At 42.5% G+C, this 71651-nt stretch overlaps 1 protein-coding gene and 2 non-coding genes across 3 annotated transcripts; 1 reads left to right on the top strand and 2 right to left on the bottom strand.

Annotated features, from left to right (window-relative positions):
• Positions 1 to 16049: 16049 nt before the first annotated feature.
• Positions 16050 to 61915, top strand: LOC132690407 (uncharacterized). The gene is made up of 10 exons (XM_060650811.3): positions 16050 to 16112; positions 24414 to 24480; positions 44131 to 44211; positions 46743 to 46825; positions 46977 to 47103; positions 50941 to 51140; positions 54089 to 54364; positions 55524 to 55718; positions 58123 to 58269; positions 61583 to 61915. Exons 2-10 carry the CDS (start codon positions 24422 to 24424, stop codon positions 61636 to 61638), a joined length of 1224 nt encoding a protein of 407 aa, XP_060506794.2. The 5' UTR covers positions 16050 to 16112; positions 24414 to 24421; the 3' UTR covers positions 61639 to 61915.
• Positions 21009 to 21115, bottom strand: LOC132691397 (U6 spliceosomal RNA). Its single transcript, XR_009615745.1, has one exon. It is a non-coding gene; the product is annotated as a U6 spliceosomal RNA (small nuclear RNA).
• Positions 30533 to 30741, bottom strand: LOC132691392 (small nucleolar RNA U3). Its single transcript, XR_009615741.1, has one exon. It is a non-coding gene; the product is annotated as a small nucleolar RNA U3 (small nucleolar RNA).
• Positions 61916 to 71651: the final 9736 nt, after the last annotated feature.

Here is a 71651-nt window from a genome sequence, read left to right as displayed (position 1 = left end):
ACCATTCCTAAATTTTTATGCCTTGAATTTTGTCTACTTCCAATCAGTTTCTCCTTTGAAAGTCTTGCCTTGAGCCACTTGAGCCCATATCCCCAAGCCCCATATGTATTTTCTCTTGTCTGCCCCCTACTGGGACACAGCTAAGACTATCAGATGGTATCATCTCACATTTAGCATTAAATACTTCTAGCAGTGCTTGGTCAACAGATTTTCTGCCGATCTTTTCATGAGCTGACGTTCAATATTTCTGGAGAGTCTCCCCAAATCCAACTGAGATGCCCTCACTGGCCATTTTAGATTCTAAATGAGGAAACAACGTACTCCTGTAAGGCCTCTGGAACCTCCTGCTCAGAGGTGTTTGCAATGTGATGGTCAACTACATCTCACAATGGATCGGATTCCTTTTTGTTGAACTTCTAAATGTTAAGCTTATCTTGTCTTCTTGTTTTCTCATTGAACCATTCCATTTCCTCATGGTGACCATTTCAGGAATCTGGTAATGTGATCAGATTTGAAACTTTTTCTACTTGGTGGAAAACTTCCTTATTACTAACAACATTACTGGGTGATTGCTATCTCTTTATCACTTTTTAACAATGTTTATTTATTTATTTTGAGAGAGAGAGAGAGAGCACGAACACATGCATGTGAGTTAGCATGGGGGAGGGGCAGAAGAGGTGGGGAGAGAATCCCGAGCAGGCTCTTCGCTGATGGCACAGAGCCAAGCACAGAGCTCCATCCAACAGACCATGAGATCATGAGCTGAGCAGAAATCAAGAATCAGACACTCTACTGAGCCACCCAGGTGCCCCTCCTCTCATCACTTTTTATTGGGAATCTGTAAAAGAAAGTTTGTAGTAAAGAGGATGGATATAGGTCTGATTACTCTGCTCTCATGCTCCAGACAATTTCATTCATGGTGAGAACTTTCTTCCTGGTTTGTAGACAGTTTGCCTTATTGCTATGTTCTCATGTGGCCTTTCCTTGGTGTGTGTGTGTGTGTGCACACCCAGGCAGTGGAGGGAAGATGGGTGGGTGGGGGCTAGGAGAGAGACAGGGCGGGCTCTCTGATATCTCTTCCTGTAGGACCAGGGCCTCACCCTTATGATCTCATTTAACTCAATTACCTTCTTAAATGCCACATCTCCAAATACAGCTATAGTGGGGGTTAGGGCTTCACCTATGAAGTGGCCAGGGCAAAGGCAGCACAAATATTCAGTCTGTAACACAGTTGAATATTATTCAGCCTTAAGAAAGAAAATTCTGACACATGCTACAATATGGATGAATCTTGAAGATATTATGCTAAGTGAAATTAGCCAGTCACAAAAAGATTATACTATATGATTCCACTTATATGAAATACTCAGAGTATCAAATTCATACAGACAGAAAGTACAATGGTGGTTTCCAGAGCCTGCAGGGATGGGGGGGAAATCAGAACTTAGTGTTTAATGGGTATAAGCTTTCAGCTTTATAAGAAGAAAAGTGTTCTGGGCGGTGGTGAAAGTTGTACAACAGTGTGAATGTGAATGGACTTATTGGCCAGAACTCTACACTTAAAAAAATGTGGTACATTTTACATTATGTATATGTATAATAATACATATTTTACTATAATTAAAGATATTTTACTTATAATTACTATAATTTTACAGTAATTAAAGATAATAATTAAAAAACTCACATGAAAAGCATATAGATTCCCTTGTATTCAGAGTGCTTGAGGAATAAAAGGTTAAAATTATAAAAAGAAAAAAATCCTCACAGATGAATTTGAAATAGTTCTAAGAACATATAGTCCAGGGCTTCTAGATCTAGATCAGTATTTTTTAAAGATTTTATTTTATTGTCAAAAGAAATTTTTAATGTTTATTTATTTTTGAGAGAGAGAGAGAGAGGGAGAGAGAGACAGAGTGTGAGTGGGGGAGGGCAGAGAGTGAGGGAGACACAGAATCCGAGGCAGGCTTCAGGCTCCCAGCTGTCAGCACAGAGCCCGATGCGGGGCTCGAACCCATGAACCCAGGTGAGATCATGACCTGAGCTGAAGTCGGACATTTATCAGGCGCCCCTTTAAGATTTTATTTTTAAGTGATCTCTACATCCAATGTGGGGCTTGAACTTACAACCCCAAAGTGTAGAGTCACATGCTCCACCGACTGGATCTTTATCAGTTGGTTCATACGTTGGTTAGGTGCTTGGCTGCAAAACTTGGATAGAAAAGTTACATCAGGAAAGCCCCTTGTCTTAAAAAATAAAACGGTCAGTTATTTTACCAGCAAAAAATGGATTTATTTGGGAATAGCAGAGAATTGCAATTTAGGACAAACGAAACACAGCAAAAACCATAAAGTAGGCTAGTAAACAAAGGAAAGTTATTTCATGGAGAAGAAGGAGGAAGTTTGGAGGGGTTGTTTTGAGTGAAAACCAAAATTGGAGAAAACCAAGATTTCAGGGTAATGATGGTTTTTCATTGGCTGAGTTGCTGGGGTAGTGGATTTCCTGTAGGAGATGTAATGTACATCTTTTTTCTGTTGGGGGTTATAATTGACCATTCTTTCCTACAATTGACTCTGAGTGGTATAGGTCCCCCTTCTGGCCTCCTGACTTTATTTTAGTGATGGATCCCTTTATTAATTTTTACATTTCCTCCTTTTGATCAAGATCTTTCTGGGAAAACATGAACAATCAAGAGTCAGCTTTTCTTAATCTACAGGCTTTTTGTCCCCAGGAGGGACGTTTCTTGGGTGTCATGTCCCATGCTGGAGGGAAATAGTACAGATTAGAAACCTACTGAGGTCACATTAGTGCAATAAGGAGGGGTAGGAAGAGGAACTCTCAGGCACTTGCCATCTACTATCCATATTTATCAAGATCATTAGCATTGGAGATAGTCTTCTTGGGTGCAGTGTTTTTAAACAAAAAAAAATTTTTTTTTTAATGTTAATTAATTTTTGAGAGAGAGAGAGAGAGAGAGAGAGAGAGAGAGAGAGAGAGAGACAGACTGCAGGTAGGGAAGGGGCAGAGAGAGACAGAAACACAGAATTCGAAGCAGGCTCCAGGCCATGAGCTGTTAGTACAGAGACTGACACGGGGCTCAAACTCCCTAACCCTGAGATCATGACCTGAGCGAAGTCGGACACTGACTGAGCCACCAAGGCGCCCCTAAAAAAACGTTTATTTATTTTTGAGAGACAGAGACAGAGAGAGAGAGAGGGAATGAATGAGTGGTAGAGGGGCAGAGAGAGAGAGGGAGACAGAATCTGAAGCAGGATCCTCACTGTCAGCGCAAAGCCTAATGTGGCTCTTGAACCCACAAACTGTGAGATTGTGACCTGAGCCAAAACTGGACACTCAAGTGACTGAGTCACCCAGGCGACCTGGGTATATTGTTTTTACAAAGGTTTAACAGCAATAAGTACAGAATTAAAAGTGACAATTCCAAACTGTATGATGGTTCTAAGCCAGGACCCAGGGTTTGAAAGTAGCCAATTGAAAATATTTATTGGCACTTGTTCTGACTTAGAGGAGAAAATTTCTCCCTATGGAGGCAAACCCGGAATCATCTATGTCTCCTGGAAGTCCCTGTATAAAGCAGCCATGAAAGCAGAATAGTGGGTACTGTAAAAGCACAGGAAAGAATCAAGTGAGTGTCTTTGGGAAGATACAGTGCAGGTATAAACATGAGCAATAGCTGATGAACTTTGTGCAAAACATCAAAACTTCAAAGACCTTTTAACAGTATTGTTATCTCAAAATAACTGTTTGGAAACAGATGTGTTATCAATTATACAGTCTGTAAAGTTATAAATACAGAAATCAGGAATTTGCATAAGAACCCTGAATTAGGTAATAGCCCAGATGGAAAAGATAGGCTTCTTTGAATCCTGAACCTTCTTTTTTTTTTTTCTAAATTTTTTTTAATGTTTATTTATTTGTGAGACAATGAGAGAGACAGAGTGCAAGCAACAGAGGGGCACAGAGGGAGACACAGAATCTGAAGTGGGCTCCAGGCTCTGAGCTGTCAGCCCAGAGCCTGACGAGGGGCTTGAGCTCACAAACCGTGAGATCATGACCCGAGCAGAAGTTGGATGCTTAACCGACTGAGCCACTCAGGTGCCCCTGAATCCTGAACCTTCTAACTGGCCTGGTCTGGAATTTTGGGAAAACTGGCTTATTAGATGTCCTCTCATCAGATGTCTTTTTTTTTTTTTAAGATTGTATTGTTTCAAATAACTTGTATACCCAACGTGGGGCTTGAACCGAGAACCCCAAGATCAAGAGTCACACATTCCACTGACTGAGTCAGCTAGGTGCCCCATCATCAAATTTAAAAAAATTTTTTTTGATGTTTATTTATTTTTGAGAGAGAGAGAGAGAGAGGCAGAGTGTGAGTGGTGGAGGGGCAGAGAGAGAGAGGGAGACACAGAATCAGAAGCAGGCTCTAGGCTCTGAGCTGTCAGCACGGAGCCTGACGTGGGGCTTGAACCCACAAACTGAGATCACGACTTGAGCTGAAGTTGAATGCCTAACCAACTGAGCCACCCAGGTATCCCCAAATGTTTTTAATTCTGGGAAATCTTTTTTTTTTTTTAATGTTAACTTTATTTTTGAGAGAGAGAGAGAGAGAGGCAGAGTGTGAGCAGGGGAGGGGCAGAGGGAGAGGGAGACACAGAATCCAAAGCGGGATCCAGGCTCTGAGCTGTCAGCACAGAGCCCGACACGGGGCTTGAACTCACGAACCATGAGGTCATGACCCAAGCTGAAGTCGGAAGCTTAATGGACTGAGCCACCCAGGTGTCCCAATCTTTTTTTTTTTAAGTTTATTTATTTATCTTGAGAGAGAGAGGAAGAGAGACAGCATGCATGCATGCAAGTTGGGGAGAGAGGGAGGGGGAGAAAGAATCCTAAGCAGGTTCTGGTGAGGAACCTGATGCAGGGCTCAAACTCACAAACCATGAAATCATGACCTGAGCTGAAGTCAGACGCTTAATGGACAGAGCCACCCAGCTGCCCACAGTTCTGGGAAATCTTTACTTTCTGGTCACTAGTTGGTGTGCAGGTCCGGTCAGGATTTGGTGCTTTCTTTAAATGTGTCATGCAATTCCAAGAGTCTATTTGCTGGAATTTGGTGACACAAGATTGGTTAGCAGAACCTGATGGGGCCTTTCTAGTGAGGTTGAGGAGTCTTTTGGGGGTGTGTTTAAAAGAAAAATTTTTTTTAACGTTTTCATATTTTGAGAGACAGAGACAGAGAGTGAGTGGGGTAGGGGTAGAGAGAAAGAAACAGAATCTGAATCTGAGCTGTCAGCACAGAGCCTGATGTAGGGCTCTAATGCACGAACCCTGAGATCATTACCTGAGCTGAAGTCAGACGCTTTTACCTGGTTGAACCACTCAGGCCCCCCAGGAGGTGTTTTTTCTAACAGATAAAATCTTCAGGTTGCACCGTGTGATGCTTTAAGATCTACTGAGGGCACACTGTAAAAAGACTGCTCTACCAAAGCATGGTTTTGTGTTGCGTGTGTGCGTGTGTGTGTGCGTGTGTGTGTGTGTGTGTGTGTGTGTTTTAAGTAGGCTCCTCGCCCCAATATGGGGCTTGAACTCACGATCCTGAGATCAAAAGTCACATGCTATACTGACTGAGCCAGCCAGGCGCCCGAACATGGTTATTTTTAACAGAAGCGATTAGGCCTTTACACTATTGAAGTATATCTTTTATCAACTGTGGGTCAAAGGAGGCAGGGACCAAATGCATTGGACGTCCTGTGACTGTCTCAAAGGATGAGACTCCGTGAGTTCCCAAAAAAGTGGATCTGAGATTTAGAAGGACCAACAGCAATGCTTTTGGCCAAAGTATTTGGATGATTTCTACAAATGTTATGTTACCAATTGAATCTTAATGGTGCCATTAGTGCATTCAAGTAAACTTGAGGATTAAGGGTGGCATGCACTATGAAAGTGTTGTAAAACTGGCTGAACAGCACAGGTTCGTTGAAGCTCCTGACGGGTAAAGGTTCCCCGATCACTGGAGTGCAACAAGGGTTCTCCAGGTAAGAATAGTCTTTTTTTCTTAAGTTTATGTATTTTGAGAAAGAGAGAGTGCACATGCAGGGGAGGGGCAGAGAGAGGGAGAGGGAATCCCAAGCAGACTCCACACTGTCAGCATAGAGCCCGACTCAGGGCTTGAACTCACAGAACTGCGAGATCATCACCTGAGCTGAAATAAAGAGTTGGTCATGTAACCAATTGAACTACCCAGGGACCCCAAGGATAGTCTTTTTTAACAGAACTTTAGCCATAGAAGAACCAGTGGCCCATTTACAGATGAAAGCTTTAGACCAATGAGAAAACATACAAACCATGACTGAAACATGTTTATATCCACGAGATGGGAGGAAATTGATTCTCCAAACCTCGAATGAGGAGGGAGACAGAATCTGAAGCAGGCTCCAGGCTCTGAGCTGTCAGCACAGAGCCCGACGCGGGGCTCGAACACACGAACCGTGAGACCATGACCTGAGCTGAAGTCAGATGCTTAACCGACTGAGCCCCCCAGGCGCCCTTAGAGACTTTATGTCTTTTTTTTTTATTTTTTTATTTATTTTTTTTTTCAACGTTTTTTTTTTTTTTATTTATTTTTGGGACAGAGAGAGACAGACAGAGCATGAACGGGGGAGGGGCAGAGAGAGGGAGACACAGAATCGGAAACAGGCTCCAGGCTCTGAGCCATCAGCCCAGAGCCCGACGCGGGGCTCGAACTCACGGACCGCGAGATCGTGACCTGGCTGAAGTCGGACGCTTAACCGACTGCGCCACCCAGGCGCCCCTTTATGTCTTTTTTAAGGCCAAAAGCTTAACAGGTGGATGTGGTCTTTCTGTAAAGACGTTTGAAAGTGGAGCAGAGAAGCAGTCTGTACGTTGTACAAAATGGAGCCTGCAGAAAACTTCATATCATGCAAATCACCTTGAAGATTTGTGAAATGTAAGGACTCTGAAACCTTGAGACATTACTGTGCAGATGTATTGCTGTTCTTCCCAGGTGAAAGCGAAAGAGTATTGACTATACTTACCAACTGGAATACTAAAAAAATGCCCTGTGTTGATCAATTACAGCAAAAAGTTGCTTTCAGTGGGAATGGATGTCAGTAGCACATGGGGGTTAGGAACAATGAGGTGCCAAGGGATAACAATGTTATTTATTACTCAGAAATCCTGGACAAAATTTTCATCCTCAGTCACTGGGTTTTCTCACGGGTAAAATAGGGGTATTACAGGGATGACTGCAGGGGATAATGAGAGCCAGATTCTTGTAATCCTCTATTATGGACTGGATGCCTTGAAGGGCTTCTGTATTTATAGAGTATTGACTAATTCTGGGGAGAGGTTTTGAGTGATCTATGGGAGATCTGTGGATTCTGCCAATATTATTTGAAGATTTTGCCCATAAACAGGATGGTAGCTTATCCAATAAGGACAAATGATTAGCGTCCTCTGCTTGAGCATAGTTCTGTCAGAGATGAAGCAAATAAAAGATGTGGAAGCGTTCTTTAATTCACCTAGTTGGCAATTTTGATTACTATTGTCAAATTCTAGAATTATTTCCCCCTTTTGGGAGAAAGAAATTCCAGCATGATATTTTTCTAAGAAACCTCTGCCCAGTCGATGAATAGGGGCAGGGGAACTAAGAAGAAAAGGGTGGGTATCTTTTTTTTTTAAGTTTTTTTATTTTGAGAGAGAGAAAGAGAGCATTCAAGTGGGAGAGGGACAGAGAGAGAGAGAGAGGGAGAGGGAGAGTCCCAAGTGGGTTCTGCACGTCAGAGAACAACTGGATGCGGGGCTCGATCTCATGAAGCATGAGATCATGACCTGGGCCTAAACCAAGAGCCGGATGCATAACTGACTAAGCCACCCAGGTGCCCCATAATAGGGTGGGTATCTTAAGGCACCTAAAGGAAAAGGAACAGGCTCAGAAACAGGAACCTGTTGAGGTTTACTAGAGACACCCCCCCTCCATTTGAACTCAATTTCAGTACTCTGAGGCAGGGCCTGCTTTATAGCAGTGGGGTTAAGCCTGACTGTAGCTCTGGTGTCAGTAAGGACAGAGAGAGATTCATTCCTAATCTGAGAGTTTGTTCTCTGTGTTGAACAAGAGGGAGGATTGGGAAGATCCCCATCACTGGAAATTAGGAGGCCATTGGGAAGGCTGGCTAGAGGGCTACAGGTTCCTTAAATTGGTAACAATCTTCTTCCCAATGTTCTGGCTCTTTGCAGCAACAGCAGAGACCAGGAGGTTTTTGGTTTTGTTTAGGGGCCTCCATTTGCCAGAGTTGAAAACTAAGAATTTTAGTGGTCTCTCTTTTAGGTGACTCTTCTAGTATGCAGGTGAGGTGGTTTGACAAATTATTAACTCAATCTGGAATAGATACAGTTTCCCATTTCATGCTTGTCCTTTTACTATAAGGGAAATTTCTTGGTTCAGCCCATTCATAAATATGGAGAAAAAGTGTACCCAAGTGGATTCAACAACTAAATGAAGACCAGAATTTTCTTTGAAAACAATCTGAAGTCAAGTGTAATAGTCATAAACAGGTTCATCAGATGTTTGTGCATGCAAGCCTGAATTTTGTTCCTATCAACAGGCTTAGAAAAAGCTACTACAACTGCTCAGTGGAGGTTTTCAGCATGTGTTTTTAGTATTTTGCCAAAACTTAAGGGTTTGTTTTTCTAAATCCTGTTAGCATGTTCCCATGGGCAAGTTTCATCCAATGTTTGGCCTGGCTCTCACCAACAGGCATGTGGGCTAAGTGATATAAATCTGAGAAACCAGGTTGGTAAGTCTGAGTAAATATGTTAAATTCTTCAGCGAACCTATGGGGGTCCTCATTCACTTTAGGAAACTCTGTGGCTCACAATCCAGCTTTAGTCCAGGGAACATAAGAAATGTGGGGTTTGTTTTGTCCCTCAGAAGCCTTTTTGTCTTTTTCTAATGGTTTGTTTGCCTCAGTTAGTCTAGAAATTGTATTTTACAGAGGGACAATTTTAGATTCAAGATAACATTTGGAAGCTTCAACATCCAAATAGGCTTCCCATTCAGCTTTGACGACTTTAAAGCCATGGCTGTCCAATTCAGTTTTGACAAGCGTAAGTTTGGAGAGATTGAAATTTCCTTATAATGGCCATTGGTATTTGAAATTCCTTTTGGTTAAGTCAGTCGATTTAGTTAGAAATGTGTATGAGAAGGGACCAGTTTCTATTTATTTATTTATTTATTTATATTTATTTTAAGTTTATGTTTATTTTAAGTTTACTTATATGTTGATTTTTATTTACTTTTTAAAAGTTTATTATTTATTTATGCTTTTAAAGTTTTATTTTTATTATTTATTTATTTATTTATTTTTTTTAAATTTTTTTTTTCAACGTTTTTTATTTATTTTTGGGACAGAGAGAGAGACAGAGCATGAACGGGGGAGGGGCAGAGAGAGAGGGAGACACAGAATCGGAAACAGGCTCCAGGCTCCGAGCCATCAGCCCAGAGCCTGACGCGGGGCTCGAACTCACAGACCGCGAGATCGTGACCTGGCTGAAGTCGGACGCTTAACCGACTGCGCCACCCAGGCGCCCCTATTATTTATTTTTTTAAGTTTATTTATTTATCTTGAGAGAGAGAGAGAGAGAGAGAGAGAGAGAGAGAAAGCACTAGCAGGGGAGGGGCAGAGAGAGAAGAGACAGAATCCCAAGCAGGCTCTGCACCAACAGCACAGAACCACATGCAGGGCTTGAACTCACAAACCATGAGATCATGACCTGAGCCAAGATCAAGAGTCAGAAGCTTACCTGACTGCGCCACCCAGACACCCCTATTTATTATTTATTCTAAAGAGACAGAGACACCGTGAGCAAGTGAGGGGCAGAGAGAGTATCCCAAGCAGGCTCTGTGCTGGTAATGCAGAGTATTGATGCAAGGCTCAAACTAATGAAAGCTTGAGGTCATGACCTGAGCTGAAATCAAGAGTCAGACACAGCTGACTGAACCACCCAGGTGCCCCTAAAGTTTACTTATTTTAAGGTAACCTCCCATGCAGCTTGAACTCATGACCCTGAGATCAAGAATTGCATACTCTCCCAACGGAGCCAGCCAGGTACCCCAAGGGACCACAGTTTTTAAATATAAAACTGGCTGTAGTCCCAGGGGGTGGGGGTGCCTCAAAGCATTTTGATGACTGGAATCCCATTTCTTAGAGGTTTCTTCCTTTTTTTTTTTTTTAAAGGTTTTATTTTTTTTTACATTAAAAATTTTATTAATTTATTCTTGAGAGAGAGAAAGAGTGAGCATGGGAGGGGCAGAGAGAGAGGAAGAGGGAGAATCCCAAGCAGGCTCCACATTGTCAGCACAGAGCCCAAAACGGGGCTCAATCCCATGAACTGTGAGATCATGACCTGAGCCAAAATCAAGAGACAGATGCTTAACCCACTGAGCCACCTCAGGCACCTCTTAAAGATTTTTATTTTATTTTATTTTATTTTATTTTATTTTATTTTATTTTTAAGTTTATTTATTTATTTTGAGAGAGAAAGAGAGAGAGAATGCGCGAGAGCCAGCAAAGGAGGCTCAGAGAGAGAAAATCCCAAGCAAGCTCCACACTGTCAACACAGAGCCCAATGTGGGGCTCCAACCCATGAACGGCGAGATCACGACCTGAGGCTAAGCTGAGAGTCAGATGTCCAACCCAGATGTGACCCACCCAGGCACACCTAAAGATTTTATTTTTAAGTAATCTCTACATCCAACTTGGGGCTCAAACTCACAACCCTCAGATCAAGAGTCACATGCTCTACTGACTGAGCCAGTCAGGTTTCCCTTAGAGATTTACTCCTTAGAGTAAAAAAAAAAAAGTCCTAAACTGTTCCAATTGGAATAGTTCAATTCCAAAAGGAATCAGGGCAAAGGCTAGCATAGTTCTGATAGGAACAGTATAGTTCCAAAAAGGAGTCAGACTAATGGCCAAATGAGTACTCTCGGAAAAGGACAAAGACTTCAAACAGATCCCAAATAAAGGCCAGGAGCTCAAAATGCATAGGGAGCAGAGTTAGAAATTCAGGAGAGATTTACCCTCAAACTCTAGGGTCAGCAAGAAAGCAGTGAGCTCAGTGGGCTCTGTGAGTCTCACCAACCTTGAATTGTTGGGTGTGTGTGTGTGTGTGTGTGTGTAGGCAGGCACACGCACATTCTGTCTGGATCCCACTTAAGACATCAAGTAACATCCTTAAAACAATTTTACCAGGAAAGGTGGGTTTATTCGGGAATAGCAGAAAATTGCAATTCTGGACAGGCAAGCTATGGCAAAAACCATAAGCTAGTCCAACAAACAAAGGAGAGAAATGTTATTTTATTTTTAAAATTTTTTAATGTTTATTTTTGAGAGAGAGAGAGAGAGAGAGACAGACAGAGCATGAGCAGGGGAGGGGCAGAGAGAGGGAGACACAGAATCCGAAGCAGGCTCCAGGCTCCGAGCTGTCAGCACAGAACCCGACACGGGGATCGAACCCACAAACTGTAAGATCATGACCTGAGCTGAAGTCGGACACCCAACCGACTGAGCCACCCAGGCACCTTGAGAAATGATATTTTTATGGAGAATAAGGAGGAAGCTGGGAAGGGTTGTTCTGAAGAAAAGTCCATCGAGAAAAGCAAGATTTCAGGGTAATGATGCTTTCTCATTGGCTGAGTTGCTGAGATGGTGGATTTCTTGTAGAAATCCCATCTTTCCTTGCTGGGGCCTGTAATTGATGATTCTTCCTGTGAATTGACGGTTCTTCCTGTGATTGACCTCTTGCGATATGGCATGAGAGCTCCCCCTTCTGGCCTCCTGGCTTTATTTTAGTGAGATTTCCCTTTGTTAATTTTCACAACCCTGAAGATGACCTAAAAGATCCCAAACTGCACAGGATGCCCAAAGGGGTCTAGCTGCAGATGTTTGAAAAGGTTGTTCTGGAGACTATTTCCTATAAACATAGATTAGATTCTTACCCTGACACAAAAGCAAGGAAGGTGAATTCATTTTAAGGGTTTTATTGCCTTTTAAAAAATATTTATTTATTTTTGAGACAGAGGGAGGAAGAAAGGGAGAGAGAGTGCAAAAGGGGAAGGGGCAGAGAGAGAGGGAGAGAGAGAATCCCAAGCAGGTTCTGTGCTGTCAGTGCAGAGCCCAATGTGGGGATCAAACTCACAAACTGAGACATGACCTGAGCTGAGATCAAGAGTCAGACACTTGACTGACTGAGTCCCCCAGGTGCCCCTTTATTCCCTCTAAAAAATGTTTATTTATTTTTGAGGGAGAGAGAGAGAGAGAGAGAGTGCAGGGGAGGGGATTACATAGGATCTGAAGCAGGCTCTGTGCTGTCAACATAGAGCCAGATGCGGGACATGAATTCACTAACCATGAGATCATGACCTGAGCCGAAGTCAGACGCTTAACTAACAGAGCCACCTCGGTGCCCCCTTTATTGCCTTTTTAAATGTGTTTTTTATTATAGTAAAATAAACATAACAAAATATACTATTTTAACTTTTTATTTTAACTATTTTTAAGTGTACAATTCTGGTGCATTAAGTACATCCACACTGTTGTAACCATCAGCACCGTCTATCTTCAGAACACTTTTCATCTTGCAAAACTAAAACTGTACCCATTAAACACTAATTCCCCCTCTCCCCAGTCCCTGGTGACCACCATTCTATGTTCTGTCTCCATGATTTTGACGCTAAGTACCTCATGTCAGTGGAATCAAATAGTCAGTGGAATCAAATAGTATTTGCCCTTTGGTGAATGACTGATTTCACTTAGCATCTTGTCCTCAAGGTTTATCCATGTTGTAGCATGCGTCAGAATTTCCTTTCCTTTGAAGGCTGAATAATATTCCACTTTATCTACCACGTTTTGTTATGCTTTCATTACCCTTTGACAATTGGACTACCATCTAAGGATTCTCAGATTCCCCTAGAAGCAAACAGTATGAGATGAAAAATAGCTACTCTGAGGCTTTCAGACCAAGTAGATGAACTGAAGAATACTTCCCATGCAAAATTCCAAATCAAAATCTCACCTTTCTTTTCGGTTTTGCTCTTCAAATCTTCTTTGGCTTGTTCAAGTCAGGCTGCTCTTCATTCTCTGCTGATTTTGTAAAGACAGAAAGAATTGCTTTTATGTTAACTTTTTTTTTTAAGGCTTATTTGTTTTCTGGTTATGGTATTATAGGTGGTTACAAATGGCTCACTCAATACCCAATCTTTAGAAAAAACTGATCACTATGCATGTGTCCATTTTGCTTTGCATGCTGGTCACTTTCCAATATTCCCCATTCCCTAGCCAAAACAGGTAACCAAAACCTTTTCAGAGACAAAAACATGGGGGAAAATGACATTTTTGGAAGTCAATATAGTCATAGACCTAAGGAATCCCAGCCTAATTCATGTTATGATGTGGTTTGCAGAAAAGGAAAATGTGTTTGGTGATACTGGACCCAATCTTGAGACCCAAGGTTGGCACCAGAGAATGCAAGAGAAGTTATTTTTAGGTTTCCATGCCAGAAGGAAAGTTTACTTGGCAATAGTCAGCCAATCCATGTGGCCTGCCTCTCCTATATCCCTCGTCTTTCTTTCCGAAAAAGTAACTCCTTATTTTCCAAGTAATCCAAATGTGGAGGAGTTTTTAAAAATATATTTTATTTTTTTAAGTAATCTCTATACCCAACATGGGGCTCGAACTCACAGCCCCAAGATCAAGAGTCACATGCTCTACCCACTGAGCCAGCTAGACGCCCTTAAATGTGTAGGATTTAAGATGGTCACATTCTTTGACAATCCTTAAGAGGTGGGGTCTGTTCCCCTTTCCTTGAGTCTGGGTGCTCTTTCCTGTTGCTTTGACCTGTAGAACACAGCAAAATGATGCTGTGCTCAGTAAGCTAAGGCTATAAACAAATAAACGTTTGGTTTAGGGACTTCATTCAAACCTGTTTATCTGGACAGTTTGCAGGATGGGCTCTCGTATTGGGAAGGAATCCCATCAAGATTGTCCATTTGGGAAGTCAAGTTACTTATCAAACAGCAGTATACTTATTAAAACTTGCTTTAAGACCCTTGCTGTGCTATGCTCACTAATGCTAAAATTTACATCAAGACATATGCCCAATCCCAAACAATTCCTGTTTTTAAAAACAATTCAGGGGCACCTGGGTGGCTCAGTCGGTTAAGCATCTGACTTCAGCTCAGGTCATGATCTCAAGGTTCATGAGTTCAAGCCCTGTGTCGGGCTCTGTGCTAACAGTGCAGAGCCTGCCTGGGATTCTCTTTCCCTCTCTGTCTGCCCCTCTTCTGTTTTTGCATGCTCACATGCTCTCTCTCTCTCTCTCTCTCTCAAAATAAGTAAACTTTAAAAATAAAATAATTCAAATTTATAATTTATTTAGACCATAAATATCAAGGAAATGACATTTAACATTTCTTTAAAATTAAGAGGGTGTTTTTCATTAAAGCTATATTACTAAAGATGAAATTCTATAGCCTTTTAAACACAATCATTGATAGCCAATAAACTAAAGGAAATACAAATGTCCTTCTAAAATTTAATCTTTCCACCTGCTTTGTAACATCTTTCTTGCCTGTTAGGTCTCACAGACTCCCAATCAATTCTTGTCTTGAAAGACCTTCTTGAACTACTCAAGCCCAGACCCCAGCCCTATACATTTCCTTTCCATGTCTCTCCATTCTGACATACTATTAAGATTGTCATGGTAGCATTCTCCATTACTGCAGCAAATCTAACAAAGGTAGTTTTGCTTGGTCTTTCTGATTGTCTTTTTTTTTTTGTCAGTTTTCTGATTGTCTTTTTTTTTTTTTTTAGTTTATGTATTTATTTGGGGTGAGGGGCAGAGAGAGAGAGAGAGAGAGAGAGAGGGAGAGAGAGAGGAAGAGATTGAGGCTTGAATTCATGAACTGCAAGATCATGACCTGAGTGAGCCAAAGGACATTTAACCTACTGAGCCACTCTGGTGCTCTTTCTGGTTGTCTTTTTAGGAGCTGCCAGTCTACAAGGTAAGTATGGCTTTGTGAAACCTCAGTGTTAGTTTTATGGGTGGTGTGTGTGTGTGTGTGTGTGTGTGTGTGTGTGTGTAGGTATACTGGAAAGTGATGTAAAACATGTTGCACCTGTGGGTGGGGGTGACAAAGTTGGAAAGCCATTCATTTATTTTCATCTACTAGAATGTAAGCTAATGAGCACAGGAATTCTATCTTCTCTGCCTTATCCCCAGCGTTACTTTATTATTATTATTATTATTATTATTATTATTATTATTATTATTATTATTATTATTTTGAGGTGGAGGGGGAGGAAAAGGGAGAGAAACTCTTAAGCAGGCTCCTGGAGCCCATTACAAAGTCCTATCCCACCACCCTGGGATCGTGACGTAAACTGAGATCAAGAGTCAGGTGCTCAGACCGAGCCACCCAGGTGCCCCTATCCCCAATGTTTTGAGCAGTTTCTGGCACACACATAATTGTTAAGTGTAAGAATGAATAGGGGCTCCTGCGTGGCTCAGTTGGTCAAGCACCTGACTCTTGACTCTGGCTCATGTCATGATCTCATGATTCGTGGGTTGGAGCCCCGTGTCGGGCTCTGCACTGACTGTGAGGAGCATGCTGGAAAGTCTCTCTTTCTCTCTCTACCCCATCCCCCGTCCTCTTTCTCTCAAAATAAATAAATAGACTTAAAAAAAAACAAACAAACCAAGAATGAGTGAAAGAGCGACTTGTGATTGAAAACATGAAAGGCAAAGGGAAGGCGGGGGAGGGAGCGAACAGCAACAAGCGACAGGGAAGAGAAATAGTAAGGGGAAAAGAACAGTCTACAAGGCAGGGCGTGGGCCCGCGCCTCCCTGCCTAAAGGGGGCGCTGTGGGCCGCCTGTGCTGCCCAGGGCGGGCTGTGGTGGGCGGGGGGGGGGGGGCACTAGGGGCGGAGCTGCGGGCGCGCAGGGCAACGTGGGAGTGGAGAGGCTGGAGGCAAGGAACGCGGGAGGTTTCCTGAGGGAGCTGTGGAAGTACGCCTCGGTAAGTGTCCCGCCAAGGGCAGGGAGGCCTCGCGCCACCTCACTGCAGTCCCTATGCCCCTTACTATCTCCTGGATTCCGGGAGGCTGAGGCGGGCTGGTGCCTGGGAACCTGTGTTCCCCCTCCTTGGGGGCCTCAGTTTCCCCACTTGAGAAGTGGGCAGGTGGGCTGGACGCATTGCCTTACAATCAACCGGGAAGCTACAGCAACCTCTCCTGCCTCCTTTACAGCCTCCCTGTCCATCCTCCTGCCTTCCCGCCTTGGCGTGTCCTCATCACGAGCAGGTCGGAGCTCTCTGGATCAGCCTTCCCCTAGCCTCCCTTTACCTTCTTGGGAAAACTTGCTCATCTGCTGTGGCTGGCTCCAGTTCATGCTTTTCCTCCGCTGTTTACTCTTGCAGCCGATTTGGTGATTGCACCAGGCTTCTAGAGTTAGACCTGCGTGTGAATCTGGGTGGACCACTGATGAGCTGTGTGACCCTGGGCAAGTTACCTTACCTCTCTGTGCCCCCATTTTCTCATCCCCAAAATGGGATAATAACAGAACCTACCGTAAATGAGTTAATGTGAAGGTTTAGAGCAGATATATTTTCCTGTTGCGACATTTCCAAAGTGCCTCCGCTTCTCAGCCTGTTACCTCGCAATTGTAGTTTTGCTTCAGTGATAACCTACTCGACTGCTTAATGTTTGATTAATAAATTATTCCCAGGAGGACAGGACAGTGCTCTTGCCTGCTCACCCTGTGTGGAGGAGCCTGAAGCCAGGACTGGCTAGGCTGGGCGTACAGGGGTGATCCAGATGGCTGTGCCCTCAGTCTGAAAGAGGCATTTGAACAAGTATGGCTAGGTTGGGTCTTATTTGGGGAGTTCAGCGTCTGGGCAATATCAGTTAAGGTCAATATTACTCTTCAAAGAAGGGTGCTTGCCTGGCTCATTGGGAGGAACATGTGACTCTTGATCTTGGGGGTCCTGGTGTAGAGATTACTTAAATATATACACTTAAAAAAATACTACTCTTGAAGGAATTGAATCTTGAAAGCTGCAAACTGAAATTTGTGGGTTTTGTTTTGTTTTGTTTTGTTTTTGGTCATCTTTGTATTCCAGCTTTGTCCCAGTCCCGGGAGCAGTGAAGTGAGGGCCACGTGGCTACCTCCTGTTTCGCGATGTAAATGCCTCTGTCGTGGCTCTGCCATAGTGGAAGAGCGAGAGCAGACAGGAGGCTACCTGCAGTTCAGTGTTGGCTTTCTAATTCTGCGCTTATTTAAGTGTTGAGAATGCGCTGGAATCCCCAGCTCCTCCATTTGGGTGGGTGACCACTAGCTTCTAGGGTGAGGTTTTATTTTGCCAGTTCCCATGACACGTGGACTTGTGGGGTGACCCTGCTCCCAAGCTTGTGGTGGAAGAATTTATGCCTTCCTTACACATTTGTAAATTGACAACTAGAGTATTTTTTTTTTATTATACTTATAAAGAGTTGCAAAAGATATCATTACCATCCTATCCTGTGGTTTTCATATGCATGTTTTCATCCTATTTTGAGTAAAATCTAGGAGGTGTAGATTTCACTCGGGTTATGGAAATTATATGGCAGAGCACCTATCTGGCCAAATTGGGCCTCACTGTCCAACCCAGAAGAATGACTTCACTTTTTATTTTATTTTATTATTTTTAAAGAATTTACTTTTAAGTTAATAAAATCTCTACGACCTAACATGGGGCTTGAACTTACAACCCCAAGATCAAGAGTTGTGTGCTCTCCCAACTGAGCCAGCCAGGTGTCCCCTGACTTTACTTTTTAAAAACAGCTCCTTGAGGTATATATAATTGACATACCACATAATTGACTCATTTTAAATTTAATGATTTTTTGTAGAATTACATGATACTGTTAAGGTCAGGCATCGGGCAGGGTAAAGATGAGTCAGAAGCTAAAAAATTTTAGCAGTCAAAGGCTTTATTGGGAACTAAGGTCTCGGGCGAGGTTCCGTGACCCAGGGACAGAGAGAGAGAGAGGAGTCAGGGAAGTCGCGCCTGGGTGGGGTGGGGTGGGTTTTTTAAGCTGCAGCGGTTCCGGGTTTAGGTCCGGGTGGGCCTTTTTAGGTCCGGGTGGGCCTTTTTCGCGCCAGGTCGTGCTGTCGCGCGGTGATTGGTTGACCTTCCATTCGTTCTGGCGCCACTTGGGGCTTTTCCCTTGGGTTGCGCTGGCAAGATGGCCGTCCCCTCCACTGTGGTTCCAGGGACATCCTGACAGATACCATTACCATAGCCCATTTTAGAGCATTTCTGTGACACCAGAAAGATGCTTCCCGTTCTGCCCCAGGCAACCAGTGATCTTTCTGTTTCTATGAATTTATATTATCTAGATATTTCATATAAATGGAATCAATAGTTGTTGGTTTGGCAGCTCGTTGGGAGCTTCTGCGTGTAATCTGAAACCGGCAGAGGACAGAGAGCAACGTTTCTGAAGAAAGAGGGAAGCCGCTGCAGATTGGTAGGTGGTAGGTATAGCACGAGTAGATCTCCACACCCACCCACCGAATCTTAAACGTTTATATCGAGATTTGACCTGCGTTCAGTAATGTGTACCGTCCAGATGGTCTTAGTACCACATCGCTATCTCAAGGCTCTGTCTTCGGGCAGTCTCCGGGAGTGTGAAAGGCAAGCGGGAGGCATGGTCCAAGGATGGGGGAGGGAGTAAGGAGCCTCCGGTTGCTGCGATCTGCTCACAGGTCAGCCGGTGGTCATGTCCTCTCAATGACCTCCTCCACCATTAAGATGTTAGCCTTTTGTGACTGGCTTTCATTTCAGTGTGCTGGTTTTTTTTTTTTTAATGTCTATTTAGGGGCGCCTGGGTGGCTCAGTCGGTTGAGCGTCCGACTTCGGCTCAGGTCATGATCTCGCAGCTCGTGAGTCTGAGCCCCAAGTCGGGCTCTGTGCTGACAGCTCGGAGCCTGGAGCCTGCTTCGGATTCTGTGTCTCCCTCTCTCTCTCTCTGCCCCTCCCCCACTCGCACTCTGTCTCTCTCTCCCTCTCTCCCTCAAGAATAAACAAACATTTTTTTAATGTTTGTTTATTTTTGAGGGAGACAGACACAGAATGCGAGCTGCGAGGTCATGACCTGAGCCGAAGTCGGACGCTCAACCGACTGAGCCACCCAGGCGCCCCTAGCATACTATTTTTGAGATTCATCCGTTTTGTGGTGTATATCAGTACTTAATTCCTTTTTATCACTGAATAGTATTTGATGGTATGGATGTACGACTTTTTTTACTTTTTCCTGTTCACCAGGGATGGACATTTGAATTGTTTTCATCTTTTGGCTATTGTGAATAATGCTTCTATGAACATTCGCACACAAGTCTTTGTGTGGACATAGGTTTCACTTTTCTTGGGTGGATGAGTTGAATTGCTGTTTATGTTTACCTTTTTTAAGAACCTGCCAAACTGCTTTCCAAAGTGGTCGTACCATTTTATATTCCTACCAGCAATATATGAGGGTTCCAGCTTTTTCACATCCTCACCCATACTTGTCCTTTTGATTATACCCGTCCTGCTAAATGGGAAGTGCTATCTCACTGTGGTTTAAAAAAACAAACAATACAGCCAACGGTCAGTGGTGCCATAATAGTGTTGTATGTTGACAGAGGGTAGCTGCACTTGTGGTGAGCACAGCATAATGTATAGGCTTGTTGAGTCACTCACTATTCACTATGTGGTGCACCCGAAGCTAGTGAAACATTGTATGTCAACTATACTTGAATTTTAAAAAATTGTGGTAAAATACACGTGACAGATTTGCCATCTTAACCATTTTTGAGTGTACAGTTCAGTGGTATTATGTATATTCACCTTCTTGTGCAACCAGTCTCCAGAACTTTTTTATCTTGCTAAACCAATACTCCTTGCCCATTAAACAACAACTGTCTATTCTCCCTCTTCCTAACCTCCGGCAAGCACCGTTGTCCTTTCCTTTTCTATATATTTGACTATTCTAGACACCCCATGTAAGTGGAATCATATAGTACTTGCTCTTTTGTGTCTGGCTTATTTCATCTAGCATAATGTCCTCAAGATTCATCCCTGTTGTAGCACGTCAGAATCTCCATCCTTTTTAAGGCTGGTTAATATTCCGCTGTATGGACATACCACATTTTGTTTATTCGTTCTTCCATGATGGACCCTTGGGTTTAGCTCTTGTGTGTGAACTGTGCTGCCATGAACATGGGTATACAAATGTCTCTTGAGACCTTGCTTTCAATTAATTTTGGTGTATACCCAGAAGTGGAATTACTGAATGACCTGGTAATTCTATTTTTAATTTTTTGAGGAACTGCCATTTTGTTTTGTATAGGGGCTGCACCATTTTACATGCCCACCAACAGTACACAAGGGTTCCAATTTCTCCACACCTTCACCAACATTTATTATTATTATTTATTTTAATTTTTACATTTTATTTATTTTTGATAGAGCACAAGTGAGTGAGGGGCAGAGAGAGATGGAGACACAGAATCTGAAGCAGGCTCCAGGCTCCGAGCTGTCAGCACAGAGCCTGATGCGGGGCTCCAACTCAAAAACCGTGAGATCATGACCTGAGCTGAAGTCGGATGCCTAACCGACTGAGCCACCCAGGCACACCTGTTTTGTTTTGTTTTGTTTTGTTTTTTGATAGAGGCCCTTATGGGTATGATATCATTGTGGTTTTGATTTGCACTTTCCTTATGACTGATGATGTTGAAGACTTTTTCATGTGGTTTGTGCTGTGCGTACATCTTCTTTGAAGAAATGTCTACTCAAATCCTTTGCCCATTTTATTTATTTATGTAGTTAGTTTCTTTCTTTTTTTTAATATATGAAATTTATTGTCAAATTGGTTTCCATACAACACCCAGTGCTCATAAAAATAAGGAACGCTTCACGAATTTGCGTGTCATCCTTGCGCAGAGGCCATGCTCATCTTCTCTGTATCGTTCCAATTTTAGTATATGTGCTGCCGAAGCGAGCACCCTTTGCCCATTTTAAAATTGGGTTATTTTTCTTTTTATTATTGAATTGTAAGAGCTCCTTGTATGTACTAAATGTGAGCTCTTTATTAGATGCAAGAGTTTCTTTAAAACACTTTTTTAAATGTTTTTTTCTTTTTGAGAGAGAGAGAGAGAGAGAGAGAACAGGGGAGGGGAAGAGAGAAAGGGAGACAGAGGATCTAAGACGGGCTCTGTGCTGACAGCAGATAGCCCAACGCGGGGCTTGAGCTCATAAACGTTGAGATCATGACCTGAGCCGAAGTCAGAGGATTAACCAGCTGAGCCACCCAGACACCCTTATCGGATATGAGATTTGTAAATATGTTTTTAATGGTGTCTTTTCACAAATTTTACAATTTTTATAAAATCCAGCTTATCAATTTTTTTTTCTTTTTTTTTTAGGTAGACTCCACATCCAGTGTGAGGCTTGAACTCACAACCCTGAGATCAAGAGTCACATGCTCTACTGACTGAGCCAGCCAGGCACTCCTAACTTTTTTATGCTTGTGCTTTTAGTGCCATATCTAAGAAATCTTTCTCTAACCCAAGGTTGTGAATATTTACTCCTATGTTTTCTTCCAAGAGTTTTATACTTTTGGCTCTTTCATTTAGGTCTGTGATCCATTTTTAGTTGATTACTGGCTATGGTGTAATCAAACATTTTAGGGTCCATCCCTGTGTTGAACATTCCACTCTTCTAGGATGGACAATACTTAGAACTATGCTGGGAACTGGATGAAATAAGGCTCTGTTTCCTTTAGTGTCTCTTGTTGAAATTCTTTGCATTGTTCTGACTTCTCCATTTACCTTAATCTCATTCTGAAGTTTTCACACTGGGGTGATGCACTGGATCAAAGGAGATTCTGGGTGGTGAGTAATTGGTCCTTCTTTTGTGCAGTGCATAGGGTGATTGAGCAAGAGGGGGGAAGGAAGTCATAGGCATTTTCTCAGCCTGCTAGATCAAGTATATGTGGGAAAGAGCTCTGACGGAAGCAGAGGGCCTGAAATTGTCTTCAGAGTATCCATCATGCTCAAAGTCATGATCCCCACGGAAGGTCTTCCTATCCCCAGGTCCATGTACCCAATTTGAAGACTGCTACTTAAGATTCATATGAAGTGTTGGCAACGTTGGAGAGAAATTGAAACCCTCATGTATTGCTGCTGAAAATTTAAAATGGTATAGCATATGTGGCAAGCAGTCTGGCAGTTCCTTAAAAAGTTAAACGTAATTACCATATCATTCAGCAATTCCACTCCTAAGTGTATACCCAAGGGAACTGAGTACATGTTCACCGAAAACTGTTACACAAATGTTCCTAGCAGCATTGTTCATAATAGCCAAAAAGTGGAAACAACTCAAATGACCATCAGGTGGTGAATGAATGGACATCTGGTATATCCACACACTGGAATATTATTCACCCGTAAAAAGGAACAAATACTGAAGCATCCCACAACATTCCAAAGTATGCTAAATGAAAGAAGCCAGACACAAAAGAGGACATTCCATTTATATAAAATGTCTGATATACAATTCCAAAGAGACTGAAAGTACATTAGTGATTGTCAGAGGTGGGGAGGAGGGGAGCACAGAGAGTGACTATTGGAATTTGGGGGAGGGGGCCAGTGATGAAAATGTTCTGGAATTACTTTGTGAATGTACTAAAAAAAACACATAATGTACAATTTACCTTTATTTAAAAATTAAAAAAAATGTTCTTTAATGTTATTTTTGAGAGGGAGAGAGAGATAGAGCCAGTGTGAATGGGGGAGGGGCAGAGAGAGAGGGAGACATAGAATCTGAAGCAGGCTCCAGGTTCTGAGCTATCAGCACAGATCCCAACAAGGGGCTCGAACCCACAAACTGCGAGATCATGACCTGAGTGGAAGTCAGATATTTAGCTGACTGAGCCACCTAGGCACCCCTAAAATTTACCTTTACAAGGGTGAATTTTAGTGGTGCCTAGGTGGCTCAGTGTGTTAAGCATCCAACTCATACTTTTGGCTCAGGTCATGATCTCATGAACGTGAGATGGAGCCCTGTGTGGGGCTCTGCACTCAGTGTGGACCTGACTTATTAGATATTCTCTCTCTCTCTCTCTCTCTCTCTCTCTCTCTCTCTCCCTCTCTCCCACTCCCTTTGCACCTCCCTTGCTCGCACAAGTGCATGCAGACTCTTTCTGTCTCTCAAAAAAAAGGGGGGGATTTTATCGTGTATGAATTATATCACTTAAAATAATGGAAAAATTCCTTATTTTGGTGCCGCTCCTTCCTCTTTATTTTAATGCTTTACTGGTTCTCCCTTTTAGTCATAGACATCTCAGCATCTTTTTGGAGGTAGACAAATGCACAAATCAATTTGTTAAGGAAAAGGAAGCCATCCTTGCTGGCCCCAGATTTGGCCTTGGACAGTGTGTTTTGGCTTTGCCATGTCTCCTTACCAAGCAGCACGTGGTTCTAAAGGAAGAGGGGACACCAAAGTGGAACTGAAATCAGTGAAATAAAATTCATATGTGTTTGTTTGTTTCATTACACATTGCCACCGTGAATTTTAGTTCATACTTACCAATGGGGTTCTTGAGCAAATGGCCCAAGAACAAAGAATTCTTGAGACATCTTTGGTGCAAAAAGGTGATTTTATTAAAGTACGGGGACAGGACCCGTGGGCAGAAAGAGCTGCACTGGCGTTGTGAAGAGTGACTGGGTATATACTTCTAAGTTAGTGAGGGTTAGGGAGAATGTAAGTCTCTAAGGAATTTGAAAATAAGCCTTTCAAGACCTTTAGGGGCGCTCTTAAGATAAGGTTAAGCTACTGTTAAGATAAGGTTACTTTTAGTCTTTAATAAAACAAAAACATCAAGGAAGTAAGGCAGCCATGAGTTGCTTGGCAGCAAGGTCATGCTCTGTGTGTTTCAGGTGTCAGTGGGCTGCAAGCTATAAGGAGATTTAATTTAAGCTACATTTCTCTTGCCTTTGTTTCCCTCATCACTTACCTGTTTCCCTTTTTTCCAACCCATGAGGCTTTCTGCCAGTGCTTCCTGCATCATCTCTAGATTTTGCGTTGACTTAGACATTTTCTTTAGCAGAGAAATAGAGTTGGGAGGGCATCTCAGGGTTGTGATTAGCTGGTCTTCATTGTTGTGTTTGCTTGAAAATTGGTGTGATGGGATTGCAGGGTGGGGGTTAGAGGCAAGCATTGCTGCTTGTATAAGTTTCACAGTGCTAGTGATACTGTGCGAATGGTTTTCTAATTTATTCCTAAAACAATTTATCTTTCTAGGACTTAAGATGTCTTCAGTGGCCAGGCGTCGCAGAAGACAATATGGAACATCTTCAGTAGCTAAAAGGTAAAGTGAAATATTCTTAAAATATGTGTATTGGTCTTTAGATGTTCTCAGAGTAAAATAGCAAAATTATAGGAAGACATAATCCAGATATGAAGGTTTAATTTTGGTGATTGTTGTTGATTTTACTTTAAATTTTTTTTTTAACGTTTTTTATTTATTTTTGAGACAGGGAGAGACAGAGCATGAACAGGGGAGGGTCAGAGAGAGGGAGACACAGAATCTGAAACAGGCTCCAGGCTCTGAGCTGTCAGCACAGAGCCCAATGTGGGGCTCGAACTCACGGACTGCGAGATCATGATCTGAGCCGAAGTCGGCCGCTTAACCGACTGAGCCACCCAGGCGCCCCAACTTTAATTTTAGTTTATATAATTTAAAAAATGACGTTCTTTTAAATCTTCTAGTAGCAATTTACTTCTAGTAATTTAGTAGTAATCTAGTAGTAATTACTACTTCTAGTAGTAATTTTTTTTTCCAGCTTTTAATTTTGGAATATAGACTCCTTGGAAGTACAGTAAATTTGTTTCTAAATATTCAGACAACACTGAAATGCAAAACACAAAGAAGTGCAAATTTTGTATGGTTTTCTATGGGGTTGGTGCCCCAACCCTGAGCATTTGCCACTCACTATATGTTCTTTAGGCTTTTTGTTATAATGTTAGAAAAATCTGTAAACAAGCTAACCTCTTGATTTAAAAAAATTTTTTTTTAACGTTTATTCATTTTTTTGAGAGAGAGAGAGAGAGAGAGTGAGTGAGGCAGGGGCAGAGAGAGAGGGAGACACAGAATCTAAAGCAGGCTCCAGGCTCTGAGCTGTCAGCACAGAGCCCGATGCGGGGCTCAACCCACGAACCACGAGATCGTGACCTGGCTGAAGTTGGATGCTCAACCTACTGAGCCACCCAAGCACCCCCAACCTCTCAATTTTTAAATATTTGAGGGTAGTTTGCAAACTTCATTGTATACTCAACATTTTATCTCTGTAATCACCAAAACAGATACCATCAAATCTTTGTACTTTTTTTCCCCCTGCACTGTTATTTTTATACGTTACTTATAAGTTATATTATATATATATATATATTCCACGTATATATATATATCATAAAAATTACCATTTTAACCATTTTTTAGATTATAGTTTAGTAGTACTATGTTCACATAGTTGTGCAACCATCATTAGCATTCATCTCCAGAACTTTTTCATTGTCCCAGACTGAATCTCTGTCCCTGTGAAACACTTACTCCCCACTTCCCCTCCCCCTAGCCTGATCAGAATGTCCTTTTTAAAAAATTTATACCATCTCAGCCATTTTTAAGTATAAAATTCAATAGTGCTAAGTATATGTGCATTGCCAGAACTTCTTCATCCTACAGAATTTAAACAGTACCTTTTATTTTTTTTATTTTTAAAAAATGTATGTATGTATGCATGTATTTTAGAGAGAGAGAGAGCGAGAGCATGCATGCAAACAGGGGAAGGGCAGAGAGATAGGGAGAGAGAGAATCCCAAACAGGCTCCAGGCCCAGTAAGGAGCTTGTGTTGGGGCTCAATCCTACCACTGTGAGATCATGACCTGAGCCAAAATCAAGATTCAGACACTCAATCAACTGAGCCACCCAGGCGCCTCTACCCCAGCCTTAAATAACCATCATTCTTGCTATTTCCAGAAATTTGACTACTCTGGTGTTGAGTCCTACCCAACCTATTGATGGTGATGCTCTCAGCTAGGAATGCCTGAGGCAGTTGCCTGGGCCTGTCTTAACCGCAGTGAGCCCCACTGATATTTCCCCCACAGGGGCCAGTGATGTGACTGGACTAATCCTTATGGTTCTTATGACTGCAGGATGCACTTCAAAAATAATTAGGGAATTTGAGGAACAGAATTTATTACTCACAAGTCTTGGAGGGTACATGGTACAAGTGAGGTTGCAATTAGAGAGAGGGATAGAGAGGGGAGCTGGGGCTATGATTTTATTAAAGTCCAAGGGTGGAATGTCTGGCGATTTGTGGGGTCACTCATTATTGGCTAATTTGAAACACAAGAGCAGAAATTAGGGCATGGGAAAGTGGAAGCAGGGTCACTCAAGCGGTCAGTTATCTAAGTCACCCAGGACTTTCTGTAAGGGGAACTAAATGGGTGTGGGTGACCTGGTTCCTAATCTGATTGTTTTACCTAGTGGCTGTGTCATATACCTGGCAATGTGTTTATTCAAGATGGCTATCTTTTAAAATGGGTACCTTGGCAATCAGAAGTTTAATGTCAGACATTTACTCTACATTTAGTTACCTCATATAAGTGAAATCATACAATATTTGTACTTTTGGGACCGACTTATTTCACTTAGTATAAGGTCCTCAAGATTCATCCATGTTGTAGCATATGACAGGATTTCCTTCCTTTTAAAGCAGCGTGATATTCCACTGTATGTGTGAGGGTTAATTTTGTATATTAACTTGGCTGGATCATGGGGTGCCCAGATATTTGGTCAAACATTATTCTGGATACTTCTGTGAGTGTGATATTGGATGAGATTAACATTTAAATTGGTGGGCTCTGAATAAGGAGCCCTCCAAAATGTGAATGGCCTCATCCAATAAGTTAAAGGCCTGATAGAATAAAGAAGATCCACCTTCTTTAGCAATTGAGAATTCTCCAAAAGACTGCCTTTGGACTTCATTTACCACATCACCTCTTGCTGGTTCTTCAGCACACTGCCTTCAGACTCAAACTGGAACACTGGCCCTCTTGGGTCTCTACCCTGCCAGTCTGTCCTGCAGATTTTAGATGTGCCAGCCGCTGTAGTCAAATGAACTAATTCTTTATGATAAATCTCTAGGTATACATCCTATTGGTTGTGTTTTTCTGGAGAACTAACAAATATGGTATGTTAAGTTCTCCATTCTTCCACTGATGGACATTTGGATTGCTTCCACTTCTTGCTAATTATGAATAATGCTGCAATGCACATGAATGTGCAAATATCTCTTAGAGAGATACTGCAGTTCTTTTGGATATATACTCAGAAGTGGGATTTCTGGATCATATGGTAGTTCTAATTTTAATTTTTTGAAGAGCTGCCAGACTATTTTCCTATTAGCTCTTGCACCATTTCATAATCCCGCCAACAGTACACAAAGGTTCCAACTGCTCCACAACCTCGCTAATACTTGTTTCTGTTTTTTTGATAGTAGCCATCTTAAAGGATATGAAGTGATATCGTGTGTGTGTGTGTGTGTGTGTGTGTGTGTGTGTGTGTGTGTGTGTAAGCTCTAGGCCCAATGTGGGGCTTGAACTCACAACCCGGAGATAAAGATTCACATGTTCTACTGAACTATCCAGACAGGCGCACCTGATTGTGGTTTTGATTTGCATTTCTTTGATGATTAGTGAAATTGAGTGTCTTTTCAGGTGCTGATTGCCTATTTGTATATATTGTTGGAGAAATGTCTATTCAGGTCCTTTGCCCATTTTTGGATTGGGTTATTTGTTTTTTGTTGTTGGGTTGTAGGATTTCTTTATATATTCAGCATATAAATCCCTTATTGGATATATGATTTGTAGATATTTTCCTCCATTTTGTGTGTTGCCTTTTCACCCTGTTTGCACAAGTTTTTTTTATTTGCACAAGTTTTTTTTATTTTGGTATAATCTAATTTATCTATTTTTTTCTTTTGTCATCCTTGCTTTTAGTATCACATCCAAGAAATCATTGCCAAATCCAGTGACATAAAGCTTTCCCTCTGAGAGTTTTATAGCTTCAGGTCTTATATTTAAATCTTTGATCCACTTTGGGGCATCTGGGTGGCTCAGTCGGTTAAGCCTCTGACTCTTGGTTTCAGCTCAGGTTATGATCTCACGGTTCCTGAGTTTGAGTCCCACATTGGGCTCCATGCTGATAGTGTGGAGCCTGCTTGGGATTCTTTCTCTCCCTCTCTTTTTGCCTTCCCCTTCTCGCTCTCTCTGTCTCTCTCTCAAAAATAAGTAAATAAACTTAAAACAAATTTTTAAAAAATGAATAAATCTTTGATGCACTTTGAGTTAATTTTTGTATATGGTGTAAGATCAAAGGGTCCAACTTCATTCTCTTGTATATGGATGCTAGTTTTCCCAGCACAATTTGTTGAAAAGACTGTCCTTTTCCCATTGAATGGTCTTAGCACTTTCTAAAAATTATCTAAGCCTTACATGTGAGGGTATATTACTAGGCTTTCTGTTCTGTTCTTTTGGTCTACATGTCTATTTCTATGCCAGTATCACATTGTTGTTTTTTTTTTTTAATTTTTTTTTTAACGTTTATTTATTTTTGAGACAGAGAGAGACAGGGAGACACAGAATCTGAAACAGGCTCCAGGCTCTGAGCTGTCGGCACAGAGCCCGACGCGGGGCTTGAACTCAAGGACCGCGAGATCGTGACCTGAGCCGAAGTCGGACGCTTAACCGACCAAGCCACCCAGGCGCCCCAGTATCACATTGTTTTTATTATAGTGCTTTGTAATAAGTTTTGAAATCAGGAAGTGTGAAACTTCCAAGTTGGTTCAAGATTATTTTGGTTGTTTTGGGTCCCCTGGAATTCCATATGAATTTTAGGATGGAATTTTCATCTATAAAAAGTCATTGGGATTTTGGTAGGAATTGCTTTGAATCTGTAGATTGCTTCAGGTAGTATTGACATCTTAATAATACTAAATATTCCAATAAATTAACATGGGATATCTTTCCTATTGGTGTCTTCTTTAATTTCTTTCAAAAATACTTCATAGTTTTCAGTGTACAAGTCTTTTACCTCCTTGTTGAAGTTTATTCCTAAGTAGCCTATTCTTTTTGTTGATATTGTAAATGGAATTGTTCTCTTAATTTCCTCTCATATTGTTAATGTTAGTATATAGAATTGCAACTAGTTTTTGCAAGCTGATTTTGTGTCTTGGAATTTAGCTTAATTTATTAGTTCTCACAGGAGAGATCATTACCTAAGTTGAAATCAAGAGTCAGACGCTCAACTGACTGAACCACCTAGGCACCCCTTCTAACAGGTTTTTTAAGTTATTTTTGGTGCAATCTCTATAGGGTTTTCCCTACATATATAACATCATTCCATTAACGGAAATAATTTTACTTCTTCTTTTCCTATTTGGGTGCCTTTTATTTCTTTCTCTTGCTTAATTGTTGTGACTAGGACTTGCAGTCTTATACTGGGAAGAGATGGTGAGAGTGGACCTCTTTGTCTTGTTCCTGACCTTAGAGGGAAAGCCTGCAATCTTACCATTAAACATATTAGCTTTGGTCTCTTTCTATATAGCCTTTATTATGTTGAGGTTGTTTTCTTGTATTCCTAGTTTGTAGAGTGGTTTCTTTGTTTTTAATTATGAAAGAGTGTTGAATTTTGTCAAAATGCTTTCTTCATCAGTTGAGACGATCATGTGAATTTTTCCTTCATCCTGTTAGTGCAGAGTATCACACTGATAGATTTTCATATGTTGAACCATCCTTGCATTGAGGTTATGGTGTATAATCATTTTATTTATTAAAAAAAATTTTTTTAATGTTTATTTTTGAGAGAGAGAGAGAGACAGACAGACAGACAGACAGAATGTGAGCAGGGGAGGGGCAGAGAGAGAGAGACACAGAATCTGAAGCAGGCTCCAGGCTCTGAGCTGTCAGCACAGAGCCCGACACGGGGCTCGAACTCATGAGCTGTGAGATCATGACTTGAGCTGAAGTCGGACACTTAACCGACTGAGCCACCCAGGTGCCCCAGTGTATAATCATTTTAATGTTCTGTATATAATCATTTTAATCCTGCTTGTTAATATTTTTTTGAAGATTTTTCCATCAGTGTTTATAAAGGACATTGATTTACAGTTGTAGTGTCTTTATCTGGTTTTGGTATCAGGGTAATGCTGGCTTTATAGAATGAGTGAGAAATTGTTCCCTGCTCTTCAATTTTTTGGAAGAGTTTGAGAAAGATCTGTGTTAATTCTTTAAAGCTTTGGTGGAATTCACTGGTGAAGCCCTCTGGTTTTGGGCTCTTCTTTATGGGAGTTTTTTGTTTGTTTGTTTTTGTTTTCTCCCTCTTGCTCTCCCAAAGGAAGAGAAGAATGATCATCAACAGCAAAAGACAGCTGCAGAAGCAACACCCAGAGCCACCTTCATCCTCAGGAGAGAATGCTATACCTCCTTCTCATGGTTTTGGGTACTCTACACATTCAGAGAAACTTCTGTAGTAACAAATTCTAGGAGTGATCCCTGAAAGTATAGTCTTTTGTGGAGGTTTTAAATTAATGATTCAATCTTCTTACTCATTACATGTCTTTTCAGATTTTTTATTTGTTCATGATTCAGTCTTGGTAGGTTGTGCGTTTCTAGGAATTTGTCCAATTTTTCTAGGTTATCCATTTGTGGTATATAATTGCTCATAGTGCTCTCTTATAATCCTTTTTTTTTTTTTTTTTTTTAAATGTAAAACTGGTAGTAGTGTCCTCTCTTTTATATCTGATTTTAGTTATTTATGTTCTTTCTTTTTTGTCTTTTAGCTAAAGGCTTATTAATTTTGTTGATCTTTTCAAAGAACCAACTCTTGGTTTTATTGATTTTTTTTTTTCCACAATTGTTTTTCTAGTCTTTATTTTATTTATCTCTGATCTAATCTTTATTATTTCCTTCCTCCTAGCTTTGGGTTATTTGTTCTTTTTTCTAGTTCCTTTTTTTTTTAATGTTTATTTTGAGAGACAGAGAGAGACAGAGAGAGAGAGAGACAGAGAGAGAGAGAGAGAGAGAGAGAGAGAGAGAGAGAATTCCAAGCAGACTCCACGCTGGGAGCCCAGAACCTGATATGGGGCTCAAACTCACGAACCATAAGATCATGACCTGATCTGAAATCAAGAGTGGGATACTAACTGACTGAGCCACCTAGGTGCCCCTTCTTTTTCTAGTTCTTAAGTGGTAAAGTTAGGTTGTTGATTTGAGATCTTTTTAAATTAAATGTTTACAGCTCTCCTTTTTTCTCTTAGCATTACTTTCACTGCATTTCAGAAGTTTTCATCTTCATTTGTCTCAGGTATTTTCTGATTTTCACTGTAGTTTCTTTGACCCTTTGGTGTTTAAAAGGGGGGGGGAATTTCCCCATTTTTATGGATTTTTCAGTTTTTCTTTCTTTCTTTCTTTAATTTTTTTCTTAACATTTATTTTTGAGAGACAGAGACAGAGAACAAGCAGGGGAGGAACAGAGAGAGAGGGAGACACAGAATCCGAAGCAGGCTCCAGACTCTGAGCTGTCAGCACAGAGCACCACGCGGGGCTCGAACTCACAAACGGTGAGATCATGACCTGAGCCGGAGTCAGTTGCTTAACCGACTGAGCCACCCAGGTGTCCCTGATCTCCATGTTTTTAAATTTATTAAGACTTGTTTTGTGACCTAACATGGTATATCCTTAAGAATATTCAACGTGTACTTGAAAAATGCATATTCTGCTATTGTTGGGTTGAGTGTTCTATAGTGGTTGATGCCTCTTAATTCTTAAATCTATATGTTCCCTCATCTTTTTTTTTTTTCTAATATTTTGTTGTTATTGAAGAAGCAGGTGCTTTGTTTTCTAGGGTTTTCCACAGGCTATGCCAGTTGCCTCTTATGGTGTCATTTAACTTGTCTTTCTGCCTCTTGTATTTCCTATAAATTATAGGCAGATATAGATGTGTGACAGGATTCAGGTTCTTTTTTGGCAACATAATTCCATAGGTGATATACACTTCTATTGAAAAGAACCTAATGCTTAGTTGTCCTATATATGTTGTTAGCAACCATTGATTTAAAAAAAAATTTTTTTTTTAACTTTTAAAGTTCATTTTATTTATTTTGAGAGAGAAAGAGAGCACAATCAAGGAAAGGGTAGAGAGAGGGGGAGAGAGAGAATCCCAGGCAGGCTCCATACTGTCAGTGCAGAGCCCAACGTGGGGCTTGAACTCATGAACTGAGAGATTGTGACCCGAGCCGAAACCAAGAGTCAGGCACTCAACTGACCGAGCCATGCAGGCACCCCAGCAACCATTGATTTTTATCTGTGTCCATTCATTTACTGGTTGTTGCAGGATGTTTGATAATTTATTATTTGATTATTCTCTCATTATTTATTAGGTGGACTACTTATATAATACCCCCTTATAAACAGTTTGGTTATTCTCAGATATGGTTCCAATTGGAAAGAAAAATCATTCATCTTTAGAGTCCCTTTTAATTAAAAAAATTTTTTAATGTTTATTTTTGAGAGAGAGAAAGGGACATAATGCAAATGGAAGAGGGGCAGATAGAGGGAGATACAGTATCCCAAGCAGGCTCCAGCCTCTGAGCTGTCAGCACAGAGCCCAATGCTGGGCTCGAACTCACAAACCGTGTACCACAAGATCGTGACCTGAGCTACAGTCGGATGTTTAACCGACTGAGCCACCCAGGTGCCCCTTTATAGTCCCTTTTAAAAGGAAAATGCACAACATTAAATGTATATATTATTGTAAGAAGGTTCCCTAATTTCAGATATGAAAAAGTGCAAGTTTTACATTTGAGAAAAATACAGTAGTGGTGGTCATAATTGACCTTGAGTAGCCAAGAAACAGACAAATGATGAAAAACTATTTCAGTTATTAAAGAAGGACAGGATGGGTCTAGTACATTTTATTTACAAAGGCTTATTGGAAAAAGCTTAAAGTGGGGGTGTCTGAGTGGCTCAGTTGGTTAAGTGTCCAACTTTGGCTCAGGTCATAATCTCACGGTTTGTGAGTTGGAGCCCCCCCCATTGGGCTCCATGCTGATGGTGTGGAGCCTATTTGGGATTTCTTTTCCTCTCCCTCTCTCTGCCCTTACCCCATGTGTGTACGTTCTCTCTCTTTCTCTCTCTCTCTCTCTATCAAAATAAACTTTAAAAAGAAAAAGCTTAAAGTGAAATCTTTGACACTATGTGTGTATGTGAACTATCTTATATGTTACCTGTATGATATGTAAGATATCTTACATATCTAACATGTAATATGTTTTGTTTATTGGTAATATATCAATATATTGGGATTTACATGGAATATACAGAAGAGTAAAAGCACTAGAAGTAATTTTTCCATGTTTATGCAGCATATTCTAAGGAAGAGAGACACATGATCTGGCAGATATGAATGCATTGCTGGGGAGGTACATTCCAGAAGTGACTGGTATGTAGTGAAGAGAGTATTTGACTGAGGGTCAGGATATTGGAGTTAAGTGCTGCCTACTGTTGACCTTGTTACGTTGAGTTTTGTCAGCATGTGTTGAATGAATGGATAAACCACCCTCTTTGCTTCCTTAGCATTAGTTTACTTCCCTATAAAATACAGAGGTCTCTGTCTACTCTACTGAGTGTAGCCGGTACAGATGGCATAGTGGATATAAAGATTGTACTGTTCTGTGCAGGTGTTGTATTGGTGGCGGGGGGGGGGTGGGGGGAGTCAAATGTTCTATGGTGGAAGAAGTCAAATGTTCTAGGTTCTAGATTGGATGTCTGACTCCTTATTACATGTTAGCCAAACAGTCTTTGGATTTCCATTTTAGTTTTTTGGTTACTTGTTATCAGGAGTGAGGGAGGTCTAAGTGTTCCGGTCACTGAAAGATACGTTGAAAATTAATGAATTGGTCCTTGGACTTGGAAATTGGGATCTGTGGGTTGGATTGTTGTGAACTTGTTTCCTGGACCTGATCACACCTGTGTGATTTGGGAGACTATCTGGCTTCTGAACCTGCAAAGCTGAAGACCTATGCCGACCTTTACCAAAGTCAAGATTACCTCATGGGGCCTTTTAGCTAACCTGGGCTTTACTGCCAACCATCTGAAAACTGTTGCGATTAGATTTTTCCTGGGGAAGTCCTGGAAAAGTTACAAAATCAGAAGTTATAAAATCAGAAATTGCTTATGAAGATAAATTCCCTATTTTATATTCCCGAAATATTTTTTAGTGTCTTGGGATGACATTTTCTTCATTAGTGTAACCTCTCTCCTTTTTTTTTTTTTATGTTTATTTATTTAATTTTGAGAGAGCAAGTGAGCACACATGAGCAAGGGAGAGGCAGAGAGAATCCCAAGCAGGCTCCGTGCTGCAGCATGGACCCTGACAAGGGGCTTGATCTCACGAACTGTGAGGTCATGACCTGAGCCAAAATCAAGACTTGGATGCTTTTTTTTTTTCTTAACGTTCATTTATTATTGAGAGAGAGAGAGAGAGAGAGAGAGAAAGACAAAGCATGAGCAGGGGAGGGTCAGAGAGAGAGGGAGACACAGAATCCGAAGCAGGCTCCAGGCTCCGAGCTGTCAGCACAGAGCCTGATGCTGGGGCTTGAACTCACAGACTGTGAGATCATGCCCTGGGCCGAAGTCGCACGCTCAACCGACTGAGCCACCCAGGCACCCCCATCATTAGTATAATCTGAATATGGTAGAGGATGTGCATACCTGCACACATGTTTATGTGTATATATGACGTTTCTAGTTACATTAATTCATGAAAGTAGTTTCCACGAGTTAAGCATGACCGTGCAACTGCTTTGAAGAGTGTGGCACTCACTCCAGTACTTCCAGTACTGGAACCAGGGTTCAATACTTCCTCCAGTATGATCTTAGGTTCTTTTTGCAAATGCCCACAGGACCCTGAAAGAATTAGAATATATTCGTTTTCTAGGACCTCCATAACAAAGAACCACAAACTAAGTAGCTCAAAATGATAGACATTTACTCTCACAGTTCTGGAGGCCAGAAGTCTGAAATCAAGGTGTCAGCAGGGTTGGTTCCTTCTGGAGGCTCTGAGGGAGAACCTGTTCCATGCCTCTCTTCTAGCTTCTGGCTGGTGTAGTCAGTGCTGGGCATTTCTTGGCTTGGAGCTGCATCATTCCAGTCTCTGCCTCTGTAGTCACATGGTGTTCTCTCCCTGGGTCTTTGTGTCAAATTTTCCTTTTATGCCCAAATTTCCCAATGAGACTGGTGTTTGGATTAGGATCTACCCTAATCCAGCATGACCTCATCTGGATTACATCTACAAAGACCCTCTTTTCAAATAAAGTCATAGTCATGGGTACCAGGGGACACAATTCAGCCCACAACAGAGAGTAAACTGAATGTTTAAAGTGGCACTTTGAAATTGTTTTACCTTGGAGGAAGTAACATTCTTACTGAAGACTCAGGTCACATATCCTGTTGTCATATTGTGTTTGAGTTTTGGGGAGCAGGGGACGGTACAATAGATAGTTCTTGAAGTTTAAGGTCATGCTCTTTTTACCACAGAAGAGGAATCTGAAAGCACTGAGTACTTTCCATTTTGTTAATTTCTTTTCTTTTTTTTTTTTTTTAATTTTTTAAATGTTTATATATTTTTGAGAGAGAGAAAGACAGAGTGTGAGCTGGGGAAGGGCAGAGAGAGAGGGAGACAGATTCCGAAGCAGGTTCCAGATTCTGAGCTGTCTGCACTGAGCCAGATGTGGGGCTTGAACCCATGAACTGTAAGATGATGACCTGAGCTGAAGTCTGATGCTCAACCGACTGAGCCACCCAGGCGCCCCCATATTGTTCATTTCTGATAAAGTTTTGAATCACTTCGTTTTTTTTCCTTAAAAAATTAAAACTTTCAGGGTACCCGGCTAGCTCAGTCAGTGGAGCATGTGACTCCTGATCTCAGGGTTGTGAGTTTGAGCCCCATGTTTGGTGTAGAGATTGCTTAAAAATAAAATCTTAAAAAAAATTTTTTTAAAACCTGTTTATAGCAGTTTTTACCATTTGTGTTTGTTTTTTGGGAATGTCCTTAATTCCCACTAAGAATGCCTCTTAAAGATGGTATATGGTATAAATGAGTTCAAGATCTGGGTTGCCTTTGTAACTTTGATTGTTTTCTTAGTTGTGTGCTTTTTTGAGGGCTATAAGCCCAACACGGGCTCGATTTCACAAACCGTGAGACCATGACCTAAGCCAAAACCAAGAGTCAGATGCCTAACTGACTGAGCAACCCAGGCACCCCATGAGGGCTAGAATTTTAAAATCTTATGTCAACTTATCCTTAGGCCTGTGGGGTTAGTATTGATGGACTCTCTTATTTGAGGAATTGAAGCCTTCTAAAGTGTGTAAGTATTTAGAGCATGCTATTTACTGGGCTCTGGGTGAATTGAGAAAGGACACATTTTGAAGTTCATGCTTAGCAGATTTTAGGTGCTCAGCAGTTACTTATCAATAAATGAAATTGGATTCTTATTTAGTTGTCCCTGAGCACAAGGGACAGGTGCCTTTGAAAGGTTGCCAAACAGGTATAATGAGTAGGGAATCCCTGATATCTTTAGCTGAAAAGATACTAAAGAGGAAGGATTGAGTTAAAAACAGAAGCATCTAGGGGTGCTTGGGTGGCTCAGTCTGTTGAGCATCTGACTCTTAATTTCAGGTCAGGTCATGATCCTAGGGTAGGGAGATCGAGCCCCCTGTTGGGCTCTGAGTTGGGCGTAGAGCCTGCTTAAGATTCTCCTTCTTGCACTCTGATTGCTGTCTCTCTCAAAAAAAAAAAAAAAAAAAAAAAAATAGAGTCATCTATCTGATGTGGCAGGGTATTCATGTCTCTCCATTTACACACAACCATTCATAGGGTTTTCTAGCACTTGGGGCTGGTTTCAGGTGATCAGTTAAAGCCTAAAAAGTATCTGATTTGACCTAAAAGATCTCACTCCTGTTTGTCACCTGCTAGATGACTTTTGATTACTGGTGTCAACATTTTGTCCTTTTATTTTTTTCACTCATGTTTATAGAAAGGATGTATATAAAGATGCAATAAAATATTCAAGTTGTTGACCCAAATAAACATTGTTATTCAGAAAAAGCTGTTGAGGTTGCTGAGAATGAGTATGGGCTCCCAGGTTCCTTGTGGGCAACTTGAAGTGTTGGATGACAGTGGTTGATGGATCCTGGCTTCTGGGAATGGTGGTCACAGAACGCAGAGGACGTTCTAGTTCTGGTTCCTGTAATGGAAAACCTGGAAAGTTACCTAACCCCTCAAGGCTTCATTGTTTTCATGTGCTAAATGAGAAGGGTTGGGCTCTATGAAACCTGAAGGTCTGTGGAGTTTTAGAGTTAAAAAATCATTCATTTTAGCAAATTCATTCTATAGTTATTCATTAAACACTCATGGTGTGGCAAGTTCTGTTCCGATTGCTGGGGAAATGGTAAACAGACAGATAAAAATCTCTGTCTTCTAGAAGCTTACCTTCCTGCTTGGGATGAGTTGACACAAATAAGTGAAAATATGTAGTATGTGACCAGTGCTCCTCAACACTGTTGGGTCATCAAAAACAAGGAAAGTCTGAGAAACTGGCCCAGCCAAGAGGAGCCTAGGGAGACCTGAAGACAAAATGGAATGTGGTATCCTGAATGGGATCCTAGACCAGAAAAAAAGACAGTAGTAAAAACTGAGGAAATCAGAATAAAGTATGGACTTCTTTCAATAATAGCATATCAGTATTGGTTCACTGGTTATAACAGATGTACCTCAAGTGTAAGATGTTAGTAATAGGGGAGACTCAATGTAGGTTATATGGGAACTATCTTACATAGGACCGTCTTTATAATTTTTCTGAAAATCTACAACTGTCCTAGAAACAAAAATAAAGTTTGTTTTTAAAACGTGTGTGTGTGTGTGTGTGTGTGTGTGTGTGTGTGTGTGAGTGACATGGAGAAAAGTGAAGCTTGGTCAGAGGGGCAGGGAGCACAGGTTGTGGGGAAAGTGAGGGGGGGCCCCACCAGAGGCAGTGACAATCGGGCAAAGCCCTGGATGGAAGTGAGGGAGTAGCCATTGGGTATTTGGGGTGAGGGGGTGTGTAAGACAGAGGGACCTGCAAGGGGCAAGGGCCTCCTGGAACGAGCAAGTAAAAGGCATGCTGGTTGCCATGGGGGGAGCCCCCCAGGAGTGGAGGTGGAAACAGAGAATTAGGTCGGAAGGGTGGGGGCTGGGCATTAGGAATCTTTTAAGTCCGAGTCAGGACGTTGGCATCGACTCTGGACCAGATGCGGGCAAAGCCATGGGCCTGGCCTTCTTCCCTGTGGCATGGATCCCACATCACATGGCCCTCCTTTCACAGGCTTCTGAAAGTTACCACTTGAGGGCCTCGTTAGGCTTTAGAGCAAGGTTTGGAAACTACAGCCGTGGGCCAAATCCTATCCCACTGGGTTCTCTGCAAAGCTGTACAAAGGTGAGCTTGTACCTTTTCCCTCCCTCCACTCCGTGAGGTTGTTTCATACATTCATAGACAATTTGTAATTGTTTTGTCACATTTTGTATTCCATCCTGGGATCCTCTCGACTTCCTAAATGATTTGTTAAAATCTGCATACATTAAGGTTCAGTCTTTATGCTGTGAAGTTCAGTGGGTTTTGACAAATGCATAGTGTCACGTATCCACCATCACTGTATCATGCAGAATAATTTCACTGCCTGGAAAAAAACCCCGTGCTTCACCTATTCAACTCCATGCTGTCAAACCTCCGGCAACCACTGATCCTTTCACCCATCTCTATGGTCTTTCCTTTTCCAGCGTGTCATATAATTGGAACCATATAGTATGTAGCCTGTTTAGACTGGCTTCTTTCACTTAGCAGTATGCATTTAAGATTTATCCAAGTCTTTTTGTGGCTTGGTAGCTCTTTTCTTTTGATCACTTAATAATACTCATTGTCTGGATGTGCCACAGTTTGCTTATCTGTTTCACCTATTGAAGGGCGTCTTGGTTGCTTCCAGTTTTGGGCCGTTATGAATAAAGCTGCTATAAACATTCATGTGGAGGTTTTTGTGTGGACATACGTTTTCAAATCAGTTGGGTGTGATTGCTGAATCACAAGGTAACGCTGTGTTTAGCTGTGTATTCACTCTGCTTTTGAGACTATCATAAAAGAAGCCTATGACTTTTTTTGGTTTGGGTCCTTTGACAGTGCCATGGTACTACTCTCTTCCTATTTCTGGAGGCTTGATTGAAATTTCTCCAGAGGAGCGTTAAAATTCAAATTGTTTTCAGTGAAATTTGAAATTATGATGGAACTTCTAAGAGTAGATTCTTAAAAATCTTTTTAATTTTAAAATTTATCCCCAGTGGGTCCTACCCTGAGAACTTAATAGATCAGCTGTCTAATAAGTTGAAGTAATTGAGATACAATAGTAACAAGTTAAAAATAATCGTACCAGCATTCCTGGAGGCTTTGGGAGTGACATGTACATTTAATTTGAAACAGTGAGGAAGTGTTTCCACAGATTCTCTTTCCATAGATGTGTAAAGTTCTCTCCATATAAAGACATCAGAATCTGCATGATTTCTGACCAGCACCAAAACTTGAAACACATTGAAAACACACTGATGTTGGGGCACCAGGCTGGCTCAGGTGGAATGGTGTACGACTCTTGATCTTGGGGTTGTGAGTTCGAGCCCCCCATTGGGCATAGGGATTACTTAAAAATAAATAAGTAAGGGCACCTGGGTGGCTCAGTCAGTTAAACGTTCGACTTAGGCTCAGGTCTTGATCTCACAGCTGGTGGTTCAATCCTTGCATCAGCACAGAGCCAGCTTTCCATCCTCTGTCCCCTTCCCCTCCCCTCCCCTGCTCTCTCTCTCTTTCAAAAGTAAATAAACATTTAAATAAGTAAGTAAACTTAAAAAAAGAGAGAGAAAAAAAACAGTGATGTTAAAGAAGGAAAAAAATGAAGCCAAAAAGAGGCTTGGATTTTTTTCAGCTTTATTGATATATGACTGTTGATGCATAATAGTGATGTATAATAATACACTGCACATATTTAAAATGTACAACTTGAGGGGCACCTGGGTGGCTCAGATGGTTAAGCACCAGACTTTAGCTCAGGTCATGATCTCATGGTTTGCAGGTTCGAGTCCCGCATCGGGCTCTGTGTTGACAGCTCAGAGCCTGGAGCCTGCTTTAGATTCTGTGTCTCCCTCTCTTTCTGCCCCTACCCCACTTGCATTCTCTCTCTCTCTCTCTCTCTCTCTCTCTCTCTTTCTCAAAAATAAACATTAAAAAAAAGTTTTAAATGTACAACTTGAGTTTTGACATGTGGATGTCAGACCAGCAACTACAATCAAGATAATGAACACAACTGTCATCCCCCAAAGTTTCCTTATTTGCAGCTATAAGTCCCCCTTCTCTTGGCAACAACTGATCTGTCACTTTTATCACGACAGATTAATTTGTACTTTTCAGGAATTTATATGAATTATATATTATATAATTTATATGAATTATTTAAATGGAATCATATAGTATATTTTTATGGAGGAGAAGTTTCTGGTTTCTTTTTTTTTTTGTTTCTTTCAGAATAATTATTTTGAGATACATCCATATCTGTGGGCAGATCAGTATATCATTTCTTTGTTGATGATTAGTATTCCATTTTATGGTGCTATGGACTGTGTTCTCTATAATCGTACGTTGAAGCCTAACCCCCAACTTGACTGTATTTGGAGATAGGGCTTTTAGGAGCTGATTAAGGTTAAATGAGGTCAAAAGGGTGGGGTCCTAATCTGGTAGGTTTGTTGGCCTAATAAAGGAAGAGGAATAGTGGGGGTGCTTGGGTGGCTCAGTGGGTTGGGTGTCTGACTTCAGCTCAAGTCATGATCTCACAGCTGTGAGTTCAAGCCCGTGGTTTGTGAGTTCAAGCTCCATATCAGGCTCTGTGCTGACAGCTCGGAGCCTGGAGCCTGCTTCGGATTCTGTGTTTCCCTCTTTCTCTGCCCCCCCCCCCCCCCAATAAATAAACATAAAAAAAAAAAAAAAAGAGGAATAGTGATCTCTCTCTCCATGTGTATGCACTGAGGCAGGGCTATGTGAGGACATAGCAAGGAGGTGGCCCCAGTAAGCCAGGAAGAGAACTCTCACTAGGCCTGGACCATGCTGACATTCTGGTGCTAGACTTCCAGCCTCCAGGACTCTGATGAATAAATTTCTGTGGTTTTAGCCATCCAGCTGATGGTGTTTTGCTACAGTGGCCTAGGCAGGCTAAGACTATGGATACACAGTTTGTTTTCCCATCCTCTTGTTGGACATTTCCCATTTTGGGCTATCACAAATGAAGATGCTGTGAACATTCATACACAAATTTTTGTGTAGACATGTGCTTTCATTTTTATCGGGTCTAGGAATGGACTGGCTGGATTATGTGTTTCACTTTTTAAAAAGCTGCCAGACGATTTTCTGAAGTGATTATACCATTTTGCTTTCCGACTGTTGGCGTATGAGAACTCTGGTTCTTCCACGTCAGTCTTTGCTCTTACTTAGGTGGTCCATCCAAAGGTAGACCTGGATGGCCTGCTGAGACATGGCCAGGAGAGACATGGAAAGGAAAGAAATCAGCCGTGTCACTGTGGAACCCTCTGCCATATTTGTTATGTTCTCGAATGAGAATTTTTTATGCCTACATGAATTTACTTTCCATAAAAATATAGAATGACTTAATATCTTTATCCCTTATATTTGTCCTTCTTTTATTGCTGTTTGTTTTTGTTCTGTCTTGTTTTCTTTACTTGCAGACCTCCTGGGTTAATCCCAGAGTTTCTGGGCTATGGGATATTAGAGGGAGCCTGGGTTTTAGTGTCAGACACACCTGGGTTTGAATTTGGACTTTATTGCTAAGCTGTGTGTGGCAAGTCACGTAGCCTGACTCTCAGTTTTCTCATCTGTTTCTAAAAAGTGTGGGGAGGTTGACATTATCCAGCTTGTGTGGTTGTTATAAGGCTTAAATATAATGCATTTGAAAGCATCTTCGTTGAGCATGTTGGAAACTGTATTCATTTCCCAAGATATATGTGTAATTAGAAGTTCCATTTTCTATTTGACCTTCTACCCACTGAGTAGGAGAGGAATTGAAGTTTTAATGGGTGCCACCAATTAGCGGGAGGCCCTGAGGAGATGGCGAAATACAGTGGCATTGCCAGGACTTGGTGTAACCTTGCCATATTTAATAACATCCAAGCCTTCCTTTGGCCATTGTATTGTGAATATATTTCACATGCCTGTTTATGTGCTTACACAAAGACAATTCCTGCCTGAGTGTGATTCCTTTAAGCAGTCCATTTGGGAACCCCCAGCTTCCACGCTACTTAGGGGATGTTTTTAAGGAGGAGAAAAGGAACATACCGTGGCTCTGGGACGGATGTTTCTCAGGCCTCTGGGATCCCAGCCAGCGTACGCGTCTGCCTCTCTCAGTGCTTGGGCTTCGGTGTTTGAGCGCAGGCCTTTTGGCCTGCGGAATCCTTTGTCCAGCTGGCTGAGGTGCGTTGAGTGCTTGGGGCCTTCCCTCCCGTGGAGAAGTGGGAAGTTATTCTTTGATGGCTGGGCCAGACTGCTCATCTGATGTTACTGGAGTTTGAAAGGTTGTCCTGGTAGTCAAGTGGTTGGCATTAGTGTGGCCGGGATAGGCTGGGGTGGGAACTGCAAGGGGAGGGGATGGTCCCAGCGAGGGGGGAAATGTGGGTGTCAGTAGGCACTGGATTTGTTTTGCCAGGTGAGGGTGTCTGGGGGGCTTCTCTCCCCTGCCCGACCGCTGGGTTCCAAGTGTCCTGCAGCGTTTCTCCTTAGAGCCGGCTGGCTTTCTTGGCATCATTCAGTCTAGTTGCTAGGAAGCCGAATAAGGCAAATGCAACTTCCTTTTGACTTACTCACATTGAACCATCTGCTTATTCCTTCTCATGGCCTTCAAACTTGGCTAGGATCATTGAGAAGAGGGTCGAGTGGAGCATCTGTGCTCCTGATCCTTTTTGGAAAAGGAAAGCTTTCTAATAACTCTTTAACCCTCTCGGTCCAAATTCATAATAGTTAAATCTTGTTTAGCCCCTTGTTTCTTTCAGCTAACAATTGGGAACAGGCATTTTCTTCTTAGGTTTTGCCCCTTATTTTTGTCTTAGATTTAGATTTATGTTATTTGTTAACCACATGACTTTTAAATGAGGGGGACAGTGTCGACGTGTGTCAAATGCATTTGGTATGTAAACATAACAGTGGTCTTAATAGAGGACCTTTAGTACTTAGAATTGATGCACACAAATCATTCAAGCATGTTCTTTCATAAGCACCATTGTGGAGTTAGTGCCCGATATATTAAAGGTGGCAGATAATTCATGAAAATTTATGGTGATGTTGGTGGGAACATCTACCAAAGAGAATCTTAAAAAAAAAAACAAAAAAAAAACCCACAGAGATTTTTTTTTTAATTACCAAACACCACCAACATTATACTCTTACTTTTTTTTGTTGTTTTTTTTGCTTTTAGTTTTAATTCAGTTCACTGGGGCAAATCACATTCATTATGTTGAAGCCCCTTTCTGCTGGTAAATTTATAATGGTCTTCTTTTCTTGTGACAGAACTGTGCCTTCAGTGGTCCACTCTGGAAAAGCAGTTGTGCAAACAAACTAGACAAAAATAGAAATAAGCATTACAAACTAGAATAGAGGCTCTGGGAAAAAAAAAAAAAGTCTTGAGGAAAGCATTGTTTGAGTTTTTGAAATTCAGTTTAACTGAAGATTTAATCACCTCTGAGTGTACCAGGACTGTGGAAACTAATGTGTGGGCTATGGGAAATAATTTCTTCTTAAGTGTAATTTTGTCTTTGTTGGTTTTTTAGCAGCAAGCCGTATAAACCTTTGCTGCCGACTTCTTATTCTCCCCAAGAGGGCTACTTAGAGGAGGGTGAAGACATGCTAAGGTAAAGTTTTATTGTTGTGGCTCAATTTGCTAAAAGCTTTAGTAGTAATTTAGATGTGTTCTTACTGTGCAGACTTATGTGTTTGTTAAAATTGATGCTATTAATATTTGCTTTTTGGGAAGTCCCTCAGGTTAGCTTGATCATATTAAGCCATTCTGCTTTAACTTCTCCCTCTCCATAGTCGTTTGGACTCTAGTAACTAAAATAGACCTGCAGGCTGATGGGACTCGGCCACCCGAGCCACTCAGGGGAGCCTCATTTGGGTGACTGGCTGGCCCTCCACTCCCTTCTTCCACACCGCCCCACCTTTTTTCTGCTACCATCTAACTGTGCTCCGAATATGGAAATTTACTTTATTATGAGATGAATCAGTATTCTCGTATAATATAAAGTCACATAAAAATGGCTTATCTCCCCCCCCGCCCCCCCAAGGAATAGATAAACAGATGTAAAAGTGTTTGATAGTAAAAAGTGAAAATCCCTTTCAGAACCCTCCCTGGCTTTTTCCCCCTTATTTTTAACCTGAAATGGCTCACAGTGCTATATTGTTCCGGAATTCGTTTCTTTCACATAACAGTATGTGAGGGAGGATTATTCATCCTCGTTGTTTTTGACCACTGTGTAGTATTCCAAAGTATGTAAACCAGTTTTGAAGGTGGTCTTACTTAGTTTCCTGTGTCTTTTATATTCAGCTGTGGATTCTCTAAGTAACTAAGTAGGTAAATCAACATGGCACTTCAGGATTTTCGCTTTGGATCTACCTCTAGTTTTGGTAAAAGCAGTTTTCCTTGAACTGTATTTGAATTGATTTTTATATGTATGAACCTTGACAGGGCCTCTCTCTTGCCTGCATTAAAGATGAGATTTGTGTCAGATTAGATTAATAATTCAAAATTGAAAAATGCCTTCCTTGACTGCGGAAGCACTTGGAAGTGTAGAATTCAGGAGTGACTATTAATTGGGGGTCAGTCTCTCTCAGGTAACATTTCCTGACAGTGAGGCTCAGAATACTTGCACTGGTAGGTGATCTTTGGAAGGACTGGTTTTCTTAGCTCTGGTGTGAAGGAAACCTGAAGGCAGAAATGGGTGATAGTGGCTCACATCTATTGAGGGCCTGCTCTGCATCAGACACTGTTCTAAGGGATTTACCTGCATTAACTCATTTAATCTTCATAGCAGTGCTTCCAGGTAGGTTCTAATAGCCCCATTTTCCAGGTGGGGAAACTGAGACATGATGGTGTTAAGTAACTCGTTCAAGCTTACCCAATTAGTAAGTGACAGCACTGAGACTCCTACCTAGGCAGTTGCAAATTTCAACATCATACTGCCTTTCCTGGATGGCCACGTACCAGCTTCTGGGGCACTCCCCAACCCCGTCTAATTACTTAGCGTGGCGGTGGGCAGTTTACATACCACTTCGTTAAAAGAAAGTGTATGAAGTTTGAGGGAAAGCCGGCAAGAACACACCCTAGCAAGGGTTGGAGAAAGCAGGCAGCTTAAGAAATGGCCTCTGGAGTCAATGGTTAGTGTTTGTCAGAGGTAGTAGACAAAGATAAAGCCTGCTTGAGGGGAGGAAACACTCTTGTCTAGCTCAGGATTCTCAAGCAGTAGGAGAGGCATGGGTTCAAGCAAAAGCTTTGCCTCTAAAAGTCTGGAGCTACGTCTCTGCTGTGTCAGGAAATTGGATGTGGACAAGAACCCGAATGAAAATCGTACAGGGGCAGAGCAAAGGGATTGACGTTTGCTGGCAGCTTGCTGAATAGTCATGGTTCGACTGAGCGTGTTCCATGGCTGCTTTGCCATGCGGCGTGATGCCCCTGGTGAGAAAGGAACTAATTGCTGCCTGCCGAGGTGGTTCTCTCCCTGGCAGGACATTCCTTGTGGACAGACACATTGGTGTCTGGATGCTGGAGAGCCGCAGTAAAAATGCCTGATTTAGGGTGTAGAGTGCACCGAATTCCCCCTTTCTTCTGTTAAATCACAGCAAAGGGGACTACTTTAGATGGCTAATAGATTACCCAGCATCTGTGCACTATTTTGCATGCCTTTAGCATGGGAAAATAGCTTGCTCACAGGAGCCATAGACTGTTTAGGAGTAAAGTGAGCAGATCTTGTTGACTCATTTTTTTACCCATATCCAATGAAGACCTTCAGAGATAAGCACCTCAAAGGATACACACATCTGGTAAAATGGTCTCTTCTCCTTTAAAATAAACACCTTGAAGTCTGAGTCTGTCTCTTTTCTGTATAGGTCTGACTTGACAAAGATCGGTGGCTCCATATAGTACTTTTCATCGTAACAGGCAAGAGGAAGTGAATGGGAGGGAGCAGAAAAATCCCAGAAACTCACAGTATTCTAAAATGAGCACAGATTATTGAGTGACTTTTTACCTCTGTGTAGACACAGCCTTTATTTTGGTGCATATGGATTGTGCTAGGTGGCCTGGTATTTATTTTTTTGGCTTTTGGGGACACACTTATAGAGGGAAACTATGTTTGCACAAACTATTCTATTTTCATGCATCCAATAGCATTAAAGAATTATGGCAGAATGTGGCTGATTATTCAAAAAGGAATGAAGAGAACCATGAGCGATACCAGTCCACTCAGTTAGGTAAGAGTCTTGCTGAGAAGCTACTTCCCTTTTCCTCATCTGTTCCTTCTAGAGGGGTTGCCATTCACTTCCACTTTTGTAAAAAACCCTGAGAACCTTCAGTGATTGCCTTTGCCCTTGCGAAAACATGAATACGTCAATATTTTTTTAGGGGATGCCAGCGGCAGGAACACATGGAAAGAAGAGCTTTTCCAGCACTTTTATCAAGTGGTTCAGAAAGCCCGTGATCGAGAGAGGCCTTCAGATTGCGTTATTGTTTCTATCAACAACGAACAGAGGTGTATATTTATTTCTTTTTATCCTGTCGAATGAGAATGTGTACAAATGGAATTATTAAGTAGTCAGCCTTACAATACATAAGTCACTGAGAGTTGAAAGACTTTCAAAATGTCGCTAGAACACTGCTCTATGAATTACAAGAATGTGCTGCTGGGTTTACCAAACTGGTGACAGAGGCATCTGGATGGGGAGGTTTCTGACAATGACTGTCTTACTCAGTTTTCTGTATTGCTTGACTTTTCTATAATGAATATCTATCAATTTTATAATCAGGAAAAAAAAAAACAAAAACAAAAAAACCAAGGCTATTTTCAGGGCTGGGTTCCGTGTGCCAGGCGCTATTCTAGGCTCTGGGGATACTTTAATGAACATAACAGACAAACGTTTGCCTTGGGGCACAGACAGTCTAGTGTAGGATGCCACAAATTGGCCTCACTGAAATTTCAGACAAGGGTTCCTCATTTCTTAGCTGCTTGTTGAATTCCTTTCAGCCTGCATCCTTGCTGTTTTTCCTTCAATGTGGGATGCCTTATCCTTCTTCTCCACCTGAAACTCATGCAGGCCAACTAACACTTGTTACTTGTGTAGGCCACCTAATACCTGTAACTCAGGCAGCTCACTTAAGCGCAGTTGTGGCCTGGTCACCTGCTCTCTTGGCTCTCTCCAGCTTGTCCTTTGGGTCCGTGTAGTGCCCTGACCTTGCGCACCATTGGCTGGCACTTGAAGGCAGACAGGGGACTTAGTGTGTGATGGTAATTGTGTCTCTGGATTATGTCAGGTTTCGTAGTGCTTGGCAAGGAGCATGTAGACAAATGATTGGTTGGAAGCATACACACTTAACTCCAGGCTAGGTACTGAGTGAGTGAAACTGCACACCCCAGACATGATAACTAATCATTCCTGACCAGGAGACCAGGCATGCACAAAACATAACTCAGCATAAGGCAGCATTGGTTTTCTTTATGAGAAAATTGGCAATCTTAAAATGACTCAGAATTCTTGCTTATTCTGTGATATCTGCTTTACAGAAATCTAACTTATTTGTAGATATAGCATCTTTACTGGTGAAGTTTGTGAAAGCAAACTTACAGCTTCATCTCGTTTGGAGGGTATTTGGGTTGGATCTTGAGGGACAGCATCCTGGAAGAAGTGAGGTCAGTCATAGCATGGGGAGAGTGGGAGAGGCCAGTTCCTTTTACATTAGAAAATTATAGAATTTCCCTTTAATAATTGAAAGACAACCAGACATGGCCTGGATTAAGCTGATCATCTGGTGATTCAAACCAGTTTTGAACAAGAGGCAGTAAGAGCTCAGCATGCACAGTAGCTTGGTTTTCCCTCAACATTTAGCAACTGTGGTACAATAGTTTGGATCAGCCAGGGAAACTGCGTTAATCTTTGACTAAATCAGTTTTCTCGGAACTTGTAGCAAGCGTCACGTCTGACCTGTAGCGCCTTGTACCGTTTTCAGAATTGTGGGCTCCAGCGCCGTTCGACTCCCGAACCCGGATGCCCTTGCTGCTCTCCCGTCTTCAGAGCCAGGCCTGCTGGGTGTTGATTGGAGTGCAGCACTGTGTGGTGGAGAGGAGTCCTCGAGATGGCTTTTCTTCTCCCCCTCCATCTGGGGTGGTATTCAGAAACCGCTCCTCCGCCCGGCATCCTGCAGTTCTGGCAGCTAGCCATGGATTAGGACCCTCAGTGGGTGCAGCTTAGGGACTCCTCGGCCGCACGCAGGCTGCATCTGCCAGGGAGTCCGAGAACTAGGCCACGCTGCCTGCTCTGTTGTCACTCTGATGTTGGAAAGATTTGCAGTGATATATTGGTTGGCTAAATTCATTCTTTTATACTCCAAAACAGTAATTAATTTTCAAATGATACCCTCCAGCATGAGTTATTATTGTGATAGTTTTAACTCATAGGCTCTCACTCTGTAAATATGAACCATGTCTTGTTCTTGTTTTCCTCTTGAATTTACTTTCTGCAATCATCTATACTCTCCTAAATCGCCTGGAAAGCATTTTTTCCTGCCATCATTTTAATTGTTTTTTAATTTTTTAAAGTTTATTTTCAGAAAGACAGAGACAGTGTGAGGAGGGGAGGGGTAGTGAGAGAGGCAGAGGGAGAGAGGAAGAGGGAGAGGGAGAGAAGCCCAAGCAGGCTCCACACTATCAGCGCAGAGCCCGATGTGGGGCTTGAACTCATGAACCATGACGTGACCTGAGCTGAAATCAAGAGTCAGACGCTTAACCGACTGAGCCACCCAGGAGCCCCTCATTTTAATTTTTAATTCACAGAACATGCATTTAATGTGTACCTGTTCTATGTAAAACTCTGTGCTAAAGCACAGTGAGGAACATACAGATAATTAAGTGGCAATTCCTCTTTTCTACCTCATGCAGCCTAATAAGATAAAACATGTGCTTAAATAACAAGTGGAAGATGGAGTATGTTAAGAGTTGTTCCTGCTCTAAGCAGAGGATACGTAAGAGGAGGAGTATACTACCATTGCAGGGTCCTTGGTTTCAGGGATTAGTGTCATTTGAGGTTTCTAAGTTTTCATTCAGGTTTCTTTCTCTTTTTTTTTAATCTTTAAATTTTTATTAATTTTGATTTTTTTTTAGAGAGAGAGAGCACTCGACCAAGCACACGAGCTGCGGGGAGGGGCAGAGGGAGAGAGAGAGAATCCCAAGCAGGCTCCACACTCAACCAGGGGTCTGACGCAGGGCTCAGTCTCACTCCTGTGAGATCATGACCTGAGCAGAAATTAAGAGTCAGGTGCTCAACCGACTGAGCCACCCAGGCACCCCTCTATTCAGGTTTCTGAGCAAGTATCGGGCACAAGGGAAGCATAAACCTGAAGGAGAGATCTGGGGTAGATTCTTTATGACTTGAAGACTGAGGCTGAGAAAATGGGAGATGAGATGACTCTGGGGTTTGATCCCAGGTTGGTTATGGGATGCTTGATATTAACTGAGATGGTTAACTCCAGCATTATCCATTTATTCTCTCTCTTTTTTTTTTTTCTTTGCCATGCATTTATTTGTTTGTTTGTTTACATGCATTTATTTGTTTGTTTATTTGCTTATTTATTTAAGTAAACTCTACCCCCAATGTGGGGCTCAAACCTCATGATCAAGTGTCACATGTTCCACCATCTGAGCCAGCCAGGCACCCTCATCTGTTTACTCTTCAGCGAGGAGTTGTCTCAATGGTAGTGATCTTAAGAAATACTGGTCTGTCCCAGGAACTAATTGTAAATGAGCATTCTGTGATTTTTCTGAAGATAATAGTCTTATCTCTTCTTTACAATAAATCCTAAATTTTCTTTCATGTACTTTAAATTGAAATGACTTCATCAAATAACCCTGGAATAATTCCATTTTGAAAAATGCTGACCACATTTGTGATGTGTATGCAGTGTATCATGTCATACAAAAACACGACTTTGACATACTTAGCTTTCTTTATAAAATTCTGTACATAGTCAACCATTTGAGGACACCACATTTTCGGAAAGGAAAGTTTCCTTTGGGTAGAGTTGCCTCCAGTTCTCTTAACTGATCCCATCAGACAGATAATGTACTATTGGTTGTTTTCAAGTGTGTCTAAGAATGAAAACAAGTTGTACAGCATGCATGATTTTTGAAAAACTACAGCATCTTTCACTTCACTTATCCAAGTTCAGTAAAAATATAGTATCTTACACTTCACTTACTTAAATTTGTCATCAAAATATCTATGGAACACCTGCTTGGTGACGTATTTTTTTTCCTTTTTGTTTGATTGAAAATAACCTACCTGTTTCTTGTGTATGTGATGTTTTGTTTGTTTTTAAGGGACTACGCAACAGGCATAGGTCATCAGTTGCAGGATCATGGCCTTATGGTGGAAATGATTCACCTCTCCTCGGAATCAAGTCTTACGCGAGCACTCCAGGAAGTTAAAGATGATGGGTCCCCGTTTTGCATTCTTGTCGAACAGTCTAATGTAGAACTTTCCTCTTGCACCGTAATTATACTTGATGAGTCTATCAAAAGTAAGTTCAGCTTAATCTAGAACTATCACTTAAAATAGATCCTGCTTTAAAAATATAATAGTTTTTTTTTGTATGCTGGTACACTTTGAAGGTTCACATTTGTCAGTAACTAAACTGGATCTAGTTGAGGAAAAAGTGACTTGAATAGGTATCACAAAATACTCTCCTGTGTATCAGAGGTGATTGAAACTTAAATCATCTTCATTGCTCCTTACTTGTCAGGATATATTGTGCAAAATATTGTGTAAAAAGTCAATTCTCTCTCTCTTTTTTTAATGTTTATTTATTTTGAGAGAGATAGCGCGCGAGCAGGTGAGGGACAGAGGGAGAGGGGGAATCCCAAAGCAATGGGGCTCGAGCCCATGAACCGTGAGATCATGACCTAAGCTGAAATTAAGAATCAGACGTTTAACCTACTGAGCCACCCAGGCACCCCCACAAGTCAGTTCTCTTACGTAAAACTTTTTGACCAAATCTCACCACCGTCTTTTCTATGCTCAATGGTAAGTCTAAAAGATGTTATGTTTATTGTCCTGTGCATTCTCTTAGACTATTTTTCTGCTGATTCTGCCTTTCCTGTGATATCTCAAACATTTCTTTACTCTTAGGCTCATGAGAGTGCACAAAAATGAACTCTCTTTTCCTCCCTAAAACACATAGACTTAGGCAGATGCACACATCCTAGACCACCCTCACCTTTCCCTCCTGGTCAGAGCTGCTGCTCCCAGAGAGGCATCTGCCTTGTGAAGGGCCCCTTGGCAGCTTCTCTGGAGTCAGATCCAGACGAGCCTAGGTGCTCTAGTCCTCGTCTTTCTAGAAGCTCTTGGCACCATTCTGTGCAGTCCACACTCACTTACTGAGTTCCTCATGTGTGCCAGGCACTGTCAACCCTGCTTCCTTCCTGTGCCCAGGTGAGCAGCAGCCAGGCAGGCTTCTCCCATCCCAGCTGTGTCTCCATAGCAGCGTAGGGTTTTCACTGCTAAGTCAGGAGACCTTTCCCCTCGGCAGAGACCTAGTGGAGTATGGGAGCTGGATTTATATCCTGCCTGTGACTTCTGGAGCCTTCAGAGAAGTCGGTGTCAGATTGGTGTCCTAAAATCCAGCTGTAATGTTGAGTCTGAAAAAACAACAGTGAGGAACACTTGGCTTCCCATAGTTTTGAGGCTGCTAGGACATCTTTTTTTCTGACCATTCCATTTACTTTTACGCTGTGTCGCAACCCACACCCACCTAGCCAGCTCTTGCAGAATACTGTTCCCACTATGGTTTTTTTTAAACATAGAAAATGTCTAATTTATGTTAAACAAATAATAAGACTAAACCACACTTAGGTTCGGAAAATTACGAATCCGCATCTCCGAGGGGTGGGAGTGGGGAACAGCTTGATCTGAATAGGTTGTGTAGAGGACTAATCACGTGTGTTATGTTCATGCAAGATGGTTTAGGAAATCCTCACTAAAATAAGTAGGTTGAATCATTGGTCGGATACGAAAACACTTTTACAAAGCCAGCACTACTTAAAAAAGCATGTGATCTATTTTTACCATGTTACACATTCAGAGAAGGGTTTCTTTTTCATGTCCACAATAGTGTTAATAGGTTCATATTTCATTTCCTATCCGTGGATTTAATTATTGAACTCAGATGATATGTAAAAAGAACACCCTGTTTTCTCTTATAAGCTACATCTGTTTTAGCAAAATTAGTCTTTGCTGGCCTCTCTTTCACATTGCTTTAGAGCTGACAGTTTGTTTTATACCTCACGTGTAGCCGTTATTCAGAAGCCCATGGAGCTGCTCCTGTGCCGAGACAAACATTTAAGACAGACAATGAAACTTTAGCACGTGAAGGCAAATATGTATTCATATCTCGTCCTAAATGTAACCTTCATAAACACTGCTTAGGATTTAGCCAAATACCATAATCTCCATTGTAGCTCTTTAGTGCCCCTTGGGCCCTAAATTTTTCAGAAGTTGGTGATACGTGGCAAGACAGGGTGGGGCCTTCCATCTAAAATTAAACTTTGAGGAAGTCATATTCTCCATAGGTAAACCTAGGAGAGATCAGAAAACACCTATGCATTGACTGTAGCCATTAAGTTACATAAAAGCCATTCCTGGTATCTAGAACTTATTTTATATGTGATATATATGTGACCTGACCTGGAAAGGCTTTTAACATGATTTAAGATCCCATGGGCCTGAGCCAGACTGCAGAACCACATAGACGATGGTAGGTTTCTCCCCAGGCTACAGTGACAGAGCCTAGAAGCCCTGCACCGCAGGTCTGTCTGTGTCTGTCTGTCTGCCTTTTATCAAAGTGTTACATACACAGAGTTAAAAGATAAACACTAAAAGGTTTGCAGTGAAAACCAGCAGCCCCATTTCACACTTGCTCTCCTCCCTAAAGGCTCTGTTCTCTGCTTCTACTTGTTTCTTCTGTGGATCACACTCCTCTCAAGTCATCCACCCTGATCACTGAAACCAAATCAGACACCTTCACTTCTAGGATTTTTTTGCCCTTAAACCTTCCTAGTAGCCAGCAGTGGTTGAAGTTACATCCTGTCTTTTTTTTAGGCTAGATTTGCTTAGCGTTAAGAATTCCCATTGATACACACGCCACCTGTTTGCTCTCTCTTTCCTTCTGTCTGTCTCTCTCTCTCTCATCAGCGTAGCATGAAGCTGTCCAGTTGTGAAAAGAGGGTTTGTGTGGAAATGGTAAACTAAGCAACACATGTTATAATTTTGAAATAGAATGTAATGTTTGATTTTGAAATCTGACCGGGCACCTGCTGCCGAGGGTCCCAGACCGTCGGGTCAATAGGCAATCACATCGTACTGAAAGCTGACACAGTTTAGACGACATGTAGTTGGATTAACGTTATTTTCTGATTTTAAACGAAATCAGGGCAGCCATTTGATGTAAAGCCGGCTCTTTCTTGTCCTCAGTACATCGTCATATGCCTCTGGAAGATGCCCTGGTGCTGGTAGCTAAAGAATACAGGAGATATTTCTCTAAACGGGAGCAGCAGGAACATGCTGGAATTGCTCTGCGGGCTGGAGATCTCCTGGACGACTTCTTGGCTCGGGAGTGCCTTCCCAGCTACTCTGTCCCTTTGGGCATTCAGCACCTTGTCTTCCTGTTGACTGAGGGAAAGCATTTGCGTGGGAATGAGTTAAACCTGCTCATTGACTACCTGAAGACCAGGAAAGGGCAACTGAAAGGTATTTGGCACTGTCTCTCCCCCTTCCCCATTTTAAACCCCAGAAAATCCTTTTCTGCAAATTGCTATGTGAAAAAAACTAGGGACTTTTTAATTTAATTGAGAGAATATACCTCTGTAATATAAAGGTGTCTGATATGAACATGTTCCACATAGGAATTACACTATGTTAATGTTTAACTTTTATAGGCTAACATGCTTTTTCTCAAGCTAAATTTCCTTTTGCATCAGATTTTTAATATATAAATAGGATGACTTCTCTATATAGGTGGACATGTGGGAAATAATTTCTCTTCTCTGTTGGTTTACTTTTGTGATTCGAAGTTTCAGCTTGTTAACTGAGACATTTGTAGGTTATTATTAAGTGTATGGTAAACACGAAGAAGCAGTTCCTAATCTTGAAGATTGTAAAGTGCATTTCAGTTATGAGCCAAACTCCTTAAAATGGAGACTTTTTAGTTGTTGTTTTTTAAATTTTTTTTAATGTTTATTTATTTTTGAGAGAGAGACAGAGTGTGAGTGAGGGAGGGGCAGGGAGAAAGAGAGACACATAAGCAGGCTCCAGACTCTGAACTGTCGGCACAGAGCCCGACGTGGGGCTCAAACTGACAAACTGTGAAATCATGACCTAAGCCAAAGTCGGACACCCAACCAATTGAGCCACCCAGGTGCCCCCAGTTTACTTGTTTTGAGTTAAGTATGAGAAGAAGATAATAACCACGTGTCCCCTGTGGGAAAACACAGCTGAGGTTCTAGGACCATGTTAAAACTTTAAAGAAATCCTTCATCTTATAAAATTCACAATGTATTTTACTTTTGTACATTTTTTATTGTACTTTCTCAGGGGTGGGGGGGGGGCTCATAAACTTATAACACAATAGGTTTTTTTTTTCCCCTGGGTGCCTATGTAATTGATTAATTGATTGACAGAAGCATACTAATGTTCTGTTACTTTCAGGTGTACACATAGTGATTTGATATTTGTATATATTGTCTAACGACCACAGTGAGTCTAGTTAACATCCTGCTTCTCTTTGATCGTAGAAACCTCTCAATCAGGGCAAGTGAAGGTCTTCCTTAAATTCCCGAGTGTTGTTTGTATAGCTTGCTGGCCTCTGTAGCAGACTTCTGGTGACCACTTGTTTTCTTCATTTTTCCAGGCTTTGAGACGCCCAAGTCTTTGGCTGGCAGTGATCATCCCTCATTTCAAGGCAGGAATACCCCAGTGGTGGGCAAGCCGCCTCCACTTCTTCCAACCCCTGGAAAGGGATCCTTCTCAGGCCCTCATCCCCCCTTTCCTGCCAGGCCCCCATTGTTAGGGGACAGACCAGGAGGGGCCCTCCTTTCACTACCAGGTCAGTGCGTCCCTCTAGGAATAAGAGATAGCGGTAGCTCTGCTGCCTTTCCAGGCATCGCCCTGAGAGAGCAGGACAGCTTAGAGCCATTGCCATGTTTGTTGTCATAGTCTGAGTGTTAAGATTTCAGAGGCCTGGGGGAGACACCTGGGGCTTCAGTGGATGCAATTCCTCTTGAATGAGTTGCCGAAGTTCAAGTTTTAACACAGGGAGCTCTCTCGTCAGGGTTGGTGGCCACATTTAGAATGGCTTACACGCAGTTCTCTTAAGAAGCACTCTGAATTCCATAGTGTTTTCGAGGCTTTTCTGAGCCCTTGGTGCTAAATAGTATCTGACATCTGCCTAAAATGAGGTTGTATTACTGTGGACTTTTTCCATCGTAAGTGACAGGGACCTAACTCAGTTAGCTTCAAACAAGGAGACCTGACTAGCTTCCATAACCGAAAAGCCCCACAGTTGACTAACTTCTGGCCGAACTGGATCCTGCTGCTCAAGCACGCTCATCAGACGTGCATCTCTTCCTCTGGGAGGACACGGGGTGTGGGACTAGCCACTTGGGGTACAGACTACCAGTCAAGCCCAGTGTCTGGCCCTGGTTCCTGGGGCCCCAAGTGTCTGAGCCTTTCCTGTTTCTTCAAGATAAAGAGTTTTAACTCCTCTGCAGGCACCTGGGATGCAGCTACCTCTAATTAGTCACTTCCTTCTCTGTTCCTCATGTTTGGATGCTTTTGTCTCCTCTCGTGTTCTCCTTGTGTGTTAGCAGTGGCAGCAGGGAAGGAATGGATGAAAGTCTGCCATGTTAAAGACAAAGTTGGCAGAGAAGTCTGTGGAACGGTGGCTTTTCTCTTGGGCCTCGAATAAAACTTGGACCTGGGATGCATTTGGGCATGAGTCAAATATTGCTTTGGTCTTTTATGTGAGCAAGGATTATTTTAGCCCCAGATTTTTCTTACAAGCATAGTATTATTCCACCTTGAGTATTATTGTGGCTCAGAATAGAGGGAATGTGCCCTCTTGCTTTGGTAGAGGTACTCATGTACATCTGTTATTGGCAAAGTCAGTCTCTGTTGAAGATCCACAGCCCCTAGGGACGAATATTTCTGTGCACCCCTCCCTTTCTGACCTGGCAACCTTCAGGATGATTGAGAGTATAGTTTCAGGTGTTCTTCATTCCTGACACAGCCTGGGCTTTCTTGCTGTCCTGTGTTTGTTCCTTCTTTCCTTCTGCTACTCTTACATTACCTCCCTGTGCCTCGGCCAGCCCTTGGTCCACCTCTGGGCATTCTTACCACCTGGCTCCTGTGAGAAGTGAGTGAATTAAGAAGAGAAGGAAGGGCTTAGGAGGAGATCTTTTGCTCTGAATTGCTTCTCATCCTTGCCAAAAGTTTCAAAACAAAATTCTTTCAGACCCTCAGAAATGGTTTGGTGTGAACTGTGGAAAAAAAAAGCCCTGTTTGACAGGGTGAGGACTGGGCAAGGCAGACCAACTGCCCAAGAGAGAAGAGACAGGGTGCTAGACCATATGTTAGATCCCTGTGACTGTGTCCGGGCCAGTGTTCTGGGCGGATGGATGTTCGATCCTCAGGAACAGAGTGCTTCAGGTACGTTATAGATCTGCCTTTATGACCTGTGAACCTCACTGCTTCGGATGTTTGAGAAAATATATTCCAAGTGTCAAAACAGAACATTTGAAACTAAACCCACTTGTGAAAAGGTGAGGGTAGAGGACCAGGATGTCAAGACACGCGTGGACTAGACTACGGGTTTGCAAACTTCTTTCTTTATTTTTTTTTAATGTTTTTATTTATTTTTGAGACAGAGAGAGACAGAGCATGAGCAGGGGAGGGGCAGAGAGAGAGGGAGACACAGAATCCGAAGCAGGCTCCAGGCTCTGAGCTGTCAGCACAGAGCCCGATGTGGGACTTGAACTCATGGACTGTGAGATCACGACCTGAGCTGAAGTCGGTCGCTTAACCGACTGAGCCACCCAGGCGCCCCCGGTTTGCAAACATCTTAAAGGGCCAGATAGAAATAGGTTATTTTTAGTGTTATAGGTTATATTTAGTGCAGGCCAAGAAGTAAAAATCAAGGATATTATGTACATACTTATATAACCATTTAAAAATGAAAAAACTATCTCAGCTCACAGTTTGTACCAAAACAAACAGCAGGCTGGATTTGGCCCCCAGACACTAGTTTGCTGACCCCTGCACAACCACTGAGGCACAGTCTGGTCCCAGAGAGGACTTGGTAGAGCTCGGAGGAGCTGAGGTTTGTGTGTGTGACAGGTGCTCCGTCCTCCGGCCCTTTCTAATGATTAAGGAAAAGTCCCTGTGGGAAGAGCAGCTGGAACCAGGTTCACCCTGTATCTTCCTGTTTATGTTTTGGTGTCTGTGCTCTGCAGGATTGGTCAGCCCCAAAGGTCTGTTTGTCCCTCCCCTGCTTCCAGCAGCCCCCTCCAGGAGACCTGTTCCTTTGCGATGCCCCCATCCCAAGCGTGCGAAGCGCCCACTACTTGGGGAGAAGCCAGGCCTTCTAGCACCACCGCCAGGTGAGTGGGCAGGTGAGCTGTGAGTGGCATTCTGGGGTCATGCTGTCCGGTGGGAACTTTCTGCGACAGAGGAAATGTTCTACAGCCGTGTGGCCACATGTGACTATTGAAGTGTGGCTGGTAAGACTGAAGAACTGAATTTTTAATTTTGTGTGATTTTAAGTAGTTTAAATGACTGTAGTCATGTATAATTACATAGTAGTCACATGCGGCTAGTGGCTACTGTAATGGTCAGAATAGTTCTAGGCTATTGGACATGTCAAGAGGCAAAAGAGTGTCACTAAATTCCTGCTAGAAACTAATGCCTGTCTCAGTCTCTATGCTTAAGACTTGCTCTGTGGTTAAGAAAGGAGATTACTTGGGGCGCCTGGGTGGCTCAGTCAGTTGAGCGTCCGACTCTGGCTCAGGTCATGGTCTCATGGTCTGTGAGTTCAAGCCCCGTGTTGGGCTCTGTGCTGACGGCTCAGAGCCTGGAGCCTGTTTCGGATTCTGTGTCTCCGTCTCTCTCTCTGCCCCTCCCCCGCTCATGTTCCATCTCTCTCTCTCTCTCTCTCAAAAATAAATAAACATTAAGAAAGGAGATTACTAAGGGTCAGAGAGGTGTTAATGGGACACCAGCACTACTAGAAACTGTCCTTGACTATGACTATTCAGAAGGATTACAAGAAGCTGGCAAAGGGAGTATCTTCTAATGAGGTTGAGTGTCGTGTAATTGTGCGCCTGAGTATCCCTGACATCGTTCAGAGGTGTGCGCTTTGTTTCTGCTTGGCTCAAGGAGACGCACAGCCTCTCTGCTGCCTGGCAGAAGGACAGGAACCTGACTGGTCATATTTAAGGTACTGACTGATTGATACCCAGCCCAGAGGCTGCACAGGAAGAACGGCTTTTACTCTGTCTTCCTTCTCAGTACAGGCCTGGCCAGCTCTTCTCTGATGCTGCCTTCCCTCCTGTATGGCTGGGAGACATGAGGCCAGAGGCCCTCAAGTTGCCCCCAACCCCACTAAGGCCCAAAGGTGGTGGTAAGAGCTGAGATGCACTCTGGGTTAGGTGGAAGGCAGCCAAGGAGGCATTTTGCTGACTTCATTTCTAGTCATTCAGGCTTACCAAGCCTAAGTAAAGGCGCTGCCCAGAGTTCCTCTTAGTTCACTGTTATGTTTGAGTTCTCTCCTGAGATTTGGTGCTGAAGCCCCAGGTCTTAGGAAAACAAGCCTTTGTCCCTCTTTGTTCCTTATACAAGAGACATTTTTCTTTCCCTTTTTTTTTTTTTTTTTAAGTTTATTTATTTATTTTGAGAGAGACAGCATGAGCAGGGGAGGGGCAGAGAGAAGGAGAGACAGAATCCCAAGAAGGCTCCCTGCTGCCAGTGCAGAGCCCGACACGGGGCTCGAACTCACACACTGTATGATATCATGACCTGAGCCAAGATCAAGAGTCAGATGCTTAACCAACTGAGCCACCCAGGCGCCCTGGAAGAAACATTTTTCTTGAAACGTACTGCCATTTAAAATTTTTTTTTTTCACATTTGTTTTTAAGAGAGAGAGAGAGAGAGAGCAGAAGCAGGGGAAGGGCAGAGAGAGAGGGAGACACAGAATCTAAAGCAGGCTCCAGGCTCTCAGCTGTCAGCACAGAGCCCAGTGCAGGGCTCCCAACTCACGAACCATGAGATCGTGACCTGAGCCGAAGGTGGACTCTCAACCGACTGAGCCACCCAGCGCCCCTGCCATTTTAAAGTTTTAATCCTTGGGTCACCTGGCTGTTTCAGTTGATAGAGCATGGGACTCTTGAACTCAGGGTTGTGAGTTTGAGCCCCACGTTGGGGGTAGAGTATACTTAAAAAAAGTAAGTTAAGTTTCAGTCCTCTGTGTTTTAGTCAAACATGGCTCTGCAAGATATACATTGCTGTGGTTGTGGTATAAAGGATATATCTTTATAAAATGGTAGCAAGACATGGAATAGACATAGGTCAGTGATTCCCACCCTTCTGGGAACCCAGACAATCTGTCTAATTCTGAAGTTCCTCATCTGACAGACCACATTTAGGGAAATTTCGAGAATTTTCCTTACCCCTAAGATGGCCCTCTTTGGCTTCTGAAGGCCGGCTCATCCCCAAATTCCAGGACTAATAGTTAGAGAAAACATTTTTTTAATGTATATATTTTTTAATGCTTATTTATTTGAGAGCGAGCAGGGGAGGGGCAGAGAGAGGTGGGGGTGGGGGACAGAGAATCCAAAGCAGGCTGCACGCTGACAGCAGAGAGCCGGATGCGGGGGCTTGAACTCATGAACCGTGAAATTATGACCTGAGCTGAAGTCAGATGCTTTAACTGACTGAGCCACCCAGGTGCCCTGGAGAAAAAGTTTTTAAAAAAACAAAAAGGAAAACAGGAAGCATGCCATTGCAAGGTATAACCGTAATAGTTACCATGTATTGAATTCCTGTTCTGTCTCAGGCATTGAGGTAATTTCATTTAGTCTTCAAGTAACCTTGTGGGTTAATAGTGAGATTATCTGTTTTCTACATGAGTCACCCAAGGCTCAGAGGGTGATTAGCCTGGATGAGGTCACGTAGTGGTACGTGATGGAGTGGCGACTGCACACCAGCCGTGAAGCTCCACACTCTGTGTTCTCACTCACCACACGATCCAAAAGATCGTAGACTTTTGCTTGGATTTCAACCACATCCTTCTAGTCACAGTGTAAGGGCTGCAGAGATTTTGAGGAAAGAGTGGCTGTGGTCAATGTGGGGCAGCCTTGGCAGAAGTCAGGTATTAGGGTACCTGAAAGGGAGAGGCACCCAGGTCTCCTGCTGATCGAGAGGGACCTTTGGGTGAAGTGTTTATAACAGCACAGGTGGGGATGGGACTAGGTGTCCTCTAGCCCTTTGTAAGATGAGGGCTAGCACCAGGTGCCAGGATTAAATGAGATAATATGAATGACAGCTTTTTTTTTTTAATGTTTATTTATCTTTTAAGGTGGGGGAAGGGCAGAGAGAGGGAGACAGAATAGGAAGTAGGCTGCAGGCTCTGAGCTGTCAGCACAGAGCCTGACACGGGGCTTAAACTCACGAATTGGGAGCTCATAACCCGAGCAGAAGTTGGATGCTTAACTGACTGAGCCACCCAGGCGCCCCTAATGAACAGCTTTTAAGACGCCCCAAGAATTACACATATGTCTGTCTGCTGGGGCTGCAGCTAGGTCAGTTAGACTCTTCCTGCAGAGGTGGGTGTGGCTGGAAGGCGTCGGTCACCTGGGGGCTCTGCAGACCAGGAAGAGGGACACATACTGATGCTGTCATGTCCCTCCTCTTTATAGATCTCCAGTCAGTGCTGCTCAGGCAGGCAGCTCAATCCACGTCTTTGCTGAACTAAGGAAAGCTCCCTGGGGCTAGGAAAACAAGGTGGCTGCGGCCCAGATGGCAGCTTCGCCCTCCTTGGAGGACCGGGTCCCTGTCTGATCCTGGTGTCCAGGCAGTGGGTGGAACGTGTTTCCTTTCTGTCTAGTACACGGTCCCTGGCAACGTGTTTCATGTTTGGAGGTTCTTTGTTCCAAACTGGAGGTTTGTGGAAGATCATTGTTACAGATACTGGATCTCAAAGTTGTTTGATTATATACATATTAAAATATAATAAAAACTTCTAGCTTTCACATACTGGTTGCCACTTTTTAAGGACTTGTTATTTTGGAATAATTTTAGATTTACAGAAAATTCCCAAAGATAGTACAGTGAGTTCCCTTATCCAGCTTCCCCTAATGTTAACATCTTATATAACCATGGTACCTTTACTGGGAAATTTGCATTAGTACAATAATGTTAACTGTATTATAGACTTTTGTTTTACTAGCTTTTCAGCTAGTGTCATTTTTCTGTTTCAGGAACTATTTTGGGTACCACATTGCATTTATACTCCTTTAACTTTATTATGTTCCAGTTTTTTTTTATGAAACATTTAAATGTGTAGAAAATTTGAATGATGAGTACAATGAACACCCATATACTCTGTATCAAGAATTGTTAACATTCTGCCATTTCTTAAGTTGTGCATATGTCTGTGTAAATAAATTTTTTTTTCTCAACCATGAAAGTAAGTTGCAGAGTTCATGACACCCTACCTTTAAATACTTAAGCCTGTAGCATGCATCTCTAAAACTGGGAATGTTCTCCTGTATAATTATGATAAAGTTTCACACCTTAAAAATTAATAATAATTCTATAATATCTAATATCTGGTTTCCTGATTTGAATTTTCTCATTTGTCCCCCAGAAGCTTTTATGACTTTTTTTTTTTTTTTTATTTTAAGATTTTATTTTACCCAGTGTGGGGCTGAAACCTATATCCCTGAGATTAAGAGTTGTACACTCCATTGACTGAGCCAGCCAGGCACCCCTACATGGCCTTTTTTAAAAACCAGGATTTAATTGGTTTCTATATTGCATTTTTAAAAATAATCTGCCCCCAATTTTATTTTATTCTTTTTTGAAGTTTACTTTTTGAGAGAGAGACAGAGAGAGCACAAGTGGGGCGGGTCAGAGAGAAAGGGGGACAGAGGATCCAAAGCAGGCTCCACACTGACAGAGAGCCTGATGCAGGGCTTGAACTCACAAACTGTGAGATCATGACCTGAGCTGAAGTCAGACACCTAAATGACTGAGCCACCCAGGCACCCCTCTCTCCACCTTTTTAAAAATTAAGCAAGCTTTATGCCCAATGTGGGGCTTGAACTCATGATTCCAAGAGTCTCCTGCTTTATCGACTGACCCATCCAGGCGCCGCATTTCGTTTTTATTTTATTTTAGTCTTTATTTTTGAGAGAGACTACATGAGCTGTGGGGGGTGGGGAGGGGGAAGCAGGGCACAGAGAGAGGGGATGCTTAACTGATTGAGCCACCCAGGCGCCTCCTGCGTTTGGTTTTTATGTGTGCTTAGTTTATTTTAATCTAGAATACCACCCCCCCCCCCCCAGTGATACTGACTTTGAATCTAAGCCACTTACCTTTTTCTGCATTTGTCTGATTGTTTCTTCAGGGCATCATGTAACTGTTCTTCTATTCCTTATATTTTGTGTATCCTCGAAGTTTGGTCTAGAGGCTTGATTAGATTCAAGTCCTGGGGCGCCTGGGTGGCGCAGTCGGTTAAGCGTCCGACTTCAGCCAGGTCACGATCTCACGGTCCATGAGTTCGAGCCCCGCGTCAGGCTCTGGGCTGATGGCTCAGAGCCTGGAGCCTGTTTCTGATTCTGTGTCTCCCTCTCTCTCTGCCCCTCCCCCGTTCATGCTATGTCTCTCTCTGTCCCAAAAATAAATAAAAAACGTTGAAAAAAAAATTAAAAAAAAAAAAAAATAGATTCAAGTCCTATATTTTGGCAAGGATATTTCGCAGATGGTGCTAATTCCTATTGCATTGCATCAGAAGGCACGTAACAGTTGTCCTGCTGGGAATGCTGCTGGGCTTGGTCCCTTAAGGTGAGGTGGTTACTGCCTTGGAGCAGGTAGGTTTCTCCCTTGAGGCTTGATGCTTTGGCATCAAGCAAATACCTGTTCCCCAACAACTTTTACCTAATTGTTTCAGTGTCCACTGATGATTCTTGCCTGATTCAATTACTATATTGGGCCCTCCCCCCCTTTTTTTTTAAGTTTATTTATTTTGAGAGAGAGAGAGAGAGAGAGGGAGGCAGAGGATCCGAGGTGGGCTCCATGCTGACAGCAGAGACCCCGACATGGGGCTTGAACTCACGAACCACGAGATCGTGACCTGAGCCGAAGTCAGATGCTTAACCACCTGAGCCACTCAGGAACTCCGTCCCTTCTTTTAATTGAAGTATAACATCTTAAGTGTTCAGTTTACTGAATTTTAAAAAATTGTACAAACCAAGGTTCCAGCACCCAAAAGAAGGTATAGACATTTCTGTCACTTCAGAATATTCCAGGCATTCCCCTTCCTCCCACCAGCCCTTTCTGACTTCTATCACCTTAGTTTTGTCTGTTTTTATAGGTTATGTAAATGGAATTGTATATATTTATTGTGGTGATCATTTCACAATATATACAAATACTCAATTGTGTTGTACACCTGAAACAAATAATAATGTATGTGCTTTATACCTCAACAACAAAAAAGATTAAAGATAATTTTTATAGATATGCAAATAAACTCTTTTCAGTAGAGGTTTTATTGACTTCCCTTCTCCAGTATAGAAGAGTTCAGTTTTGTTTTGATTTGTACATTCATTTCAATACTTCTGATTTAAAAATGTGACTTTGGGGGCGCCTAGCTGGCTCAGTTGGTGGAGTGTATGACTCTTGATCTTGTGTTTGTGAGTTCAAGCCCCATGTTGGGTGGAGAGATTACTTAAAAAATAAAATAAAAATAAAAGTGTGACTTTGCTTGCGTTGTTCTTTAAACTGGTTGTGACACTTTACTGGTTGCCTCTTTAATAGTGATTTAAATAAAATTTTTAATGCATGTTTATTTTTAAAAAGTGGAATCCACTGCTTTGGATTCTGTGCTCTCTCTGTTCCTCCCCCACTCACACTCTGTCTCTCTCTCTCAAAAATAAATAAACATTAAAAAATTTTTTAAAAAGCGGGGGGAGAGCACCTGGGTGGCTCAGTCGGAAGCGTCCAACTTCGGCTCAGGTCATGATCTCGTGGTTCGTGAGTTTGAGCCCCACGTTGGGCTCTGTGCTGACAGCTGGGAGCCTGGAGCCTGCTTTGGATCTGTGTCTCCCTCTCTCTCTGCTCCTCCCCCACTCACTCTGTCTCTGTCTCAAAAATAAATAAACATTAAAAAAAATGTTTTTAAGTGGAATCCTGCAGTATATATTTTATGGAGACTATCTTATTTTGCTTCATAGAATGCTGTAGAAGTTCACCCTTATTGTTGCCTGAGTGCATAGATTGTTCCTTTTTGTTGCTATAGGGAAGGTCATCGTATGGATATACCACAGGCCATCCATTCCCCTGATGATAGACTTTGGGGTTGTTTCCAGGTTTTGGCTATTGTAAGATTGCTTATTCAGGTCCTTTTGTAGACATACATTTTCATTTCTCTTGGGTAAATACCTAGGGGCAGAATTGTTGAATTTAATAAGAATTGCCAAAGTGGCACCACCATTTGATAAAGCTGCCAGCAGTGTCTGAAAGCTCTGGTGTCTCCACACCCTGCCTCGCTTTTGGTCCCGTCAGTCTTGCCACGAGCATGAAATGTTTGTCATTTTTGTTTTAGTTTGCGTTTCCTTGATGACTAAGGACATGGAGCACCTTTTTCTTTTTCACTGTTTATGTTTCGGGAACAGGCTAGTGAAGACTTAGAAAGGCTTTTTTTCTCTGTGTTTCTGAGCACCACTTGTAGTAACAAAGTGCCACAAACGGGGTGGCTTAAAACAACAGAAATTGTCCCACAGTTCTGGAGGCTAGAAGTGTGACATCAAAGTGTCAGCCAGGCCTTGCTTCCTACTGAAACCTGTCCGGGGGAACACTTTCCTGATTCTTCTAGCTCTTGGCGTTTGCCAGGGATCTTTGGTGGTTTTCGGCTTGTGGAAGCACTGCTCCCATCTCTGCCTCTGTTGTCACATGGCCATCATTCCTCGTGTGTCTCTATGTTGGCTGTACCCTATGCATGGTTTTTTTTTTTTTCCTTCAACAGCTTTAAAAAGAAACCTTTTCCCCTTTACCTCAAGGCATCTCCTTAGATGACACAAACTTGTAGGTCTTTTCCTGCATACTGGGAAGGCTTACATCTGGCTGGGAGTTCTCTGGCTTGCTCTATTGACATTTAGTGTCCTGCCCTGCCACGTGGGTGACATGGGGCAAGGTGGAGGCCCTGGTTGGTGGTCATATACCAAGTTGTAGAGGGATAGGAGGTTAAGAAACTCATCCCAATGGAGCCATCAAGTCCTGTCCTGCGAGTCTGCCCTCAGATGATGCTGGTGTTAGTCACCAAGCTCTCTGCTCTCTGCCGGCCTTCAAGAGACTTCCTGAGGGGCGTCTGAGCCCTCCTTTGCACATAAATATACATAAGAGACAAATCTACATCTGTCTCTTTCTGGAGACAGAGTTGTGGGATGAATCACTAGCATCTACAGGGAAAAGACTTTATTTTCTTATAGGGATATAAATAATTTAGTAGAACAAGATTAGAACAGTAACTTGTGTTAAGGTTTTGAAGATAGTTTGTATATTTCTTAAAAACACAGATTTTTCTGATGTTGGTTTATTCTTTTTTAAAAAGTAGATGATACATATACACAATACGAAATTCAAAAAATCAAAAAGTAAACAGTAAAAAATAGTTGTCCCATTTCTGTTTTCTAGTAATGGTTTCTCACAGATATTTGTATAGATATTTATCCATATGCAAACGTATACAGACTTATGCTTAGACGGTAACATCCTGTGAACACTGTTCTGCCTCTTTAGGTAGGCTTTTCATTGTATCTTGAAAATGATTTTAACGTCAAACATATTACTGCCTCTTTTTTAATGATTACACATCATTCTGGAGTATAGATTTGCCTTAATTCATCAGATCTTACTGACAGACAGTTTAGGTCATTTCTAATCTTTCTCTGCTTTAAGCAACAAGTTTTGAAGCTGGTTTCAAATATTCCTAATTATTACTCAATAAGAAATGACAAAAGTGATTTCTGCTATTAGGAGTGTAAAGAAAACTCGTGTTGTGAATTTTACAAATAAAAGTATATCACTTTGGCCAAACGTATGCCTATCTTCAGGCCATAAATTAGTAGGCTAGGATAATATTTGGAAAGGAGGTCCAATGAGGTATACTTTCTGGCATTACAGTAGGAAATTTGGGGTATAATGATCAACACTGATTTATCCCATATGGATTTTGGATAAAAATGTTTGCTAGACAAACTTCTAATACTATTTTTTTCTATAGTTTGCTAAATATATTTTTATTTTCCACTTAAGTCTGTGATTTTTGTTTTAAATGCCTTGGGAGCAAAGCAGGTCTGTCTGAGCTATTATGTGAGTGAAGACAAGAACCAGGCTGAAGCCTTTGTCCAGATTTTTTTTAATGTTTATTTTTGAGAGAGAGAGAGAGAGAGGGAGAGAGAATATGAGTGGGGGAAGGGCAGAGAGAGAGGGAGACACAGAATCCAAAGCAGGCTCCAGGCTCCAAGCTGTCAGCACAAAGCCCAACACGGGGCTCAAGCTCATAAGCCATGAGGTTGTGACCTGAGCCGAAGTCATACACCCAACTGACTGGGCCACCAGGCACCCCCTTTGTCCAGATTTTTAAGGGCCTGTTGATATGTGGTTATATTAGTTTCCTATTGTTATGTAACAAATTACCACCAACTTAGTAGCTTGAAACTACTCATATTTATTGTCTTGCAGTGTCTATAGGGCAGGAGTCTGGGTACAGGTTAGCTGGGTCCTCAGTGCCACCAGCCTGAAGAGCAGTGATGGGCAGAGGTGGGTCTCTTCTGAGGCTCAGGGTCCACTTCCAAGCTCACAGGTTGTTGACAGAATTAATCACCCTGTGGCTGTATGACTGAGGGCCCCATCTTCTTACTGGCTGTCAGCTGGAGACGCCCAGCTGGAGACCTTTCTCAGGTATTTGCCATGTGGCTGCTTCCTCAGATAACATGGCATTTTGCTTTCTTCTAGGCCACCAGGAGAGCCTCTGAGGCTTCACCTTTTTTTATTTAAGGAGATGCAAGGGAGCAGTGGGCAGGACAGCAAAACAGACTGTCTTCCAGGAGACAGTGGTGGGGAGGCGGGTGCTGTACTTAAGGGGGGAAGGTGAAGAAATATGGGAACATATGGAATTTTCCTTTTTTGGTACTTGTGCCTGGTTGCAAGTAGCCCATTGATCAGCCAGGGTTTGTGGATATTTCGAGGTGGGTCATCTAATGGGCCTATTTGCATTCAGCCTGGTGGTCACCGTGAGCCCTTTTACTTAACTCAGGCTTCCATTGCTCAAGTCTGTTGCCTAAAATTGGCCTCCATTCCCCCCTGACAATGGACGATGACAAATCTTTGCGTTTGGGTGGAGGTCTTGTGTTCAGTAGCTGCTTCATACTAGATTGGTGGGGGTGGGGACGCGGTCCCTACCTAAACTTGTCACCCATCAGGGGTTCTGTGCAGTTGCAGACCAGAGCATGGTATTAGATTAACGTGCTGATAGACAATTTGAGTGGAACTCCTTGGTGGCCAGGTGCATGGCATTTAGGGGGAGGGGACCCTCCCATGGTATGCGCTGGACTCCTTGCTGAACCATCATTTGTATATGGAGTTGTTGGATTCACTCAGATGCCTGAGAATGTATTCTGCCTATAGATCAAGGTGGTGGCTGGACCGTGGGAACAAAGGAGAGGAGAGAAGCTGAAAGAGGCAAGGTGGCTGGGAGTCTGGCAGCATCAGGAAAGGTTCCCAACCAAGTGTGCAGATTGGCCTTGGATGAGCTGCAGGTGGAGTAGGAGAGGAGAGGAAAGGGGTCCATCGCCCTCACACCGCGCCTGGAAACCGCCCTGGCCAGGGACCTTCATGGTCTGAGGAGTACTAGGTTTAGGCCGCCGGAGGGCCGTAAAGAGAAGGGAGAGGGAAAGATCCCTCCAGAGGGCAAGAGGGGAAGTCCCTCATTCTTTCAGGCAAGGGTGGTCTGGTGGGTTCCCCCTGGGGCTTCAGATCCTCACCAAGGAGTAACCTCCGCCCCTGGAGGTCGTCAGCTCCCCAAGGCGTACTAGAGTCATCTCAGGGAAAGCCCTGAGAAATCCCCAGAGAACCCGGGAGAGCCCCAGGGTCAGCAAATGCTCCCCGTGCAGGGTACACCAAATGTGGGGTGATCGGATTGGGTGGAGGCCCACAGCACAGGGGGATTAAAGAATTCACCCGAGGCAGAATAGAGAAGATAGTAGTTTATTGAATACACCGCAAGGGAGGGGAAGGCAGGACAGCAAAGGAGACACGGTTTGTTTTTAAAGGAGAAAAATAAATAAGTTTAATAACATGAATACTGCATGTATACCCGGGGTCTACCCACAAAAACTGAGTGACTCCGAGGCTTCACCTTTTAAAGTGCTCAACTGATTAGGTCAGGCCCACCCACCTAGGATAGTCTCCCATTTGGTGGACTCAAAACGTTCTCCCATAATATTAATTGGTTTCACCTACACCCAAAGAGAGGGGATTATGCAAGGCATGTACACCAGGGGGCAGGAATCTTGGGGGTCGTCTTAGGTTTCTGGCTCCCTCGGTGCATGCTTTGGAGTTTTAAGTGCTGCAGCCATAGGGAGACAAGCTAGAATTGTTACACCTTTTCTCTTTATGAAGACTTAGTAATTGGACAATTATTAATATTTTTTAATAAATTTTTTAAATGTTTTTTTATCTTATTAAAAAAAATTTTTTTTTCAATGTTTACTTATTCTTGAGAGAGAGAGAGAGGGAGACACAGAATCCGAAGCAGGCTCCAGGCTCTGAGCTGTCAGCACAGAGCCCGATGCGGGGCTCGAACTCATGAACCGTGAGATCATGACCTGAGCCAAAGTTGGACGCTCAACTAACGAGCCACCCAGGCGCCCCTGGACAATTATTACTCTTTACCTTTTATGTAAGACAGTCCCTAAATCACAATGGACAGGTGAGTAGTTCCGCTCGTCCCTACCTTAATTGCATCCTAGTCAAAACCATTGGCTTTTCAGAAGGGATCTCTCTTGTCAGAGTCTTCTCTGTTTCTTTCCTTCAACCCTAAAACATCATGTTATTTCATTACAGGCCAACTCCCTGGGCTGCTAATCGTTCTCAATACTGTTGTCCAATAGCAGGAGTCTTTTTACCACTATGTAAGACAGGAAGAATCATTGTGCTGGAGAAGTGTTTCCTTCCACCACCATCCTCGTGTGCCCTCTGGAATTCCATTTTTTTTTTTAATGTTTGTTTATTTGTTTATTTATTTATCTATTCATTCATTCAGAGAGAATAGGGGAGCGGCAGAGGGAGAAGGAGAGAGAGATTCCCAAGCAGGCTCCATGCCCAGCGCAGAACCTGACACGGGGCTCAATCCCATGAACCGTGAGGCCACGACCCAAGAGGAAACCACGAGTCGGCTGCTGAATGACTGAGCCACCCAGGTGCCCCACCGTCTGGAATGTTCTCATCTCTTAACTCCACTGCTTTCATAGGTGTTAGGGAATCTCGTTTTGGGGTCTGGTGTGGGGAAAGCCCTTTCTATTAGTCTGTACGAACCACCTCTGAACTTGTGCTTGGGGCTCAGATCTGACCAGAGTTGCCAAAGGGAAACTGGAGCATGGTTATGATGCCCTAAAGGAAGGACGCTGGGCAGTGAAGTTCAGTTTCAGGTGAGAAAGTGCAACTGGAAAAAGCCTCCTGTTTGAGTAGACTGAAAGTTGAGGGTGGTTTCCTAAGGGTAATATTTATTATTCAGCGTCCAGCCAGAGAGAAGTAATCAACCTTTTTTTTTTTAATGTTTATTTATTTATTTTTGAGAGAGCACAAGTGAAGGAGGGGCAGAGAAAGAGGGAGACACACACAGAATCCGAAGCAGGCTCCAGGCTCTGAGCTGTCAGCACGCAGCCTGATGTGAGGCTCGAACTCACCAGCTATGAGATCATGACCTGAGCTGAAGTCGGACACTTAACCGACCAAATCACCCAGGCGCCCCAGTCATCAACCTTTGAAAGCAGTTGAGTTTGCTTTTCTGAATTGAGAAAAAGTGCACATGCCAGAACCACCTTTGAGTCCCATGGCGCTGAGCTTCATCCTGATTTCTGCTTTTAGAGGAGGTGCAGCTTGTCTGGGATTAGAAGCCTGTCCCTGGGGAGGGCGGTGACAAACAGGTGCACTGTGATTTCTTTGGGTCTGTCTGGGTGTCTGGTGGAATGCACTGTGCTGCTCTGGGAGCTCCCAGGAGGACAGGAAAAGAGACTGGCCTCTGCAAGCCGGACCTGCTCCTTAGGTTTCCAGCACATTCCATGGATGGTGTTTTCCTGTCTCCACAGATGCCATTTTCTTGCCCCTGTTCTCCAAGCTTTAAAGTCTTAAGTTCTGGGGGCACCTGGGTGGCTCGGTCAATTAGATGCCCGACTTTGGCTCAGATCATGATCTCACCGTTTGTGAGTTTGAGCCCGGCATTGGGCTCTGTGCTCTCAGCGCAGATCCTCTGTCTCTCCTCTCTCTCTCTCAAAAATAAATAAACGTTTAAAAAAATCAAGTTCTCATTCGCCTTGAAGTCTTTCCTATGGGGAGCGGGCTCGTCGTCTGAAGGACAATCTGCCCTTAGTAGAATCCTACCTTTTTCTGATGGGCTTTTTACTTTTTGGTGTTGTTTTTATATGTATGTGTTTGTATATATATTTACACTGAGGTGTGACTGACATACAAAACAGTTGTGTA

Source organism: Panthera onca, chromosome E2, assembly GCF_046562875.1.
Source record: "Panthera onca isolate mPanOnc1 chromosome E2, mPanOnc1 haplotype 2, whole genome shotgun sequence".
Classification (NCBI taxonomy): Eukaryota; Metazoa; Chordata; class Mammalia; order Carnivora; family Felidae; genus Panthera; species Panthera onca.
Note: the sequence above shows the minus strand (reverse complement) of the source record. Positions and strands in the feature narration are given on the sequence as shown.

Bases quoted from the DNA above. Each gene is read 5' to 3' on its own strand.
- LOC132690407 (XM_060650811.3), top strand. From the start codon at position 24,422: ATGTCTTCAGTGGCCAGGCGTCGCAGAAGACAATATGGAACATCTTCA. The intron at 46,826-46,976 runs GTAAGAGTCTTG...ATATTTTTTTAG, and splicing joins ATACCAGTCCACTCAGTTAG to GGGATGCCAGCGGCAGGAAC. The intron at 55,719-58,122 runs GTCAGTGCGTCC...TGTGCTCTGCAG, and splicing joins GGCCCTCCTTTCACTACCAG to GATTGGTCAGCCCCAAAGGT.